Source organism: Lactuca virosa, chromosome 7, assembly GCF_052849685.1.
Source record: "Lactuca virosa cultivar CGN04683 chromosome 7, Lactuca_virosa_CGN04683_v6, whole genome shotgun sequence".
Lineage (NCBI taxonomy): Eukaryota > Viridiplantae > Streptophyta > Magnoliopsida > Asterales > Asteraceae > Lactuca > Lactuca virosa.
Window position 1 is genome coordinate 224,700,096 of NC_136432.1, and position 72,089 is coordinate 224,772,184.

The following is a 72,089-nucleotide window of genomic DNA, read 5'->3' on the forward strand; positions in this document are numbered from 1 at the left end:
GTCGAGGAACTCAGTGCTAAGATACTCACCACCTCGATCGGATCGAAGCATCTTAATGTTCCTGCCCAATTGATTTTCTACTTCATGTTTAAACTCTTTAAACCTTTCAAAAGTTTCTGACTTATGTTTGATTAAGTAGACATAACCATATCTACTAAAATCATCAATAAAAGTCACATAATAGCGATTAGCATCCCTTGTGGCGGTTTTGAATGGTCCACATACATCAGTATGTATAAGGTCCAACAGACCCTCACCCCTTGCACAAGTACCAGTGAAGGGTGATTTTGTCATTTTTCCAAGTAGGCAAGATTCACAACTATCATCCGAATTAAGGTCGAACGACTCCAAGACTCCATCCTTTTGGAGCTGGCGTATGCGTTTCTTGCTTACATGTCCAAGACGACAATCCCACAAAGATGCTTTATCCAAGTTAGTAGAAGAATCAATACACAATACATTATTTCCTAAATTATCTACAATCGATACAGCTTCATACACACCATCACAAGGTAATGCTTTAAAATAAAGAACATTATTAAAGAAAGCATTAATACTACCAACTTCATTATCAAAAGAAAAGGTAAAACCTTGTTTATACAAAGCATGAAAGGAAATAATATTCCTCGCCATTTCTGACGAGTAAACACATTTATTCAAATCTAATTTTAACCCACTATCTAGCAACAAAGTATAAACTCCAATCTTGGAAACATGTGAAGCCTTTCTATTCCCCATGATCAGGTTTATCTTCCCGTGCTCCACATCCTCACTTCTTCTTAGGCCCTGCAAATTAGAACATATGTGAACACCACATCCTGTATCAAGCACCCAAGAGTTAGAATATGGTGAGTTATTAGACAATATTGTGTAAATACCTGCATGGGATGGTTTCACTTACCCATCCTTGACATCCTGCAAGTACTTAGGGATGGCAGAAGGAGTGATAGAACCACTTTTGGTTCCAGATGAGGAGCCTTTAAGGGGCTTTCCCTTGCTACCCTTCGAAGGGTGCTTCCTCTTCTTCCCGTTGCCTTGCCCTATAGCCAAAACAGGGGTAGTTGTAGGAGTAGGAGTAGCAACCGACTTACTTTTAAGACCACTTTCGGCGGTCTTCAGAAGTCCTTGAAGCTTACTGTGAGTAACTTCTTCCTTATTCATGTGATATGTAATACGGAATTGATCATAACACGAGGGTAAGAAGTGCAAAATGATATCAATTGCCAAATCCTCTGGGAAGTTCACATTCAGTTTCAGTAAACGGTCCACATACCTTTGCATTTTCTGCATGTGGCCCGTGATTGGTTTGCTATCCTTCATTTGGGTTGTTATCATGGAGGAGATTATTTCATACCGCTCTTGACGAGCACTCTGATGTTACCTTTCCATCAGATCCTGATGCATCTCAAAAGGGTAATAGTCCTCATAGGACTTTTGGAGTTCAACTGTCATGGTGGCCATCATGATGCATGCCACTTTGGTGGCATCTCTCTCATGTGTCCTGTATTCAGCGATCTCCTCAGGAGTAGCACTGGAATCATCAAGCTCCTTTAGCTCCTTGTCGAGGACATATTCCTTGTCCTCGTAACGAGTAACCATCCTGATGTTCCGGATCCAATCCATGAAGTTGGAACCATCAAAGATGACCCTCCCACAAAGGTTCATGAGAGAGAAAGAGCCAGTAGGGTTAGAGCCCGAAGCATTGTTGTTGGAAGACATCTGAAAAGAAGAAAACAAGTTTAGATTAGATATATCGAATCCTTAATAAGACACCCAAATGTAATATTAAGGCTAAGATCCAACACAATATATTATAACTTAGAAGAGGGATGCCGTAATCTAAGCAATAACATATTTGAAGGTAGGTGAATGACGATTCACCAATTTCCACTATGAAAAACGAAATGAATTATTAGGTTTAATTGGTTTTGAAATTCCTAGATTCTTTTGAGATTCATTGAACTTTTCAATGGCATGTTTCAATCTCGATTGTGCCCTTCAAGTTTTGTGACTGGGATGCCGAGGATAACAAAACAAGGTGTGAATAACCATGCAAATTCACTTGGTACCCTTAATATTATTACCTAATCAATGTGCCGGTTAACCACACGCGCTTCACCAATCTATGATAAACATTAAGTCACCCTTTGTGATCCTTACTAGTCCAAGTTAGTGTGCCAACGACTTGGTAAGGTACAAAGTGTGAATTTCATGGGTTAGCACCATATTCACATTTTCCTAAAGTAACTAAGATTGGGAATTTATAAAAACATTTAGTTACTTTATAATATTCATTATACTTTTAATGAGAATTTAAAGTCATTGTCCTACCCGTTCGGCTAACGACCCTCCACCGATCAAGGAAGAGGTGGGTGAGAATGGACATCCATTAAGCTGCCATTTTATAGGCAACAACCTTATACCCCCCTTATAGACCGACTTCGTGAATGAGACCTACTAACGGTAAAACGACTTAATCTTATACATATATATAATAATTAACCATTAATGTTATAAATAGTATAAGGGTTGAATTTTAACTTTTAAAACTAAGGGTTGGAATTAAAGTATATTAAAGTGTGTGAAACTTTACAAATTCCAAAACTTGAGGACAAGTTTTGAAACTATTCAAAACTTTTCATTTGATAACTTATGAATTAAAGGTTCATAAAAATGAAGACTCTTCATTTTCATGTAACTTATGTGTTTTAAATATGCATAAAAGAAAGTGACCTTTGGAAATCCATAAGTTGAGGACACATTATGGACTCCATTAAAATACATAAATGATCAAGAATTAATCAATACACAATTTAGCAAATAATTCCTATGATCTAACAATAATTCATAAGAACATGAACATCATATCAAAATTTCAAGAACATATGAACACATATTAACATGTAATTTTGATATTAGCCATTGTAAATGGATTAGCATAAACATTACACCATCTAAAACAGGTTTTAAAACACCAAAACAATTTAGGGTAATGTTTCTAGTCCATTTCCAACAGTAAAAGTCGAAAATATGCACTCTGCATAGCCAACTCGTCGAGTGCATGAACTGACTCGCCGAGTTGGTTGAAGTTTCGCTTGGACTCGTCGAGTCCCCCCAATGGACTCGTCGAGTCCCCTGTGCAGACAGCAAATATTTCGACTTTTTCAGCTATTTTGCATCAAGTATCAAACAAACAAGCCTAGGCTCTGATACCACTGTTGGGTTTTGAGCAAACTAACACTCCTAAGGTGTTCATGCAACCCTAGAAACCTTGGATCTATGTTTGTCTAAAATACATGCAAAATAAATTTCCAAGGTCCATAACCTATCTAGCATGCATGGGGTACTTTTAAACATAAAAGATACTAGAAGAATTACATACCTTTAGTAGTGAGTTGATTCCTTAGGAGTTTGTGAGCATAGCACCAATAATGTGAATGCCTCAAATGGAAATCACAAATCACCACAAACTTGGAAAACTTATGAGAGAGTATACTAACACTCTAGAAATCAGCCACTCTTATGCACACACACATAGTCACATTTCAAGCACCACAAGCCTCTTTATATAGTGTAGATGATTAGGGTTATGAACCATGCAAACCCTAATAACCCATGTCTTTTCCTTTTCCAATGATCCATGGGTTAAAAGCTCCATGAATCATCCATGGACTCCCATTTAAGCTTAGCCCATTTCCTAATGAGTGTTACCCTACACCATATAAATATAATAGCCCATTATTTAATTAGTCACCTTTTGATCACTAAATTAATTCATAATTAATTTAAGGTCAATACTAATTAAATAATACGATTTCATATTAATATATTATAACTTATAATATATTAATAAGTCACAAATATACTCTTCTCATAATATTATCCATATAAATAGTTCGGGTGAAGTGCAACCCAAATGGACCATGCCGGGTCGGGTCAAGTATATACCAAATAAGTTATGGACTTAGACACCTTATCCAACAGTTTTTTCATGAAAAATTGAAGCATTTTGAAGTAGATGTTCATTTTGTTAGGAAAAAAACTAATAGTGGTATTGTTGAAGTTGTTAAGGTTGACTCATATGTAGTGACGGAGCTTGGACATTTATTTTGGGGGGCCGAAAGTATAATATACATGAAAATCGGAGAGCAGGGGGGCCACAACATAAATTTTATATTTTTAGGCTAAATATGTATATAAACTAAAGTGGAAGAGCTATTTCTAACAAAAAATCCAGGGGGGCCACAGCCCCCCCCCCCCCCCCCCCCCCCTTGCCCTAAGCAAGCTTCGTCCATGCTCATATGATTAGAATGTTGACATTCTTACAAAATCTGTAGTTTCGTTTCAACATGAATATTTTCAAAAAGATTGGTTCTTATTGACATTTTTTATGATAAATGATTAAAATGTTAAGTTTGAGAAGGGTGTTATATATATATATATATATTTATTTAAGCTTAACATTTTATAATTTCTGGATAGTTTGGTCAATTTTTGTATTGATGTTATTGTGCATGGGTTGTTGTGTAAGTTTCTTATTGCAAATGCGAGTTTGTCGATCCACCAAGTCATTTTTCATGACCCGGGTATATATGCTTGTTGGTCAGCTGGCTCGTCTCAATCATCTGATACATTCTGTAGATTGCTATATCTTTTCTCTCTAACTCTCGATTAGGGTTTTCTGTATTATCTAGGGTTTGTATTTCCGATTACAGTAAAATCATTTTGTGTATACATTAGAGTGTGAGTGTTATGTAGCGATGATTTCCTTTGTAAGTATTGTTGTACAAACGAACTGGTTTATGGTGAATAAATTGTCCATGTTGGGAAGTTCTTGAGTTTCTACATTTCTAAGAATATACTTGTACGTATTTATAGAGTTGAGACAAAAGAACTGGTTTTGTTATGATTGTTATAATCTCCCGTGAATATCCACTATGTTCACATGGTAGATACATGTTCATCCCATGCAAGATACATTTTTTTTTCTTGGTTTCTTTCAAGGAATCCGTTAAATTTAAAGAACAAAAACTATAACATATATAAATATTCAACTATCACCATTAAAAGGTTATGACTAAAGCAAAATTTTTTAGCTGCTATTATTTTCCCTATAAAATTGCTGTTTAGATTACAACACATTTGAAAACTCAAAAAAACAAATAACAGTAAATTTCTTAGTTACCCTCTTTAAGGAGTGTCCTCGTCCTCAAATATCATCTTCAGTTTCACACCCACATTAAATTGCAGTCACAACATCTATGTACTTGTTTAAGCCTATGACGAATTTACTTTCCCTGCCAAATTTCAAGAACTCAATCAAGATCCCAACCTTTCCAAAGAAATCAATATATAATCACTTTTAATTAATTTTAAGAATGTGATAGTTAAGAAATATAATTGTACATAATATAATAATGGATAGAGTTTTGAAGGAACCAAGAATAAATAATCTCAAAGAAAAGAATAGGTTGTAGGTTTCCTTCCCATATTTCTTTATTCATATTATTTTTGGCAAAAGTTTCTTCTCTATAGCTGTGTCCTTTGGATGATTTAGGGGGGTGTTTGGATTAACTTATTAGCTTATTGCTTATTAGCTTATTTGTGGTGGGAATAAGCAATAAGCAATAAGCAAGGGGGAGATGCTTATTAAAATTAGCTTATTTAGTTTATTCCTAACACAATAAGCTGATTTTTTAGGATTTTATCCAAACACTTAAATTTAGCTTATTGTGGTGGGAATAAGCAATAAGCTATAATCACCATCTTTTTTTCCTATCCAAACACCCCCTCAATGTACATAGAGTTGAGTTTGATCAAATTCTTATAAATCTCCTATTCCATACAAGTGATGCTTTCACTTAAAGGGGAAGCCGAGGATGGATAGGGAAACCAAAATTTTAGATAAAATGGACTTATTTGGTAATGAACTTAAATGAAAAGGAAGATGTTTGGGGAATTTGCGTACAGTTTTATCATCAATAAGATGGTTCCTTTTAGAGAGGGATTTATAATTAGTTTTTTAATAGTGTGAAATGTGATTGTAAATGTTTTAAATACGTTTTTAAAGATTTGATTTTCCCAACTTATTAACAATTAAAACAAGTGTATTTTACCTATGATGTCAACCACCGGTCCAAATATGACAAATTTGCAAATTTTGAGTTGGCAGACGTATAGAAAAAAAATAAAAACCCACCGCTCCTGCCCATGTCCAGAACCAGAAGAATAATGTGAGTTGGCACGCGTCAATAGATGTTGGTGCATCCATTAGCCACCATGACATCCTTCAGTAACAAGGATGGTTCCTATTGAAAACTGTCAACGAAGCCACACCTATATATATATATATATATATATATATATATATATATATATATATATATATATATATATATATATATATATATATATATATAAACGATATCAGTACTACTTCCCACAAACATAACATATCTCTCTCTCTCTCTCTCTCTCTCTCTCTCTCTCTCTCTCTCTCTCCATAAAAGCAATAATGGCAAAGTCGAACTCTAATCTATGTGCTGTTCTTTTAATATCAATTCTAATAGTAGCAGCATCAGCAGGAAGTTTTTACGATGACATGGACATCACTTTTGGGGGTGAACGTGCTAAAATTCTGAATGGAGGTCAGGATCTTTCACTTTCACTCGACCAATACTCTGGATCGGGTTTCCAGTCCAAGCACGAGTACCTGTTTGGAAGGTTCGACATGCAACTCAAACTAGTACCAGGCAATTCTGCTGGCACCGTCACCACATTCTACGTGAGTACCATTGGTTGCAATCTTGAATTATATATATTGTCACTCATTTGTATTAATCTTTTAAAGGCTGATAATAACCATGTCTTTGTATTAAATCACATTAGTTGTCATCACAAGGTGCGGGTCACGATGAGATCGACTTCGAGTTCTTGGGCAACTCCACGGGAAACCCTTACACAATTCACACCAATGTGTATTCACAAGGGAAAGGAAACAAAGAACAGCAGTTCCACCTATGGTTTGACCCTACTGCAGCCTTCCACACCTATACCATCGTATGGAACAGTCTAAGAATTATGTAAGTCACGCATCCAACATAAACATTTGGTTCTCTTCCTTTCTCATGTTTTTCTACTGTTCCTAAACCTCTTTGTCTCTGCAGTTTCTTGATAGATAACATACCAGTAAGGGTGTTCAATAACAATGATGCTGCTGGAGTCCCATTTCCCAAGAGCCAACCCATGAGGGTGTATGCCAGCCTGTGGAACGCGGATGACTGGGCAACCCAAGGTGGGCGTGTGAAGACCGACTGGACTAATGCGCCTTTCACCGCGTCATACAGGAAATTCAATGCCAATGCCAACAAAGTTGGTCCCAATTCAGTATCTACAAGCTCAGAAAATGATAACCAGTCATGGAGTACCCAAGGACTTGATGCAGCTGGCCGAAACAGGATCCGATGGGTGCAAACCAAGCACATGATCTACAACTACTGCAACGACCGCAAACGGTTTCCCAATGGTATTTCAGCGGAATGCAAGAGCTCTAGATTCCTTTAAGCCTGCTTACTAACTTGATATCCATATTTTTTATTTTTTATTGATCGATTTCTGATCTTGATGATTATTTATTCTTTGATTCATTGTAAACATTCAAATTGAAATTACAAATAAATAAACAAGTATAAGATTCCGTTTTCACTTTAAAAAACACATTTTGTAACGACACACTACAATAATTGAAATTTATATAGCTTAGTTGCTCAAAATTAAAAGTCATTAGTAAAAGCATTATAATTTCTAAAACCCTTTTTCCATCGACACTACATACAAATTTCATTATGTGTAGAATTAACAACAAAAAATGATCCTGGTGGTCTATCATTGTTATCGATAGGAAACATTGTATATGGTTGAAATTTGTGCAACGGGGGAAATGTGTTTATTGAAGAAACACACGCATTTACTTTATGGCACAAAGACATGGGTATACGACTGAGTGATAGATGAAGATGTTAACTTTGAAACGAAGAATTCCGAATTTGAAAAGTGTGATTATTGACTTTTGTAATAAATGTATTCCTGGAAAGCAAAAGAAAGTTACATTTGTGAAGAAGGGTAGAAACAAGGAAGAAATGTTAAAGTCCCTTATGCCTCCGTTGATTGTAACTTCATGTATGATACGTTATGGACTAGGCCTTATATTGTCATGTAGTGGTTGTCATTAGCAGGTTGATGTCAAGTCGAAGAAAAAAAATTGGGTCGGGATTAAGCGGTTGTTATGCTATTTGAAAAATTGGGTCGGGATTAAGCGGTTGTTATGCTATTTGAAAATTTTCATATTAGATTTGTGCAGAAAAAAGACTATGTCCTACGTTATTAAAACGATAGTGCATTTCACATTGCAAAGAATCTAGTGTTTCATGAAAGAAAAAATAATGTAGATGAAGTACCATTTTATCAAACAATCAATAAAGGATTGGACTCAGAACCTGAAGAATATCTTTGGTACTAAGAATCTACTAGACATGTTTAAAAAGGCAATCATATTACAGAAGTTGAATCTATGTAAAGCTTCAATTGCCTTTGAGATACTTGGAAAGATAGTTGGAAAGAAGGAAGGACTATAGAGAGATGTGGTTTACAAAGAGTAAGTTTAGGTGGCGCAAGATTGGTTGATCATCTTCCAAGTGGGAGATTGTTAGTTGAGGAGCCTGATCTACCTTTTGAGCTCATTGTCGCTATGGAGACCTCATTGTCGCTATGGAGACAGAGCATGGGCTCGTGTTACAGAGTGGCTACAAGGAAAGACTTCAGAGTAACTTTAGTTGTAAGTTGTACTAAAAAGATAAACAAGTACTATTTATGTTAAAATTAATATCCTGAATTTTAACTTTGTTACAGAATACACAAGCAAAATATGTAAACTTAAAAAAAAATACAATAATTGCATATTGGTCTCAAATAGACTTCAACATATAAGTGCTAACACGGAAATGGGTAAAAAGTTGCTAATTTAGTGAGATTTCATATATGTTTGTTGATGATCAATATTAAATTGTTAATCACTTGGTAATAAAAAAAATTCTATATATGATGTCATATAATCGCGGTTACATAGATGCTTTTTATGAAAGGTTTTTTACCGCGGGGATTATAAAATTGGCTAACTTTGCTCAATTTTTTGATAGACAAATAATTGATGCAATTCCAAAAGGAGTTAGTCTTATGAGTGTCTTTGTAGCAGAGGTTATTAAATCGGTAGGGGCCGGTGGGCGTATTTCTTCTTATCTGTTCTTTTATTTTTCTTATGTAGAAATTTTTTTCTTAATTTACTATTTTTTTCGATGTTTGAATCTTGTTGACTAATCTCGCCAATATTGAACTTGGTAAAATGAAATGATTGAATAATTGAAAAATGAGATCATTTAGGAATACACATTGATGGTTCCCTTTACCGATGGTTCCCGTACTGATGGATATATAGCCAATATATGCTTGTACGTATTTATAGATTTGAGACGTACAGAACTATTATATATCGGTTTGATACTAAATATCATGTTGTTTTTCAGACTAATCTATTGTCTTGTTACGATAGTTTCAATCTCCCGTGGAGATATCCATTATGTTCACATGGTAGATACAAGTTCATCCCATTCAAGATACCATTTTTTTCTTGGCTTCTTTAAATGAATCCATTAAATTTAAGAAAAAAAACTATAACAAATATAAATATTAAATTATCACCTTCAAATATTCTGCAACTAGATTACGGCATCCCTCTTCTAGGTTGTAGAATGTTGTGTTGGATCCTAGCATTGATGTTTCATTTGGGTGTTACATCAAGGATTCTTATCAACTAACTTGAATTTTCTCCCGTTTTGTAGATGTCTAAATCTTACAATGGTCTTCCCAAGTCCCTTGGAACAAGCTTTCCAAATGAAGATGAAGTTCCACGATACGATCAAGGAAATGAGAGTCATGCTTCACTTCCTCCACCTCTTCCAATTATTCTCCCTAACCCACAAGTTCAAAGGCTTGAAAAGTTCAAGCTCACTCAAGCCCTATTGGCAAGTAAACACGAAGATGGGAAACTTGTGTGTGCACACGTCTTAGAGATAAAGTCACACATTGACAGGTTAAGGATGTTGGGTGTCGAGATTTCAGGTGAGTTGGCTGTTGACTGGGTTCTTCAGTCGCTTCCTGAATCATATAGTGAGTTCATTAGAGAGTACTATATGATGGACCATGACGTGACCCTCATTGATTTGACCTATTTGCTTATAGCTGCTGAATCGGCAATGATTTGGCGTGCTGATCAAGCAAATGTGTCTGGTGAATCAAACTCCCAAACTTCAATGGACATTGAAAATGGTGACATTGGAAATCCATAAAAGGTAAATTTTGAGATAGTTCCTTGTGCCATTACAAAAGAGTCCATTTGCTTCTATTGCCAAGAAAAGGGGCATTGGAGACGAAGCTGTCCTGTTTACCTGAGAGATCTAAGAGATGGGAGAGTCAAGACGTATGGCTCTACTTCAGGTAAAACCAATAACTAACTCTGTAAGTTCCTATTTTTGATTCTTGATACATGATGTGATAAGATTACATTTTGATGTTTTTGCAGGATCGAAGAAAAGAGAGGAAGCTTAAGGAAGAAGCGTGCTGAATCTGATCATGAAGAAATGGATTTCGATCGCATGGACTCAAAGATCAGATTTTTGAGCTGCTACTCTAGAGTTAGGATAGATTGATAAGAAATATGTAATAACATAGTTTTTCAGTTGAATTGCATTGTAAGGACAAATTTTTCCGCAATAAAATAAATTTTGATTTTGTCTTATTTATTTATCCTTGCAATGGTGTGTATGAAAAATTGATGTTTAATTGTTTCTATTGTTAGCAATAATGGATTTGATTCTTAATTATGTTATTTGTGGAAATGTCGAGAATTTGCCAAATAAGGGAAGATTCTCATCGCCCAAGTTTCAATTGGACAGAAACTTGGAGTCATGCAACTTGGTTGCGTGATGAATGAGAAACTTCATATTTGGAAATTAGACTAATTCTTTGACAAAATGTCAAGAGAAGGACTAGGAGATCGAGTACACTAGGTTGTGCATTGATCAATTCCACCACAAGAGTGATAAAGATATTCGTCATGATTTACTAAAGTTTAGTAAATATGGTTATACTTATAAGATTAAGTATAATTTTGAGTTGATTGAAAGAGTTTCAATCAATAGCAGAACGAATAAGAAGAATCAAGTAGGCAGAAAGATAAAAGTTTCTCTATTCTAAGAAGAAGGGAGAGTACCTTTTATTGTGTTTTATGATAAGTCTTAATGATTAAGAACCATATCTCAATTGATCCTCCAAGTGAGTCTTAGTGCATTTGTATGTCTAAGAAGAGGAATCGAGAATTGTAGAAATTGTTAAAATCAAGAAGTCAATCATACTTCGTTCCAATATCAAGTCTTAGAGTTATATTCCAAGATTGTGAATTGAGTGACAAGTCTTAAGTAGGTTTATAACACTCATCAAATGTGGAGTTTGGAAAAGGTTTTCTTATTCTTGCACATTTGAAATTGGTAAGTTGTGTTGTCTTGGATAAGACAAAGACCAACTAGGACCAATTATGTGAAGTGTTTTGTCTTGATAAGAACTACACTAACTCTTGAATATTTGTTTTGTCTAGGAAAGGTTCCTGACAAGAGAATCATATATGTCAAGAGGTCAGTGGGAGTCTCAATTGTCTTGAAAAGTTTCAAGAACAAATCAAGAATAAACCGATAGTTAATCACTAGCACACGACTTGAGGTTGGCGACCTATCGTGTTGACATAATTTTGTTTCTGCGCCATTCCAGATGAAGTAAACTATGCAATATGAGTTCTATGAATTGATTGCATAAAGGCAAGGCACCCTAATCAATGGAAAGTACATTGATAGGAAACGGTGAACTACTCAACGACTTGGAAGCAATGGTGGGCATTCGTGCTACCATGAGGCAAGGAATCGAGATTGAACAAGTTCAGTCCATATGAGTTAGATTTGTCACCAACATTGTCTTACGATTATTGTTATCACAAACTCAAATGGATAGGAACACATACACTTTAAAATCTAAGTGTCATAAGGTCTCCCTCCTTCATGAAAATGATTGTGAGGAAATGCTTTCACTAAGAAAGATTTTAAGAAGATAGCAATTGTGATAATTGTATTCTCAAATTCGATTATGATTACGGCATCCCTCTTCATAGTTCGAATTGTGAGATTTGGCAATTAGTCTGAACATCTGGGACTTAGTAACATAAATTCTGAATTGTACACACATGTGAGCTATCTAAGGAAAGGTGTATGAGCTTAAAAAGCTTAGATAAAGGCTTATCAAAGCATTAGGTATTAGAAATATGAACTTAAGGAATTCAATAAGCATTGTTTTCTAGAAGTTCAAGTGTTTTCTGAATACATGTCAAAGCTAGTGGGTGCATAAGTGTTATGCTTGTATGGAAATAATCATTGTGTTAGTGGGAGCATGATTATTATTTCAAGTATTGCGAGTTAGCAATATTAACTATAGAAAACAAAGATTAACTTGCAAAGTTGTAGGGGTTGAAAAGTTGTTTTGCTATAATTAAGGGAGAGAATATTATACTTCGTTTCAAAATCTAAAAGCTTAGATCAAGAAATGTTAATAAAATTTAGTCAAGGATACATAGCACGTTATCAAAATTCGATTATGATTACCGCATCCCTCTTCATAGTTCGAATTGTGAGAACATGGCTAACAAAATATTATGGCAAAAGACTGATAAAGTATCATGTCTTTATGTGAGACATTATGCATCGTGTCCAATACGCTTCGGGTATAGGATCGATTGCATATGCTGTAATATTTGACCATTCTAAAATTTTCCAAATGCATAGGGCATTAAGAGGGAAAAAGGGACTAGAATCGGTTTTGACTAAAATAATTAAACAACTATCAAAGGACGATCTGAGGTTCACTGAGGATTTTTCGCTTGTGAGTAGTTGGAAGTATAGTACTGGATGGACTATATTGACATTATTATGAATAGATATGATTCTATTAAGAATGAGTTTTCATATGGCAAATATGGAAATGTTTCCATTAATGGGAGTTGGATATTAAGAAATATGTCTAGATTAGAAACTTTTATGCGAGAAGGATGTTCAAAGGAATGTACTTTGAATGTGAGACTTCACGTCTATGGAATTGTCTTGTAAGAATTTCCGATAGAATACCTTGTAATTTCATTAGCCGGGTCTTGGTGACTTTTGTGCTATGACATTACGAAAGAATCATTGCATAAAATGTTAGAATCTGACATATTCTAAAAGTGGCAAGAATTTGGTATTCTTATACTAATAATAAGGATTGGGGATTGTGAAATTAGTTTCATTGGAAAAGTTTTTCAATTGATCTATTTCACAAAGTATGGACCATAGGAAACCAAAGTGTGCATGCTTGGAGCATGGGACAATTGTGGTTATAATTCGAGTAATAAGTTGATTTTCTGAAACAGTAAACAATGAATAATGAGTAATCAATATGGTGTTTAAATAAAAGTGTTTTATTTACGCTCAAAAGTTTTGGGGCCATATAGGATTAATATTATTATTGCGTTTCACTCTGCATGTTTTGACTTCCAGAATAACTGGGTTATTCGAACCTCCACAGTCGGTCATACGATGGAAGTAGGTATGAAGGAAGATTGTCATGAATTTGTATGTAGATTGTCTAAAGTGTTTAGACATAGCACAAGTTTGCTGCAGAGTTCATGAGTGCTTTGATAAGATTAAAGTATTGGATTAAACCCACGCTCACTTGAATCACTTCATGGTTTTATCACGAGTGATTAGTGAGACGATAACATTATATATTCTTGAAACCAAGACGTGTGAGTTGTTATTTGCTGGTCGGTTGCACATTGATGATAAGTAAACGCACCAGTAACTTGGTGTTATAAAACTTATTATTGTGTGTGATTCAATTAGTAGGTGCAAGTGAGCATTTGAGTCGAAGTTTATCCATTCCTTTTACCCAAAGCGGGATAAAAGCGATATTTGTGGGCCCCTCGATGATTTAGTGATGACACCCTAAGTGCTTGGCCAAGCCGGGACTAAGTTGATGTGTTCAATTGTTGTCTTTTGTCAGTCGTCATAAATTGGAAGTCGGGAAACAGTATAGAGAGAATGATTAAAATTCATGTCTTGTGTCTATACGGTATTTTGAGAATGGAGGAATATATAATCCCTTATCTAAAGGACACGCGTATCTGATAAGATCAGAGTTGACAGCGGCTTTTGAAAGCTACGATTGCTGATCAGGTTCTAAAGTTATGCAAAATAGTTATTAGACTTATCCAAGTGGGAGACTGTTGGATTAGTGTCTAAGTCCATAACTATTTTGGTATGTACTTGACCCGATTGTGAGCATGGTCCTTTTGGGTTGCCTTCACACTGGTGACTAGACAAGATGACTGTTAAGGAGAGAGGCTGGTTTATTGTTAAGAATAATAAATTGGGGTATAAATATGATTTGTTAATATATTATATGAATAATATATTAATTTGGAATCATATTATTAATTAGTATTTAATCAGAAATTAATTAGGAATTAATTTCGGGATTAAAGGAATTAATTAAAAGTACAGGGGTTGTTTTGTAATTATTTGATAGTTGAGACTTTGGGCTATTGGATCACCTTTATTAAGGCTTGAACGAAAATCCTAGAAGGATCTCGGAGTTTTCGTCCAAGGGCTTAAGGAAAGGAGTCCATGGATTTGCTTGGGCCTTAAGCTAAGGGATTAGGGTTTCCACCTTGAAACCCTAGCTAGCCTCCAGTATAAATAGCACCCTAAGGCACTAGAATTCGTCCAAGCCTTGGGAAACCCTAAAAGGGACGAATTTTAGAGCAAGATACCCTTCTCTCCTCTCTCCCATATTCATCCTTTTACCTAGTGTGTTTGTGAGCCATTAGAGGTACTACACTTGTGGTACTTGCTTTCAAGAGCTAAGGAAATTCAAGGAACTAGTTGTTATTGCTATATAACAACAAAAAAAATGTATTCTATTCTCCTTTGTGGATTTCGAAAATCATAGGAGTATTCCAGGTTTCTTTTTGTGTTCATGAAGTTGTATGTCTAATAGTGAAAACATAGATCCAATTAGGGTTGCATGCACACATAGGATTGTTTGTATAAAACCTATCACTATTAACCACATAAGCATAATGAATGGAAATTGAAAAATTTGTCCTTAGAACTTATCTGGTTGAAAATTTTCATATTAGATTTGGGTACAAAAAAGACTATGCCCTACGTTATTAAAACCATAGTGCATATCATCATGCAAAGAATCTAGTTATTTATGAAAGAACAAAATATGTGTAGATGAAGTACCACTTTATCAAACAATCAATAAGCCACTAGACTCGAAACCTGAAGAAGATCCTTGGTACTAAGAATCTAGTAGACATGTTTTCCAAGGCAATCATGTTACAGAAGTTGAATCTATGTAAAGCTTCAACTGGCTTCCAGATACTTGGAGAGATAGTTGGAAAGAAGGAAGGCCTATATAGAGATGTGGTTTACAAAGATTAGGTTTAGGTGGTGGAAGATTGGTTGATCATCTTCCAACTAGGAGATTGTGAGTTGAGGAGCCTGATCTTTCTTTCAACCACATTGTCGCTATGATGACAAAGGAATGGACTCCTGTTACGCAGTTGCAACAAGGAAAGACTTCCCGGTAACTTTAGGTGTAAGTTGTACTAAAAAAATAAAAAAGTTCTATCACTACTAGAAAACAGCCCTTTAATGACATGCGAACCATGACACACACTGATTTATGATACGTAAAAGTGTGTGCCCTAAAAATAATGTCAGCTCTCCCAAAAATTGAAGGATACAGAACACGCGTTTTTGCGTGCCGTAAAATTAGTGTACAACAAAAAGAATAAAAATAAAAAACACGGAGGGCACCTATCAAAACAAGCATGTCGCTTTGAAAATTTTTCATGAAAGAAAGACGCGCATTTTCCATCCTTAAATAACTAGGGGGGGGGGGGAGAATGAGATCCCTAAAAATTAAAAACCCCGTCGCCTTGTTCTCTGATCATCTCCCATTTTCCTTTTTGATGTCTATGATGCGTCTCCTCCTTCTTCTGTAAAATCATCTACCGAAGAAACCGTAATGGCGTTTTGCGGTTGTCCATCTCCCTTTCATGTTTTTGGAGCTCTGCGGCCATGGTATCAACTCCAACCTTCCTATTAACAAAATACATATTAGTGTTTAGGTTTTTAGGGTTCATTAAATCTCCTCGTTTACAAACATCATATCTTATTCTCTCTTTCTTCTTCATTAACACTCGTTCTCTCATGACTCCTCTGATTTGCCCCGCCTAAAATCTTCTCTCCATTGTTCAACTGTGTTTGCCGGAGTAAAGGTCGTTACTGGAGACCAAAGTGAGCATTGATGTCGCCTAATCTTCTCTCCAATGTACCTGATCTCTCTGTATCTCTCGCTCTCTCTGTCTCCCTCTCACTAACTCGGTAAGAACTTATTCGCTTTATAATTATATTATTTTTTAAAAGTTTTTAGCTTTGAAATATTGATTATGATTGGAAATTGTTTTCGTTTGTTACAAAATCCGATTGTTACTTTTTAATTAGTTTGATGGGTTTTTTTGATGTTTTAGTGTTAACGTTCTTAATTTTCCATTAGGTCTGTGCTTTTTAATACGAAAAAGACTATTGATCAGTTGGGTCTCGTGTTTCAAATGTTGCATTTGTGGTAGGTAAATTGGTCTGAATACATGTCTTAATTGGAGATGGTGTATTGCTAGGGGAATTGATAAGATATGATGAAATAGTTTTTGTATTACATTTATTTAAGCATTGGAATGATTATTATTATTTGACATACTATATGTTTTTAAGTGGATTGTCTTTTTTTGTATGATATGTTATTTTATATTATGAGACATTAATTGTCATCTAATTTGAAAATTATTAAATCTACATAAAAAAATATTTTTTTAAACATTTAAAATTATGACAAGCAAAAATGTGTGTCGTCTTTCTTTATGACAAAGACTTTAATGATACGTATTGCGTGTCGTAAATGCGCGTCGTAAGGTTACGACACATAAATATGTGTCGTCTTCCTTTATGATAGACCCTTCCTTGACACGCATTTGCGTGTCATCTGTACCCTTTTATGACACGCAATTCGTATCATTAAAGGATATTTTTCTAGTAGTTTATTTATCTAAAAATTAAGGTCCGGACTTTTAACTTTGTTACAGAAGATGCAAGCACAAATGAAAACTTAATAAACATACAAAAATTGCATATTGGGCTCAAATAGACTTCAACATATAAGTTTTAACACCAAAATGGGAAAAATGTGCTAAATTAGGAAGATTTCATATATGTTTGTCGATGATCTGGTTAGCCTAATAAGATTTTGGGCTTTATTTTGTATTGGGTTTTATGATTGGGCCTTTTCGCTAGGAAACCCTAATTAGCTTGTCTATATATTATGTCTTTCCCTTTCATTGTATTTGTACTTCTCTTTGATAATAATACGAAACCCTAGTTGTTATATGTCTTTCACTTGTTAGTTTACATGGTATCAGAGCTCGGTTGATTATCTGTACTTTTTCGTTTTTGGGGAGCGAGTTACTGTTCATCGAGTTACTATTCATCGGTGTTACTGTTCACGATTCCTGTTCATCGGTGTTACTGTTCACAGCGATTACTGTTCACGGGCGTTATTGTTCACTGACGATTACTGTTCATCGGCGTTACTGTTCACCGGTACTGTTGATCACGGTTACTGTTCATCGCACTGTTCATCGGTATTGTTCACGTGCACTGTTCATTGCCACCATTTGCAATTTTGGGTATCTTTTTTTTGCTCGTTGCTGTATTCGGTTTGGTTTGATTTGTTCATTTGTCGGTTTTGAGGGTTTCGTTTCGTCTTTGTTGATTTCGAGATCTTGATCATTTTTGCTGCTACTCGTATTTACTGTTTGACTGATATTGAAATATGGCCCCAAGAGATGATTCTCTTCAGTCCATTAGTATTCAACTTGATGGCAAAAACTATGCCTATTGGAGTTATGTTATGAAAAATTTCTTGCGGGGCAAGACTATGTGGGGGATTGTTACAGGTGACAAGAAGAAACCAATAGACGAGAAGGCCGCTAATTATGCAACCTTACTGGATTCATGGGAGACTGATAACTCCAAGATCATTACTTGGATTAATAATTCTGTCATCCAGTCTATCGGTACTCAGTTGGCGAAGTATGACACGACAAAGGAGGTTTGGGATCACTTGGCTAGGTTGTATACTCAGTCTAACTTTGCAAAGCAGTATCAGTTAGAGTTTGATATTCGAGCCCTCCAACAGAACAATCTCAGTGTTCAGGAATTTTATGCAGCTATGTCAGATTTGTGGGATCAGTTAGCTCTTACAGAACCTGATGTGTTGAAGGCTTTTAAGCCTTATATTGATAGAAGGGAAGAGCAACGTTTGGTTCAGTTCTTGATGGCATTACGTTCAGATTTTCAAGGTCTGCGTGGATCAATCTTGCATCGTACACCTCTTCCCACTGTTGATTCGGTTGTTCACGAGTTGATTGCTGAAGAAACTCGTATCAAGTCTCATGCTGACAAAGCTCCCAAGACAGCCACTCCTGATGTCTTTGCTGTTTCACAACGACCCCAATCTTCAAACCAAAATCATCCCAGAGTTGCATTTCATGAGTGTGCTTTATGTAAGAAGAAGAACCATTGGAAGGCAAATTGTCCTTTGCTGAAAAGCAAGGGAAATCAGCAGCAACAACAAACAAGATCACCATCACAGTCTCAGTCTTCACAACAGAACAAGTCTTCTGGACAGTCACGTCCCTCTTTTTCATCTTTTAGGCCACCACAGTACGCTGCTGCTACACCTTCAGTTGAGAATGAAACAGATTTCACACCACCATCATCCTTGGATCCACAGATTGTTGAGCAGTTCAGACAGTTCTTAGCTACCAATCCAACTGCCATGTCAGCTTCCATGTCTCATTCATGTCTGTCTTCATCCAACACGTCAGGTATTCCTTCATCCTTGTGGATATTGGATTCTGGTGCATCTCATCACATGTCACCACATTTTTCATCTTTTGCTTCATTATCTTCTCGTACACCTGTCTCTGTTATGTCTGCTAGTGCTACACCCATTTCAGTAGAGGGTGTTGGTTCTATTGTCACTCCTTATATATCTTTAACAGATGTGTATTACATTCCTACACTTGCTTTGAATCTTGCATTGGTCAGTCAGTTGTGTAAATCTGGTTGTTGGGTCTTCTTTTCTGATTCATTCTGCTGTGTACAAGACATTCGGTCTCGGAGGGTGATTGGGATAGGCCGTAGACTTGGGGAGCTTTATGTCTTGGAGCAGCTACATGTTGTTGATGTTGCTGCATCTAGTGTCGATTTGTCGTCTTTTCGTTTAAACCCTTCACCGTCTCCTTTTTATCTTTGGCATTCTCGTTTGGGACATGTGTCATCGTCTCGTTTACAGTTTTTGGTTTCCACTGGTGTGTTAGGCTCTTTGAAATTTTGATGATATTTCTGATTGTTGTGGTTGTAAACTGGGAAAATTTTCTGCTTTACAGTTTAATAAAAGTGTCACTCATTCTGTTGCTCCCTTTTATATTGTTCATTCTGATGTGTGGGGTCCCTCTCCGATCACCTCCAAATCAGGAGCTAACTATTATGTTTCATTCATTGATGATTACACTCGTTATACGTGGGTTTATTTTACGAAGCACAGGTCTGACTTTTTCACCATATATAGTGAATTCAGAGCTCTTGTCAAGACTCAACACTCTGCTATCATAAAATGTTTTCGGTGTGATCTGGGAGGAGAATTTACCTCCAATGATTTTAAACAATTATTGGCATCTGATGGCACTATACATCAATCATCTGTACAGACTCAGCAGAATGGTGTTGCAGAAAGAAAACATCAATATCTCCTAGAAACTGCAAGATCCTTACTACTCTCTGCTCAAGTTCCCAATATGTTTTGGGGAGAAGCTGTTCATACCGCCACTTATGTTATTAATCGCATTCCTACTGCGTACACTTCGGGGAAGTCTCCTTATGAAATGTTGCTTGGACAACTCCCAGATTATTCTTCATTACGAGTGTTTGGGTGTACATGTTTTGTCTTGAAGCCTCATGTAGAGAGAGATAAGTTGTCTTCAAAATCAGCTCTTTGTGTTTTTCTGGGATATGGTATTGGTCAGAAAAGTTATCAGTGCTATGATCCTTCAAATCAGAAACTGTATGTATCTCGCAATGTCACCTTTTTGGAGCATATTCCATTCTATAGCATTCCTGTTCAGTCACATGATGCAACCCGAGAGGAGCTTCGTACTATTGATCCGTTTATCATTGACATTGATGATCCACCACATGTCACTGATCCACCACTTGCTGCTGATCCACCATATGCGGCTGATCCAGCACCTATCGTTGATCCTATGCCTGCAAATCATCAAGACCCCCCTCCATCGAGGCCTTATCGTAATAAGAAGTCCACAAAACTTCCTGACTTTGTCTATTCCTCTTACTCACCAGCTTTTGCCTCTTTTATTGCTAATGTACATCGTCTCTCTGAGCCAACATCCTACAAAGAGGCCGTTTCTGATCCCCTTTGGCAGATCGCTATGGCTGAGGAACTTGCAGCTCTTTATCAGACTCATACATGGGATCTGGTTCCGCTTCCACCCGGAAAACACACGATTGGTTGTCGTTGGGTTTATAAAATCAAAAAAAAGTCTGATGGATCCGTTGAGCGTTATAAAGCCATACTTGTTACGAAAGGGTATGCGCAAAAGTATGGTATGGATTATGAGGAGACGTTTGCTCCTGTTGCAAAAATGACGACTGTTCGCACCTTGATTGCAGTTTCTTCCATTCGCCAATGGAAGATTTATCAGATGGATGTCAAGAATGCTTTCTTGAATGGTGATCTTCATGAAGAAGTATACATGTCTCCTCCCCCTGGTATTGCTCACCGACCAGGTGAAGTTTGTAGACTTCGGAAGGCTCTATATGGCCTCAAACAAGCCCCTCGTGCTTGGTTTGAAAAAATTTCTACGGTGATTACTTCTCTTGGTTTTCAACCAAGTAACCATGATTCGGCTCTATTTATTCGATGTACGAATGCAGGTCGGATTATTCTTTCCTTATATGTCGATGACATGATTATTACTGGTGATGATCATGATGGTATAGAGTCTTTAAAGCGTGATTTGGCTCACCGTTTTGCTATGAAAGACTTGGGATTGCTTCGTTATTTCTTGGGGATTGAAGTTGCTCAATCTCCAAAGGGTTATCTTTTATCTCAAACGAAGTATATTTCAGATTTGTTTGAACGTGCACGACTCACGGATAATCGAACAGTTGATACGCCTATAGAGAGTAATGCAAAGTACTCTCCAACTGATGGTGTCCCATTATCAGATCCAAGCCTTTATCGTACCATTGTTGGGAGTTTGGTTCACCTGACTGTCACTAGACCGGATATTGCTCATGCAGTTCATGTGGTTAGCCAGTTTGTCACTGCTCCTACTATTGTTCATTGGGGAGCTGTTCTTCGTATTTTGAGATATTTACGTGGTACTCAATTCCGCACTCTTATGTTTCCATCTTCATCCTCTCTTGAGTTGCGTGCCTATAGTGATGCAAATTGGGATAGTGATATTTATGATCGTAAGTCCACTACTGGGTATTGTGTTTTTCTTGGAGATTCATTGATATCATGGAAAAGCAAGAAACAAGATGTTGTTTCTCGATCTTCTACAGAATCTGAGTATCGAGCCATGGCTATCGCCACTTGTGAGATTGTTTGGTTGAGATGGCTTCTTGCAGATATGGGCGTTCACATCTCTCAGCCTACCCCTTTGTATTGTGATAACGAGAGTGCGATAATGATTGCCAAGAATTCAGTGTTTCATGAGCGCACAAAGCACATTGAGATTGACTGTCATTTCACACGTCATCATCTCCAGAAGGGCACTATCTCCCTTCCTTATGTTCCTTCCTCTTTGCAGATTGCTCATATTCTTATGAAGCCGTTGACTGCTCCTCGATTCCATTTTCTGTCTGACAAACTCTCAATGCTTATTGCTGTTACATTGTGAGTTTGAAGGGGATGTTAGCCTAATAAGATTTTGGGCTTTATTTTGTATTGGGTTTTATGATTGGGCCTTTTCGCTAGGAAACCCTAATTAGCTTGTCTATATATTATGTCTTTCCCTTTCATTGTATTTGTACTTCTCTTTGATAATAATACAAAACCCTAGCCGTTATATGTCTTTCACTTGTTAGTTTACAGATCTGTATTAAATCCTTAATCAACTGGAAGTCCAACGTTGATGGTTCCCTTTACGGATGGATACATAGCCAATATATTCTTGTACGTATTTATACATTTGAGACATAAGTAACTATTAGATGTTGGTTTGACACTAAATACTATGTTGTTTTCAGACTAATCTAATGTTTTGTTACGATAGTTTCAATCTCTCATGTAGATATCCATTATATTCACATGGTAGATACATGTTCATCCCATCCAAGATACCATTTTTTTCTTGGTTTCTTTCAATGAATCCGTTAAATTTAAGAAAAAAAAACTATAACAAATATAAATATTCAGTTGTCACCATTAAAAGGTTTTGACTAACGCAAATTCTTTAACTGATACAATTTTCTCTATCAAATTGCTTTTTAGATTGCAACAAATTTGAATACTCAAAAAGATAGATAATTGTAAATTTCTTAGGTACCCTCTTTAAGGAGTGTCCTCGTCCTCAAACGACATCTTCAACTTCACACCTACAGTAAATTGCAGTCACAACATCAATCCTATGAGGAATTTACTTTCCCTGCCAAATTTCAAGAACTCAATCAAGATCCCAACCTTTTCTTTTTATGACAACTTTTAATTAACATTAAGAATGTTATTGTTAAAAATAGAATTGTACATAATATAATAATGGATAGAGTATAATGAATTAAGAATACATAATCTCGAAAACCAGATGTTGGTTTCCTTCCTATATTTCTTTCTTCAATGCATGTAGAGTTGAGTTTGATCCATTTCGTATAAATCTCCCATTCCGTACAAGTGATGCTTTCATTTAAAGGGGAAGCCGAGGAGGGAGAGGGAAACCAAAATTTTGGATATAATGGACGAATTTGGTAATAATACTAAATGAAAATGAAGATGTTTGGGGAATTTGCGTACGGTTTTATCATCAATAAGTGTAACTCCGAAATGGGTAAAATATTGATAATTTTAAAAGATTTCATATATGTTTGTCGACGATATGTATTAAATCGTTAATCAGTTGGTAGTCCGTTGCTGCAGATGGTTCCCTTTACAGACATATATATAATTAGTTTTTAATAGTGTTAAATGTGATTGATAAATGTTTTAAATGCGTTTTCAAAGATTTGATTTTCCCAGCTACTAACAATTAAAACAATTTTATTTTACCTATGATGTCAACCACCGGTCCAAATATGACAAATTTGCAAATTTTGAGATGCCAGAAGTATAGAAAAAAAAACCCACCGCTCCTGCCCATGTCAAGAAGAATAATATGAGTTGGCACGCGTCAATAGATATTGGTGCATCCATTAGCCACCATGACATCCTTCAGTAACAAGGATGGTTCCTATTGAAAACTGTCAACGTAGCCACACCTATATATATAAACGATATCAGTACTACTTCCCACAAACATAACATCTCTCTCTCTCTCTCTCTCTCTCTCTCTCTCTCTCTCTCTCTCTCCATAAAAGCAATAATGGCAAAGTCGAACTCTAATCTATGTGCTGTTCTTTTAATATCAATTCTAATAGTAGCAGCATCAGCAGGAAGTTTTTACGATGACATGGACATCACTTTTGGGGGTGAACGTGCTAAAATTCTGAATGGAGGTCAGGATCTTTCACTTTCACTCGACCAATACTCTGGATCGGGTTTCCAGTCCAAGCACGAGTACCTGTTTGGAAGGTTCGACATGCAACTCAAACTAGTACCAGGCAATTCTGCTGGCACCGTCACCACATTCTACGTGAGTACCATTGGTTGCAATCTTGAATTATATATATTGTCACTCATTTGTATTAATCTTTTAAAGGCTGATAATAACCATGTCTTTGTATTAAATCACATTAGTTGTCATCACAAGGTGCGGGTCACGATGAGATCGACTTCGAGTTCTTGGGCAACTCCACGGGAAACCCTTACACAATTCACACCAATGTGTATTCACAAGGGAAAGGAAACAAAGAACAGCAGTTCCACCTATGGTTTGACCCTACTGCAGCCTTCCACACCTATACCATCGTATGGAACAGTCTAAGAATTATGTAAGTCACGCATCCAACATAAACATTTGGTTCTCTTCCTTTCTCATGTTTTTCTACTGTTCCTAAACCTCTTTGTCTCTGCAGTTTCTTGATAGATAACATACCAGTAAGGGTGTTCAATAACAATGATGCTGCTGGAGTCCCATTTCCCAAGAGCCAACCCATGAGGGTGTATGCCAGCCTGTGGAACGCGGATGACTGGGCAACCCAAGGTGGGCGTGTGAAGACCGACTGGACTAATGCGCCTTTCACCGCGTCATACAGGAAATTCAATGCCAATGCCAACAAAGTTGGTCCCAATTCAGTATCTACAAGCTCAGAAAATGATAACCAGTCATGGAGTACCCAAGGACTTGATGCAGCTGGCCGAAACAGGATCCGATGGGTGCAAACCAAGCACATGATCTACAACTACTGCAACGACCGCAAACGGTTTCCCAATGGTATTTCAGCGGAATGCAAGAGCTCTAGATTCCTTTAAGCCTGCTTACTAACTTGATATCCATATTTTTTATTTTTTATTGATCGATTTCTGATCTTGATGATTATTTATTCTTTGATTCATTGTAAACATTCAAATTGAAATTACAAATAAATAAACAAGTATAAGATTCCGTTTTCACTTTAAAAAACACATTTTGTAACGACACACTACAATAATTGAAATTTATATAGCTTAGTTGCTCAAAATTAAAAGTCATTAGTAAAAGCATTATAATTTCTAAAACCCTTTTTCCATCGACACTACATACAAATTTCATTATGTGTAGAATTAACAACAAAAAATGATCCTGGTGGTCTATCATTGTTATCGATAGGAAACATTGTATATGGTTGAAATTTGTGCAACGGGGGAAATGTGTTTATTGAAGAAACACACGCATTTACTTTATGGCACAAAGACATGGGTATACGACTGAGTGATAGATGAAGATGTTAACTTTGAAACGAAGAATTCCGAATTTGAAAAGTGTGATTATTGACTTTTGTAATAAATGTATTCCTGGAAAGCAAAAGAAAGTTACATTTGTGAAGAAGGGTAGAAACAAGGAAGAAATGTTAAAGTCCCTTATGCCTCCGTTGATTGTAACTTCATGTATGATACGTTATGGACTAGGCCTTATATTGTCATGTAGTGGTTGTCATTAGCAGGTTGATGTCAAGTCGAAGAAAAAAAATTGGGTCGGGATTAAGCGGTTGTTATGCTATTTGAAAAATTGGGTCGGGATTAAGCGGTTGTTATGCTATTTGAAAATTTTCATATTAGATTTGTGCAGAAAAAAGACTATGTCCTACGTTATTAAAACGATAGTGCATTTCACATTGCAAAGAATCTAGTGTTTCATGAAAGAAAAAATAATGTAGATGAAGTACCATTTTATCAAACAATCAATAAAGGATTGGACTCAGAACCTGAAGAATATCTTTGGTACTAAGAATCTACTAGACATGTTTAAAAAGGCAATCATATTACAGAAGTTGAATCTATGTAAAGCTTCAATTGCCTTTGAGATACTTGGAAAGATAGTTGGAAAGAAGGAAGGACTATAGAGAGATGTGGTTTACAAAGAGTAAGTTTAGGTGGCGCAAGATTGGTTGATCATCTTCCAAGTGGGAGATTGTTAGTTGAGGAGCCTGATCTACCTTTTGAGCTCATTGTCGCTATGGAGACCTCATTGTCGCTATGGAGACAGAGCATGGGCTCGTGTTACAGAGTGGCTACAAGGAAAGACTTCAGAGTAACTTTAGTTGTAAGTTGTACTAAAAAGATAAACAAGTACTATTTATGTTAAAATTAATATCCTGAATTTTAACTTTGTTACAGAATACACAAGCAAAATATGTAAACTTAAAAAAAAATACAATAATTGCATATTGGTCTCAAATAGACTTCAACATATAAGTGCTAACACGGAAATGGGTAAAAAGTTGCTAATTTGGTGAGATTTCATATATGTTTGTTGATGATCAATATTAAATTGTTAATCACTTGGTAATAAAAAAAATTCTATATATGATGTCATATAATCGCGGTTACATAGATGCTTTTTATGAAAGGTTTTTTACCGCGGGGATTATAAAATTGGCTAACTTTGCTCAATTTTTTGATAGACAAATAATTGATGCAATTCCAAAAGGAGTTAGTCTTATGAGTGTCTTTGTAGCAGAGGTTATTAAATCGGTAGGGGCCGGTGGGCGTATTTCTTCTTATCTGTTCTTTTATTTTTCTTATGTAGAAATTTTTTTCTTAATTTACTATTTTTTTCGATGTTTGAATCTTGTTGACTAATCTCGCCAATATTGAACTTGGTAAAATGAAATGATTGAATAATTGAAAAATGAGATCATTTAGGAATACACATTGATGGTTCCCTTTACCGATGGTTCCCGTACTGATGGATATATAGCCAATATATGCTTGTACGTATTTATAGATTTGAGACGTACAGAACTATTATATATCGGTTTGATACTAAATATCATGTTGTTTTTCAGACTAATCTATTGTCTTGTTACGATAGTTTCAATCTCCCGTGGAGATATCCATTATGTTCACATGGTAGATACAAGTTCATCCCATTCAAGATACCATTTTTTTCTTGGCTTCTTTAAATGAATCCATTAAATTTAAGAAAAAAAACTATAACAAATATAAATATTAAATTATCACCTTCAAATATTCTGCAACTAGATTACGGCATCCCTCTTCTAGGTTGTAGAATGTTGTGTTGGATCCTAGCATTGATGTTTCATTTGGGTGTTACATCAAGGATTCTTATCAACTAACTTGAATTTTCTCCCGTTTTGTAGATGTCTAAATCTTACAATGGTCTTCCCAAGTCCCTTGGAACAAGCTTTCCAAATGAAGATGAAGTTCCACGATACGATCAAGGAAATGAGAGTCATGCTTCACTTCCTCCACCTCTTCCAATTATTCTCCCTAACCCACAAGTTCAAAGGCTTGAAAAGTTCAAGCTCACTCAAGCCCTATTGGCAAGTAAACACGAAGATGGGAAACTTGTGTGTGCACACGTCTTAGAGATAAAGTCACACATTGACAGGTTAAGGATGTTGGGTGTCGAGATTTCAGGTGAGTTGGCTGTTGACTGGGTTCTTCAGTCGCTTCCTGAATCATATAGTGAGTTCATTAGAGAGTACTATATGATGGACCATGACGTGACCCTCATTGATTTGAGCTATTTGCTTATAGCTGCTGAATCGGCAATGATTTGGCGTGCTGATCAAGCAAATGTGTCTGGTGAATCAAACTCCCAAACTTCAATGGACATTGAAAATGGTGACATTGGAAATCCATAAAAGGTAAATTTTGAGATAGTTCCTTGTGCCATTACAAAAGAGTCCATTTGCTTCTATTGCCAAGAAAAGGGGCATTGGAGACGAAGCTGTCCTGTTTACCTGAGAGATCTAAGAGATGGGAGAGTCAAGACGTATGGCTCTACTTCAGGTAAAACCAATAACTAACTCTGTAAGTTCCTATTTTTGATTCTTGATACATGATGTGATAAGATTACATTTTGATGTTTTTGCAGGATCGAAGAAAAGAGAGGAAGCTTAAGGAAGAAGCGTGCTGAATCTGATCATGAAGAAATGGATTTCGATCGCATGGACTCAAAGATCAGATTTTTGAGCTGCTACTCTAGAGTTAGGATAGATTGATAAGAAATATGTAATAACATAGTTTTTCAGTTGAATTGCATTGTAAGGACAAATTTTTCCGCAATAAAATAAATTTTGATTTTGTCTTATTTATTTATCCTTGCAATGGTGTGTATGAAAAATTGATGTTTAATTGTTTCTATTGTTAGCAATAATGGATTTGATTCTTAATTATGTTATTTGTGGAAATGTCGAGAATTTGCCAAATAAGGGAAGATTCTCATCGCCCAAGTTTCAATTGGACAGAAACTTGGAGTCATGCAACTTGGTTGCGTGATGAATGAGAAACTTCATATTTGGAAATTAGACTAATTCTTTGACAAAATGTCAAGAGAAGGACTAGGAGATCGAGTACACTAGGTTGTGCATTGATCAATTCCACCACAAGAGTGATAAAGATATTCGTCATGATTTACTAAAGTTTAGTAAATATGGTTATACTTATAAGATTAAGTATAATTTTGAGTTGATTGAAAGAGTTTCAATCAATAGCAGAACGAATAAGAAGAATCAAGTAGGCAGAAAGATAAAAGTTTCTCTATTCTAAGAAGAAGGGAGAGTACCTTTTATTGTGTTTTATGATAAGTCTTAATGATTAAGAACCATATCTCAATTGATCCTCCAAGTGAGTCTTAGTGCATTTGTATGTCTAAGAAGAGGAATCGAGAATTGTAGAAATTGTTAAAATCAAGAAGTCAATCATACTTCGTTCCAATATCAAGTCTTAGAGTTATATTCCAAGATTGTGAATTGAGTGACAAGTCTTAAGTAGGTTTATAACACTCATCAAATGTGGAGTTTGGAAAAGGTTTTCTTATTCTTGCACATTTGAAATTGGTAAGTTGTGTTGTCTTGGATAAGACAAAGACCAACTAGGACCAATTATGTGAAGTGTTTTGTCTTGATAAGAACTACACTAACTCTTGAATATTTGTTTTGTCTAGGAAAGGTTCCTGACAAGAGAATCATATATGTCAAGAGGTCAGTGGGAGTCTCAATTGTCTTGAAAAGTTTCAAGAACAAATCAAGAATAAACCGATAGTTAATCACTAGCACACGACTTGAGGTTGGCGACCTATCGTGTTGACATAATTTTGTTTCTGCGCCATTCCAGATGAAGTAAACTATGCAATATGAGTTCTATGAATTGATTGCATAAAGGCAAGGCACCCTAATCAATGGAAAGTACATTGATAGGAAACGGTGAACTACTCAACGACTTGGAAGCAATGGTGGGCATTCGTGCTACCATGAGGCAAGGAATCGAGATTGAACAAGTTCAGTCCATATGAGTTAGATTTGTCACCAACATTGTCTTACGATTATTGTTATCACAAACTCAAATGGATAGGAACACATACGCTTTAAAATCTAAGTGTCATAAGGTCTCCCTCCTTCATGAAAATGATTGTGAGGAAATGCTTTCACTAAGAAAGATTTTAAGAAGATAGCAATTGTGATAATTGTATTCTCAAATTCGATTATGATTACGGCATCCCTCTTCATAGTTCGAATTGTGAGATTTGGCAATTAGTCTGAACATCTGGGACTTAGTAACATAAATTCTGAATTGTACACACATGTGAGCTATCTAAGGAAAAGTGTATGAGCTTAAAAAGCTTAGATAAAGGCTTATCAAAGCATTAGGTATTAGAAATATGAACTTAAGGAATTCAATAAGCATTGTTTTCTAGAAGTTCAAGTGTTTTCTGAATACATGTCAAAGCTAGTGGGTGCATAAGTGTTATGCTTGTATGGAAATAATCATTGTGTTAGTGGGAGCATGATTATTATTTCAAGTATTGCGAGTTAGCAATATTAACTATAGAAAACAAAGATTAACTTGCAAAGTTGTAGGGGTTGAAAAGTTGTTTTGCTATAATTAAGGGAGAGAATATTATACTTCGTTTCAAAATCTAAAAGCTTAGATCAAGAAATGTTAATAAAATTTAGTCAAGGATACATAGCACGTTCTCAAAATTCGATTATGATTACCGCATCCCTCTTCATAGTTCGAATTGTGAGAACATGGCTAACAAAATATTATGGCAAAAGACTGATAAAGTATCATGTCTTTATGTGAGACATTATGCATCGTGTCCAATACGCTTCGGGTATAGGATCGATTGCATATGCTGTAATATTTGACCATTCTAAAATTTTCCAAATGCATAGGGCATTAAGAGGGAAAAAGGGACTAGAATCGGTTTTGACTAAAATAATTAAACAACTATCAAAGGACGATCTGAGGTTCACTGAGGATTTTTCGCTTGTGAGTAGTTGGAAGTATAGTACTGGATGGACTATATTGACATTATTATGAATAGATATGATTCTATTAAGAATGAGTTTTCATATGGCAAATATGGAAATGTTTCCATTAATAGGAGTTGGATATTAAGAAATATGTCTAGATTAGAAACTTTTATGCGAGAAGGATGTTCAAAGGAATGTACTTTGAATGTGAGACTTCACGTCTATGGAATTGTCTTGTAAGAATTTCCGATAGAATACCTTGTAATTTCATTAGCCGGGTCTTGGTGACTTTTGTGCTATGACATTACGAAAGAATCATTGCATAAAATGTTAGAATCTGACATATTCTAAAAGTGGCAAGAATTTGGTATTCTTATACTAATAATAAGGATTGGGGATTGTGAAATTAGTTTCATTGGAAAAGTTTTTCAATTGATCTATTTCACAAAGTATGGACCATAGGAAACCAAAGTGTGCATGCTTGGAGCATGGGACAATTGTGGTTATAATTCGAGTAATAAGTTGATTTTCTGAAACAGTAAACAATGAATAATGAGTAATCAATATGGTGTTTAAATAAAAGTGTTTTATTTACGCTCAAAAGTTTTGGGGCCATATAGGATTAATATTATTATTGCGTTTCACTCTGCATGTTTTGACTTCCAGAATAACTGGGTTATTCGAACCTCCACAGTCGGTCATACGATGGAAGTAGGTATGAAGGAAGATTGTCATGAATTTGTATGTAGATTGTCTAAAGTGTTTAGACATAGCACAAGTTTGCTGCAGAGTTCATGAGTGCTTTGATAAGATTAAAGTATTGGATTAAACCCACGCTCACTTGAATCACTTCATGGTTTTATCACGAGTGATTAGTGAGACGATAACATTATATATTCTTGAAACCAAGACGTGTGAGTTGTTATTTGCTGGTCGGTTGCACATTGATGATAAGTAAACGCACCAGTAACTTGGTGTTATAAAACTTATTATTGTGTGTGATTCAATTAGTAGGTGCAAGTGAGCATTTGAGTCGAAGTTTATCCATTCCTTTTACCCAAAGCGGGATAAAAGCGATATTTGTGGGCCCCTCGATGATTTAGTGATGACACCCTAAGTGCTTGGCCAAGCCGGGACTAAGTTGATGTGTTCAATTGTTGTCTTTTGTCAGTCGTCATAAATTGGAAGTCGGGAAACAATATAGAGAGAATGATTAAAATTCATGTCTTGTGTCTATACGGTATTTTGAGAATGGAGGAATATATAATCCCTTATCTAAAGGACACGCGTATCTGATAAGATCAGAGTTGACAGCGACTTTTGAAAGCTACGATTGCTGATCAGGTTCTAAAGTTATGCAAAATAGTTATTAGACTTATCCAAGTGGGAGACTGTTGGATTAGTGTCTAAGTCCATAACTATTTTGGTATGTACTTGACCCGATTGTGAGCATGGTCCTTTTGGGTTGCCTTCACACTGGTGACTAGACAAGATGACTGTTAAGGAGAGAGGCTGGTTTATTGTTAAGAATAATAAATTGGGGTATAAATATGATTTGTTAATATATTATATGAATAATATATTAATTTGGAATCATATTATTAATTAGTATTTAATCAGAAATTAATTAGGAATTAATTTCGGGATTAAAGGAATTAATTAAAAGTACAGGGGTTGTTTTGTAATTATTTGATAGTTGAGACTTTGGGCTATTGGATCACCTTTATTAAGGCTTGAACGAAAATCCTAGAAGGATCTCGGAGTTTTCGTCCAAGGGCTTAAGGAAAGGAGTCCATGGATTTGCTTGGGCCTTAAGCTAAGGGATTAGGGTTTCCACCTTGAAACCCTAGCTAGCCTCCAGTATAAATAGCACCCTAAGGCACTAGAATTCGTCCAAGCCTTGGGAAACCCTAAAAGGGACGAATTTTAGAGCAAGATACCCTTCTCTCCTCTCTCCCATATTCATCCTTTTACCTAGTGTGTTTGTGAGCCATTAGAGGTACTACACTTGTGGTACTTGCTTTCAAGAGCTAAGGAAATTCAAGGAACTAGTTGTTATTGCTATATAACAACAAAAAAAATGTATTCTATTCTCCTTTGTGGATTTCGAAAATCATAGGAGTATTCCAGGTTTCTTTTTGTGTTCATGAAGTTGTATGTCTAATAGTGAAAACATAGATCCAATTAGGGTTGCATGCACACATAGGATTGTTTGTATAAAACCTATCACTATTAACCACATAAGCATAATGAATGGAAATTGAAAAATTTGTCCTTAGAACTTATCTGGTTGAAAATTTTCATATTAGATTTGGGTACAAAAAAGACTATGCCCTACGTTATTAAAACCATAGTGCATATCATCATGCAAAGAATCTAGTTATTTATGAAAGAACAAAATATGTGTAGATGAAGTACCACTTTATCAAACAATCAATAAGCCACTAGACTCGAAACCTGAAGAAGATCCTTGGTACTAAGAATCTAGTAGACATGTTTTCCAAGGCAATCATGTTACAGAAGTTGAATCTATGTAAAGCTTCAACTGGCTTCCAGATACTTGGAGAGATAGTTGGAAAGAAGGAAGGCCTATATAGAGATGTGGTTTACAAAGATTAGGTTTAGGTGGTGGAAGATTGGTTGATCATCTTCCAACTAGGAGATTGTGAGTTGAGGAGCCTGATCTTTCTTTCAACCACATTGTCGCTATGATGACAAAGGAATGGACTCCTGTTACGCAGTTGCAACAAGGAAAGACTTCCCGGTAACTTTAGGTGTAAGTTGTACTAAAAAAATAAAAAAGTTCTATCACTACTAGAAAACAGCCCTTTAATGACATGCGAACCATGACACACACTGATTTATGATACGTAAAAGTGTGTGCCCTAAAAATAATGTCAGCTCTCCCAAAAATTGAAGGATACAGAACACGCGTTTTTGCGTGCCGTAAAATTAGTGTACAACAAAAAGAATAAAAATAAAAAACACGGAGGGCACCTATCAAAACAAGCATGTCGCTTTGAAAATTTTTCATGAAAGAAAGACGCGCATTTTCCATCCTTAAATAACTAGGGGGGGGGGGAGAATGAGATCCCTAAAAATTAAAAACCCCGTCGCCTTGTTCTCTGATCATCTCCCATTTTCCTTTTTGATGTCTATGATGCGTCTCCTCCTTCTTCTGTAAAATCATCTACCGAAGAAACCGTAATGGCGTTTTGCGGTTGTCCATCTCCCTTTCATGTTTTTGGAGCTCTGCGGCCATGGTATCAACTCCAACCTTCCTATTAACAAAATACATATTAGTGTTTAGGTTTTTAGGGTTCATTAAATCTCCTTGTTTACAAACATCATATCTTATTCTCTCTTTCTTCTTCATTAACACTCGTTCTCTCATGACTCCTCTGATTTGCCCCGCCTAAAATCTTCTCTCCATTGTTCAGCTGTGTTTGCCGGAGTAAAGGTCGTTACTGGAGACCAAAGTGAGCATTGATGTCGCCTAATCTTCTCTCCAATGTACCTGATCTCTCTGTATCTCTCGCTCTCTCTGTCTCCCTCTCACTAACTCGGTAAGAACTTATTCGCTTTATAATTATATTATTTTTTAAAAGTTTTTAGCTTTGAAATATTGATTATGATTGGAAATTGGAAATTGGAAATTGTTTTCGTTTGTTACAAAATCCGATTGTTACTTTTTAATTAGTTTGATGGGTTTTTTTTTGATGTTTTAGTGTTAACGTTCTTAATTTTCCATTAGGTCTGTGCTTTTTAATACGAAAAAGACTATTGATCAGTTGGGTCTCGTGTTTCAAATGTTGCATTTGTGGTAGGTAAATTGGTCTGAATACATGTCTTAATTGGAGATGGTGTATTGCTAGGGGAATTGATAAGATATGATGAAATAGTTTTTGTATTACATTTATTTAAGCATTGGAATGATTATTATTATTTGACATACTATATGTTTTTAAGTGGATTGTCTTTTTTTGTATGATATGTTATTTTATATTATGAGACATTAATTGTCATCTAATTTGAAAATTATTAAATCTACATAAAAAAATATTTTTTTTAAACATTTAAAATTATGACAAGCAAAAATGTGTGTCGTCTTTCTTTATGACAAAGACTTTAATGATACGTATTGCGTGTCGTAAATGCGCGTCGTAAGGTTACGACACATAAATACGTGTCGTCTTCCTTTATGATAGACCCTTCCTTGACACGCATTTGCGTGTCATCTGTACCCTTTTATGACACACAATTCGTATCATTAAAGGATATTTTTCTAGTAGTTTATTTATCTAAAAATTAAGGTCCGGACTTTTAACTTTGTTACAGAAGATGCAAGCACAAATGAAAACTTAATAAACATACAAAAATTGCATATTGGGCTCAAATAGACTTCAACATATAAGTTTTAACACCAAAATGGGAAAAATGTGCTAAATTAGGAAGATTTCATATATGTTTGTCGATGATCTGGTTAGCCTAATAAGATTTTGGGCTTTATTTTGTATTGGGTTTTATGATTGGGCCTTTTCGCTAGGAAACCCTAATTAGCTTGTCTATATATTATGTCTTTCCCTTTCATTGTATTTGTACTTCTCTTTGATAATAATACGAAACCCTAGTTGTTATATGTCTTTCACTTGTTAGTTTACATGGTATCAGAGCTCGGTTGATTATCTGTACTTTTTCGTTTTTGGGGAGCGAGTTACTGTTCATCGAGTTACTATTCATAGGTGTTACTGTTCACGATTCCTGTTCATCGGCGTTACTGTTCACAGCGATTACTGTTCACGGGCGTTATTGTTCACTGACGATTACTGTTCATCGGCGTTACTGTTCACCGGTACTGTTGATCACGGTTACTGTTCATCGCACTGTTCATCGGTATTGTTCACGTGCACTGTTCATTGCCACCATTTGCAATTTTGGGTATCTTTTTTTTGCTCGTTGCTGTATTCGGTTTGGTTTGATTTGTTCATTTGTCGGTTTTGAGGGTTTCGTTTCGTCTTTGTTGATTTCGAGATCTTGATCATTTTTGCTGCTACTCGTATTTACTGTTTGACTGATATTGAAATATGGCCCCAAGAGATGATTCTCTTCAGTCCATTAGTATTCAACTTGATGGCAAAAACTATGCCTATTGGAGTTATGTTATGAAAAATTTCTTGCGGGGCAAGACTATGTGGGGGATTGTTACAGGTGACAAGAAGAAACCAATAGACGAGAAGGCCGCTAATTATGAAACCTTACTGGATTCATGGGAGACTGATAACTCCAAGATCATTACTTGGATTAATAATTCTGTCATCCAGTCTATCGGTACTCAGTTGGCGAAGTATGACACGACAAAGGAGGTTTGGGATCACTTGGCTAGGTTGTATACTCAGTCTAACTTTGCAAAGCAGTATCAGTTAGAGTTTGATATTCGAGCCCTCCAACAGAACAATCTCAGTGTTCAGGAATTTTATGCAGCTATGTCAGATTTGTGGGATCAGTTAGCTCTTACAGAACCTGATGTGTTGAAGGCTTTTAAGCCTTATATTGATAGAAGGGAAGAGCAACGTTTGGTTCAGTTCTTGATGGCATTACGTTCAGATTTTCAAGGTCTGCGTGGATCAATCTTGCATCGTACACCTCTTCCCACTGTTGATTCGGTTGTTCACGAGTTGATTGCTGAAGAAACTCGTATCAAGTCTCATGCTGACAAAGCTCCCAAGACAGCCACTCCTGATGTCTTTGCTGTTTCACAACGACCCCAATCTTCAAACCAAAATCATCCCAGAGTTGCATTTCATGAGTGTGCTTTATGTAAGAAGAAGAACCATTGGAAGGCAAATTGTCCTTTGCCGAAAAGCAAGGGAAATCAGCAGCAACAACAAACAAGATCACCATCACAGTCTCAGTCTTCACAACAGAACAAGTCTTCTGGACAGTCACGTCCCTCTTTTTCATCTTTTAGGCCGCCACAGTACGCTGCTGCTACACCTTCAGTTGAGAATGAAACAGATTTCACACCACCATCATCCTTGGATCCACAGATTGTTGAGCAGTTCAGACAGTTCTTAGCTACCAATCCAACTGCCATGTCAGCTTCCATGTCTCATTCATGTCTGTCTTCATCCAACACGTCAGGTATTCCTTCATCCTTGTGGATATTGGATTCTGGTGCATCTCATCACATGTCACCACATTTTTCATCTTTTGCTTCATTATCTTCTCGTACACCTGTCTCTGTTATGTCTGCTAGTGCTACACCCATTTCAGTAGAGGGTGTTGGTTCTATTGTCACTCCTTATATATCTTTAACAGATGTGTATTACATTCCTACACTTGCTTTGAATCTTGCATTGGTCAGTCAGTTGTGTAAATCTGGTTGTTGGGTCTTCTTTTCTGATTCATTCTGCTGTGTACAGGACATTCGGTCTCGGAGGGTGATTGGGATAGGCCGTAGACTTGGGGAGCTTTATGTCTTGGAGCAGCTACATGTTGTTGATGTTGCTGCATCTAGTGTCGATTTGTCGTCTTTTCGTTTAAACCCTTCACCGTCTCCTTTTTATCTTTGGCATTCTCGTTTGGGACATGTGTCATCGTCTCGTTTACAGTTTTTGGTTTCCACTGGTGTGTTAGGCTCTTTGAAATTTTGATGATATTTCTGATTGTTGTGGTTGTAAACTGGGAAAATTTTCTGCTTTACAGTTTAATAAAAGTGTCACTCATTCTGTTGCTCCCTTTTATATTGTGCATTCTGATGTGTGGGGTCCCTCTCCGATCACCTCCAAATCAGGAGCTAACTATTATGTTTCATTCATTGATGATTACACTCGTTATACGTGGGTTTATTTTACGAAGCACAGGTCTGACTTTTTCACCATATATAGTGAATTCAGAGCTCTTGTCAAGACTCAACACTCTGCTATCATAAAATGTTTTCGGTGTGATCTGGGAGGAGAATTTACCTCCAATGATTTTAAACAATTATTGGCATCTGATGGCACTATACATCAATCATCTGTACAGACTCAGCAGAATGGTGTTGCAGAAAGAAAACATCAATATCTCCTAGAAACTGCAAGATCCTTACTACTCTCTGCTCAAGTTCCCAATATGTTTTGGGGAGAAGCTGTTCATACCGCCACTTATGTTATTAATCGCATTCCTACTGCGTACACTTCGGGGAAGTCTCCTTATGAAATGTTGCTTGGACAACTCCCAGATTATTCTTCATTACGAGTGTTTGGGTGTACATGTTTTGTCTTGAAGCCTCATGTAGAGAGAGATAAGTTGTCTTCAAAATCAGCTCTTTGTGTTTTTCTGGGATATGGTATTGGTCAGAAAAGTTATCAGTGCTATGATCCTTCAAATCAGAAACTGTATGTATCTCGCAATGTCACCTTTTTGGAGCATATTCCATTCTATAGCATTCCTGTTCAGTCACATGATGCAACCCGAGAGGAGCTTCGTACTATTGATCCGTTTATCATTGACATTGATGATCCACCACATGTCACTGATCCACCACTTGCTGCTGATCCACCATATGCGGCTGATCCAGCACCTATCGTTGATCCTATGCCTGCAAATCATCAAGACCCCCCTCCATCGAGGCCTTATCGTAATAAGAAGTCCACAAAACTTCCTGACTTTGTCTATTCCTCTTACTCACCAGCTTTTGCCTCTTTTATTGCTAATGTACATCGTCTCTCTGAGCCAACATCCTACAAAGAGGCCGTTTCTGATCCCCTTTGGCAGATCGCTATGGCTGAGGAACTTGCAGCTCTTTATCAGACTCATACATGGGATCTGGTTCCGCTTCCACCCGGAAAACACACGATTGGTTGTCGTTGGGTTTATAAAATCAAAAAAAAGTCTGATGGATCCGTTGAGCGTTATAAAGCCATACTTGTTACGAAAGGGTATGCGCAAAAGTATGGTATGGATTATGAGGAGACGTTTGCTCCTGTTGCAAAAATGACGACTGTTCGCACCTTGATTGCAGTTTCTTCCATTCGCCAATGGAAGATTTATCAGATGGATGTCAAGAATGCTTTCTTGAATGGTGATCTTCATGAAGAAGTATACATGTCTCCTCCCCCTGGTATTGCTCACCGACCAGGTGAAGTTTGTAGACTTCGGAAGGCTCTATATGGCCTCAAACAAGCCCCTCGTGCTTGGTTTGAAAAAATTTCTACGGTGATTACTTCTCTTGGTTTTCAACCAAGTAACCATGATTCGGCTCTATTTATTCGATGTACGAATGCAGGTCGGATTATTCTTTCCTTATATGTCGATGACATGATTATTACTGGTGATGATCATGATGGTATAGAGTCTTTAAAGCGTGATTTGGCTCACCGTTTTGCTATGAAAGACTTGGGATTGCTTCGTTATTTCTTGGGGATTGAAGTTGCTCAATCTCCAAAGGGTTATCTTTTATCTCAAACGAAGTATATTTCAGATTTGTTTGAACGTGCACGACTCACGGATAATCGAACAGTTGATACGCCTATAGAGAGTAATGCAAAGTACTCTCCAACTGATGGTGTCCCATTATCAGATCCAAGCCTTTATCGTACCATTGTTGGGAGTTTGGTTCACCTGACTGTCACTAGACCGGATATTGCTCATGCAGTTCATGTGGTTAGCCAGTTTGTCACTGCTCCTACTATTGTTCATTGGGGAGCTGTTCTTCGTATTTTGAGATATTTACGTGGTACTCAATTCCGCACTCTTATGTTTCCATCTTCATCCTCTCTTGAGTTGCGTGCCTATAGTGATGCAAATTGGGATAGTGATATTTATGATCGTAAGTCCACTACTGGGTATTGTGTTTTTCTTGGAGATTCATTGATATCATGGAAAAGCAAGAAACAAGATGTTGTTTCTCGATCTTCTACAGAATCTGAGTATCGAGCCATGGCTATCGCCACTTGTGAGATTGTTTGGTTGAGATGGCTTCTTGCAGATATGGGCGTTCACATCTCTCAGCCTACCCCTTTGTATTGTGATAACGAGAGTGCGATAATGATTGCCAAGAATTCAGTGTTTCATGAGCGCACAAAGCACATTGAGATTGACTGTCATTTCACACGTCATCATCTCCAGAAGGGCACTATCTCCCTTCCTTATGTTCCTTCCTCTTTGCAGATTGCTCATATTCTTATGAAGCCGTTGACTGCTCCTCGATTCCATTTTCTGTCTGACAAACTCTCAATGCTTATTGCTGTTACATTGTGAGTTTGAAGGGGATGTTAGCCTAATAAGATTTTGGGCTTTATTTTGTATTGGGTTTTATGATTGGGCCTTTTCGCTAGGAAACCCTAATTAGCTTGTCTATATATTATGTCTTTCCCTTTCATTGTATTTGTACTTCTCTTTGATAATAATACAAAACCCTAGCCGTTATATGTCTTTCACTTGTTAGTTTACAGATCTGTATTAAATCCTTAATCAGCTGGAAGTCCAACGTTGATGGTTCCCTTTACGGATGGATACATAGCCAATATATTCTTGTACGTATTTATACATTTGAGACATAAGTAACTATTAGATGTTGGTTTGACACTAAATACTATGTTGTTTTCAGACTAATCTAATGTTTTGTTACGATAGTTTCAATCTCTCATGTAGATATCCATTATATTCACATGGTAGATACATGTTCATCCCATCCAAGATACCATTTTTTTCTTGGTTTCTTTCAATGAATCCGTTAAATTTAAGAAAAAAAAACTATAACAAATATAAATATTCAGTTGTCACCATTAAAAGGTTTTGACTAACGCAAATTCTTTAACTGATACAATTTTCTCTATCAAATTGCTTTTTAGATTGCAACAAATTTGAATACTCAAAAAGATAGATAATTGTAAATTTCTTAGGTACCCTCTTTAAGGAGTGTCCTCGTCCTCAAACGACATCTTCAACTTCACACCTACAGTAAATTGCAGTCACAACATCAATCCTATGAGGAATTTACTTTCCCTGCCAAATTTCAAGAACTCAATCAAGATCCCAACCTTTTCTTTTTATGACAACTTTTAATTAACATTAAGAATGTTATTGTTAAAAATAGAATTGTACATAATATAATAATGGATAGAGTATAATGAATTAAGAATACATAATCTCGAAAACCAGATGTTGGTTTCCTTCCTATATTTCTTTCTTCAATGCATGTAGAGTTGAGTTTGATCCATTTCGTATAAATCTCCCATTCCGTACAAGTGATGCTTTCATTTAAAGGGGAAGCCGAGGAGGGAGAGGGAAACCAAAATTTTGGATATAATGGACGAATTTGGTAATAATACTAAATGAAAATGAAGATGTTTGGGGAATTTGCGTACGGTTTTATCATCAATAAGTGTAACTCCGAAATGGGTAAAATATTGATAATTTTAAAAGATTTCATATATGTTTGTCGACGATATGTATTAAATCGTTAATCAGTTGGTAGTCCGTTGCTGCAGATGGTTCCCTTTACAGACATATATATAATTAGTTTTTAATAGTGTTAAATGTGATTGATAAATGTTTTAAATGCGTTTTCAAAGATTTGATTTTCCCAGCTACTAACAATTAAAACAATTTTATTTTACCTATGATGTCAACCACCGGTCCAAATATGACAAATTTGCAAATTTTGAGATGCCAGAAGTATAGAAAAAAAAACCCACCGCTCCTGCCCATGTCAAGAAGAATAATATGAGTTGGCACGCGTCAATAGATATTGGTGCATCCATTAGCCACCATGACATCCTTCAGTAACAAGGATGGTTCCTATTGAAAACTGTCAACGTAGCCACACCTATATATATAAACGATATCAGTACTACTTCCCACAAACATAACATCTCTCTCTCTCTCTCTCTCTCTCTCTCTCTCTCTCTCTCTCCATAAAAGCAATAATGGCAAAGTCGAACTCTAATCTATGTGCTGTTCTTTTAATATCAATTCTAATAGTAGCAGCATCAGCAGGAAGTTTTTACGATGACATGGACATCACTTTTGGGGGTGAACGTGCTAAAATTCTGAATGGAGGTCAGGATCTTTCACTTTCACTCGACCAATACTCTGGATCGGGTTTCCAGTCCAAGCACGAGTACCTGTTTGGAAGGTTCGACATGCAACTCAAACTAGTACCAGGCAATTCTGCTGGCACCGTCACCACATTCTACGTGAGTACCATTGGTTGCAATCTTGAATTATATATATTGTCACTCATTTGTATTAATCTTTTAAAGGCTGATAATAACCATGTCTTTGTATTAAATCACATTAGTTGTCATCACAAGGTGCGGGTCACGATGAGATCGACTTCGAGTTCTTGGGCAACTCCACGGGAAACCCTTACACAATTCACACCAATGTGTATTCACAAGGGAAAGGAAACAAAGAACAGCAGTTCCACCTATGGTTTGACCCTACTGCAGCCTTCCACACCTATACCATCGTATGGAACAGTCTAAGAATTATGTAAGTCACGCATCCAACATAAACATTTGGTTCTCTTCCTTTCTCATGTTTTTCTACTGTTCCTAAACCTCTTTGTCTCTGCAGTTTCTTGATAGATAACATACCAGTAAGGGTGTTCAATAACAATGATGCTGCTGGAGTCCCATTTCCCAAGAGCCAACCCATGAGGGTGTATGCCAGCCTGTGGAACGCGGATGACTGGGCAACCCAAGGTGGGCGTGTGAAGACCGACTGGACTAATGCGCCTTTCACCGCGTCATACAGGAAATTCAATGCCAATGCCAACAAAGTTGGTCCCAATTCAGTATCTACAAGCTCAGAAAATGATAACCAGTCATGGAGTACCCAAGGACTTGATGCAGCTGGCCGAAACAGGATCCGATGGGTGCAAACCAAGCACATGATCTACAACTACTGCAACGACCGCAAACGGTTTCCCAATGGTATTTCAGCGGAATGCAAGAGCTCTAGATTCCTTTAAGCCTGCTTACTAACTTGATATCCATATTTTTTATTTTTTATTGATCGATTTCTGATCTTGATGATTATTTATTCTTTGATTCATTGTAAACATTCAAATTGAAATTACAAATAAATAAACAAGTATAAGATTCCGTTTTCACTTTAAAAAACACATTTTGTAACGACACACTACAATAATTGAAATTTATATAGCTTAGTTGCTCAAAATTAAAAGTCATTAGTAAAAGCATTATAATTTCTAAAACCCTTTTTCCATCGACACTACATACAAATTTCATTATGTGTAGAATTAACAACAAAAAATGATCCTGGTGGTCTATCATTGTTATCGATAGGAAACATTGTATATGGTTGAAATTTGTGCAACGGGGGAAATGTGTTTATTGAAGAAACACACGCATTTACTTTATGGCACAAAGACATGGGTATACGACTGAGTGATAGATGAAGATGTTAACTTTGAAACGAAGAATTCCGAATTTGAAAAGTGTGATTATTGACTTTTGTAATAAATGTATTCCTGGAAAGCAAAAGAAAGTTACATTTGTGAAGAAGGGTAGAAACAAGGAAGAAATGTTAAAGTCCCTTATGCCTCCGTTGATTGTAACTTCATGTATGATACGTTATGGACTAGGCCTTATATTGTCATGTAGTGGTTGTCATTAGCAGGTTGATGTCAAGTCGAAGAAAAAAAATTGGGTCGGGATTAAGCGGTTGTTATGCTATTTGAAAAATTGGGTCGGGATTAAGCGGTTGTTATGCTATTTGAAAATTTTCATATTAGATTTGTGCAGAAAAAAGACTATGTCCTACGTTATTAAAACGATAGTGCATTTCACATTGCAAAGAATCTAGTGTTTCATGAAAGAAAAAATAATGTAGATGAAGTACCATTTTATCAAACAATCAATAAAGGATTGGACTCAGAACCTGAAGAATATCTTTGGTACTAAGAATCTACTAGACATGTTTAAAAAGGCAATCATATTACAGAAGTTGAATCTATGTAAAGCTTCAATTGCCTTTGAGATACTTGGAAAGATAGTTGGAAAGAAGGAAGGACTATAGAGAGATGTGGTTTACAAAGAGTAAGTTTAGGTGGCGCAAGATTGGTTGATCATCTTCCAAGTGGGAGATTGTTAGTTGAGGAGCCTGATCTACCTTTTGAGCTCATTGTCGCTATGGAGACCTCATTGTCGCTATGGAGACAGAGCATGGGCTCGTGTTACAGAGTGGCTACAAGGAAAGACTTCAGAGTAACTTTAGTTGTAAGTTGTACTAAAAAGATAAACAAGTACTATTTATGTTAAAATTAATATCCTGAATTTTAACTTTGTTACAGAATACACAAGCAAAATATGTAAACTTAAAAAAAAATACAATAATTGCATATTGGTCTCAAATAGACTTCAACATATAAGTGCTAACACGGAAATGGGTAAAAAGTTGCTAATTTAGTGAGATTTCATATATGTTTGTTGATGATCAATATTAAATTGTTAATCACTTGGTAATAAAAAAAATTCTATATATGATGTCATATAATCGCGGTTACATAGATGCTTTTTATGAAAGGTTTTTTACCGCGGGGATTATAAAATTGGCTAACTTTGCTCAATTTTTTGATAGACAAATAATTGATGCAATTCCAAAAGGAGTTAGTCTTATGAGTGTCTTTGTAGCAGAGGTTATTAAATCGGTAGGGGCCGGTGGGCGTATTTCTTCTTATCTGTTCTTTTATTTTTCTTATGTAGAAATTTTTTTCTTAATTTACTATTTTTTTCGATGTTTGAATCTTGTTGACTAATCTCGCCAATATTGAACTTGGTAAAATGAAATGATTGAATAATTGAAAAATGAGATCATTTAGGAATACACATTGATGGTTCCCTTTACCGATGGTTCCCGTACTGATGGATATATAGCCAATATATGCTTGTACGTATTTATAGATTTGAGACGTACAGAACTATTATATATCGGTTTGATACTAAATATCATGTTGTTTTTCAGACTAATCTATTGTCTTGTTACGATAGTTTCAATCTCCCGTGGAGATATCCATTATGTTCACATGGTAGATACAAGTTCATCCCATTCAAGATACCATTTTTTTCTTGGCTTCTTTAAATGAATCCATTAAATTTAAGAAAAAAAACTATAACAAATATAAATATTAAATTATCACCTTCAAATATTCTGCAACTAGATTACGGCATCCCTCTTCTAGGTTGTAGAATGTTGTGTTGGATCCTAGCATTGATGTTTCATTTGGGTGTTACATCAAGGATTCTTATCAACTAACTTGAATTTTCTCCCGTTTTGTAGATGTCTAAATCTTACAATGGTCTTCCCAAGTCCCTTGGAACAAGCTTTCCAAATGAAGATGAAGTTCCACGATACGATCAAGGAAATGAGAGTCATGCTTCACTTCCTCCACCTCTTCCAATTATTCTCCCTAACCCACAAGTTCAAAGGCTTGAAAAGTTCAAGCTCACTCAAGCCCTATTGGCAAGTAAACACGAAGATGGGAAACTTGTGTGTGCACACGTCTTAGAGATAAAGTCACACATTGACAGGTTAAGGATGTTGGGTGTCGAGATTTCAGGTGAGTTGGCTGTTGACTGGGTTCTTCAGTCGCTTCCTGAATCATATAGTGAGTTCATTAGAGAGTACTATATGATGGACCATGACGTGACCCTCATTGATTTGACCTATTTGCTTATAGCTGCTGAATCGGCAATGATTTGGCGTGCTGATCAAGCAAATGTGTCTGGTGAATCAAACTCCCAAACTTCAATGGACATTGAAAATGGTGACATTGGAAATCCATAAAAGGTAAATTTTGAGATAGTTCCTTGTGCCATTACAAAAGAGTCCATTTGCTTCTATTGCCAAGAAAAGGGGCATTGGAGACGAAGCTGTCCTGTTTACCTGAGAGATCTAAGAGATGGGAGAGTCAAGACGTATGGCTCTACTTCAGGTAAAACCAATAACTAACTCTGTAAGTTCCTATTTTTGATTCTTGATACATGATGTGATAAGATTACATTTTGATGTTTTTGCAGGATCGAAGAAAAGAGAGGAAGCTTAAGGAAGAAGCGTGCTGAATCTGATCATGAAGAAATGGATTTCGATCGCATGGACTCAAAGATCAGATTTTTGAGCTGCTACTCTAGAGTTAGGATAGATTGATAAGAAATATGTAATAACATAGTTTTTCAGTTGAATTGCATTGTAAGGACAAATTTTTCCGCAATAAAATAAATTTTGATTTTGTCTTATTTATTTATCCTTGCAATGGTGTGTATGAAAAATTGATGTTTAATTGTTTCTATTGTTAGAAATAATGGATTTGATTCTTAATTATGTTATTTGTGGAAATGTCGAGAATTTGCCAAATAAGGGAAGATTCTCATCGCCCAAGTTTCAATTGGACAGAAACTTGGAGTCATGCAACTTGGTTGCGTGATGAATGAGAAACTTCATATTTGGAAATTAGACTAATTCTTTGACAAAATGTCAAGAGAAGGACTAGGAGATCGAGTACACTAGGTTGTGCACTGATCAATTCCACCACAAGAGTGATAAAGATATTCGTCATGATTTACTAAAGTTTAGTAAATATGGTTATACTTATAAGATTAAGTATAATTCTGAGTTGATTGAAAGAGTTTCAATCAATAGCAGAACGAATAAGAAGAATCAAGTAGGCAGAAAGATAAAAGTTTCTCTATTCTAAGAAGAAGGGAGAGTACCTTTTATTGTGTTTTATGATAAGTCTTAATGATTAAGAACCATATCTCAATTGATCCTCCAAGTGAGTCTTAGTGCATTTGTATGTCTAAGAAGAGGAATCGAGAATTGTAGAAATTGTTAAAATCAAGAAGTCAATCATACTTCGTTCCAATATCAAGTCTTAGAGTTATATTCCAAGATTGTGAATTGAGTGACAAGTCTTAAGTAGGTTTATAACACTCATCAAATGTGGAGTTTGGAAAAGGTTTTCTTATTCTTGCACATTTGAAATTGGTAAGTTGTGTTGTCTTGGATAAGACAAAGACCAACTAGGACCAATTATGTGAAGTGTTTTGTCTTGATAAGAACTACACTAACTCTTGAATATTTGTTTTGTCTAGGAAAGGTTCCTGACAAGAGAATCATATATGTCAAGAGGTCAGTGGGAGTCTCAATTGTCTTGAAAAGTTTCAAGAACAAATCAAGAATAAACCGATAGTTAATCACTAGCACACGACTTGAGGTTGGCGACCTATCGTGTTGACATAATTTTGTTTCTGCGCCATTCCAGATGAAGTAAACTATGCAATATGAGTTCTATGAATTGATTGCATAAAGGCAAGGCACCCTAATCAATGGAAAGTACATTGATAGGAAACGGTGAACTACTCAACGACTTGGAAGCAATGGTGGGCATTCGTGCTACCATGAGGCAAGGAATCGAGATTGAACAAGTTCAGTCCATATGAGTTAGATTTGTCACCAACATTGTCTTACGATTATTGTTATCACAAACTCAAATGGATAGGAACACATACACTTTAAAATCTAAGTGTCATAAGGTCTCCCTCCTTCATGAAAATGATTGTGAGGAAATGCTTTCACTAAGAAAGATTTTAAGAAGATAGCAATTGTGATAATTGTATTCTCAAATTCGATTATGATTACGGCATCCCTCTTCATAGTTCGTATTGTGAGATTTGGCAATTAGTCTGAACATCTGGGACTTAGTAACATAAATTCTGAATTGTACACACATGTGAGCTATCTAAGGAAAGGTGTATGAGCTTAAAAAGCTTAGATAAAGGCTTATCAAAGCATTAGGTATTAGAAATATGAACTTAAGGAATTCAATAAGCATTGTTTTCTAGAAGTTCAAGTGTTTTCTGAATACATGTCAAAGCTAGTGGGTGCATAAGTGTTATGCTTGTATGGAAATAATCATTGTGTTAGTGGGAGCATGATTATTATTTCAAGTATTGCGAGTTAGCAATATTAATTATAGAAAACAAAGATTAACTTGCAAAGTTGTAGGGGTTGAAAAGTTGTTTTGCTATAATTAAGGGAGAGAATATTATACTTCGTTTCAAAATCTAAAAGCTTAGATCAAGAAATGTTAATAAAATTTAGTCAAGGATACATAGCACGTTCTCAAAATTCGATTATGATTACCGCATCCCTCTTCATAGTTCGAATTGTGAGAACATGGCTAACAAAATATTATGGCAAAAGACTGATAAAGTATCATGTCTTTATGTGAGACATTATGCATCGTGTCCAATACGCTTCGGGTATAGGATCGATTGCATATGCTGTAATATTTGACCATTCTAAAATTTTCCAAATGCATAGGGCATTAAGAGGGAAAAAGGGACTAGAATCGGTTTTGACTAAAATAATTAAACAACTATCAAAGGACGATCTGAGGTTCACTGAGGATTTTTCGCTTGTGAGTAGTTGGAAGTATAGTACTGGATGGACTATATTGACATTATTATGAATAGATATGATTCTATTAAGAATGAGTTTTCATATGGCAAATATGGAAATGTTTCCATTAATGGGAGTTGGATATTAAGAAATATGTCTAGATTAGAAACTTTTATGCGAGAAGGATGTTCAAAGGAATGTACTTTGAATGTGAGACTTCACGTCTATGGAATTGTCTTGTAAGAATTTCCGATAGAATACCTTGTAATTTCATTAGCCGGGTCTTGGAGACTTTTGTGCTATGACATTACGAAAGAATCATTGCATAAAATGTTAGAATCTGACATATTCTAAAAGTGGCAAGAATTTGGTATTCTTATACTAATAATAAGGATTGGGGATTGTGAAATTAGTTTCATTGGAAAAGTTTTTCAATTGATCTATTTCACAAAGTATGGACCATAGGAAACCAAAGTGTGCATGCTTGGAGCATGGGACAATTGTGGTTATAATTCGAGTAATAAGTTGATTTTCTGAAACAGTAAACAATGAATAATGAGTAATCAATATGGTGTTTAAATAAAAGTGTTTTATTTACGCTCAAAAGTTTTGGGGCCATATAGGATTAATATTATTATTGCGTTTCACTCTGCATGTTTTGACTTCCAGAATAACTGGGTTATTCGAACCTCCACAGTCGGTCATACGATGGATGTAGGTATGAAGGAAGATTGTCATGAATCTGTATGTAGATTGTCTAAAGTGTTTAGACATAGCACAAGTTTGCTGCAGAGTTCATGAGTGCTTTGATAAGATTAAAGTATTGGATTAAACCCACGCTCACTTGAATCACTTCATGGTTTTATCACGAGTGATTAGTGAGACGATAACATTATATATTCTTGAAACCAAGACGTGTGAGTTGTTATTTGCTGGTCGGTTGCACATTGATGATAAGTAAACGCACCAGTAACTTGGTGTTATAAAACTTATTATTGTGTGTGATTCAATTAGTAGGTGCAAGTGAGCATTTGAGTCGAAGTTTATCCATTCCTTTTACCCAAAGCGGGATAAAAGCGATATTTGTGGGCCCCTCGATGATTTAGTGATGACACCCTAAGTGCTTGGCCAAGCCGGGACTAAGTTGATGTGTTCAATTGTTGTCTTTTGTCAGTCGTCATAAATTGGAAGTCGGGAAACAATATAGAGAGAATGATTAAAATTCATGTCTTGTGTCTATACGGTATTTTGAGAATGGAGGAATATATAATCCCTTATCTAAAGGACACGCGTATCTGATAAGATCAGAGTTGACAGCGACTTTTGAAAGCTACGATTGCTGATCAGGTTCTAAAGTTATGCAAAATAGTTATTAGACTTATCCAAGTGGGAGACTGTTGGATTAGTGTCTAAGTCCATAACTATTTTGGTATGTACTTGACCCGATTGTGAGCATGGTCCTTTTGGGTTGCCTTCACACTGGTGACTAGACAAGATGACTGTTAAGGAGAGAGGCTGGTTTATTGTTAAGAATAATAAATTGGGGTATAAATATGATTTGTTAATATATTATATGAATAATATATTAATTTGGAATCATATTATTAATTAGTATTTAATCAGAAATTAATTAGGAATTAATTTCGGGATTAAAGGAATTAATTAAAAGTACAGGGGTTGTTTTGTAATTATTTGATAGTTGAGACTTTGGGCTATTGGATCACCTTTATTAAGGCTTGAACGAAAATCCTAGAAGGATCTCGGAGTTTTCGTCCAAGGGCTTAAGGAAAGGAGTCCATGGATTTGCTTGGGCCTTAAGCTAAGGGATTAGGGTTTCCACCTTGAAACCCTAGCTAGCCTCCAGTATAAATAGCACCCTAAGGCACTAGAATTCGTCCAAGCCTTGGGAAACCCTAAAAGGGACGAATTTTAGAGCAAGATACCCTTCTCTCCTCTCTCCCATATTCATCCTTTTACCTAGTGTGTTTGTGAGCCATTAGAGGTACTACACTTGTGGTACTTGCTTTCAAGAGCTAAGGAAATTCAAGGAACTAGTTGTTATTGCTATATAACAACAAAAAAAATGTATTCTATTCTCCTTTGTGGATTTCGAAAATCATAGGAGTATTCCAGGTTTCTTTTTGTGTTCATGAAGTTGTATGTCTAATAGTGAAAACATAGATCCAATTAGGGTTGCATGCACACATAGGATTGTTTGTATAAAACCTATCACTATTAACCACATAAGCATAATGAATGGAAATTGAAAAATTTGTCCTTAGAACTTATCTGGTTGAAAATTTTCATATTAGATTTGGGTACAAAAAAGACTATGCCCTACGTTATTAAAACCATAGTGCATATCATCATGCAAAGAATCTAGTTATTTATGAAAGAACAAAATATGTGTAGATGAAGTACCACTTTATCAAACAATCAATAAGCCACTAGACTCGAAACCTGAAGAAGATCCTTGGTACTAAGAATCTAGTAGACATGTTTTCCAAGGCAATCATGTTACAGAAGTTGAATCTATGTAAAGCTTCAACTGGCTTCCAGATACTTGGAGAGATAGTTGGAAAGAAGGAAGGCCTATATAGAGATGTGGTTTACAAAGATTAGGTTTAGGTGGTGGAAGATTGGTTGATCATCTTCCAACTAGGAGATTGTGAGTTGAGGAGCCTGATCTTTCTTTCAACCACATTGTCGCTATGATGACAAAGGAATGGACTCCTGTTACGCAGTTGCAACAAGGAAAGACTTCCCGGTAACTTTAGGTGTAAGTTGTACTAAAAAAATAAAAAAGTTCTATCACTACTAGAAAACAGCCCTTTAATGACATGCGAACCATGACACACACTGATTTATGATACGTAAAAGTGTGTGCCCTAAAAATAATGTCAGCTCTCCCAAAAATTGAAGGATACAGAACACGCGTTTTTGCGTGCCGTAAAATTAGTGTACAACAAAAAGAATAAAAATAAAAAACACGGAGGGCACCTATGAAAACAAGCATGTCGCTTTGAAAATTTTTCATGAAAGAAAGACGCGCATTTTCCATCCTTAAATAACTAGGGGGGGGGGGGGGGAATGAGATCCCTAAAAATTAAAAACCCCGTCGCCTTGTTCTCTGATCATCTCCCATTTTCCTTTTTGATGTCTATGATGCGTCTCCTCCTTCTTCTGTAAAATCATCTACCGAAGAAACCGTAATGGCGTTTTGCGGTTGTCCATCTCCCTTTCATGTTTTTGGAGCTCTGCGGCCATGGTATCAACTCCAACCTTCCTATTAACAAAATACATATTAGTGTTTAGGTTTTTAGGGTTCATTAAATCTCCTCGTTTACAAACATCATAACTTATTCTCTCTTTCTTCTTCATTAACACTCGTTCTCTCATGACTCCTCTGATTTGCCCCGCCTAAAATCTTCTCTCCATTGTTCAGCTGTGTTTGCCGGAGTAAAGGTCGTTACTGGAGACCAAAGTGAGCATTGATGTCGCCTAATCTTCTCTCCAATGTACCTGATCTCTCTGTATCTCTCGCTCTCTCTGTCTCCCTCTCACTAACTCGGTAAGAACTTATTCGCTTTATAATTATATTATTTTTTAAAAGTTTTTAGCTTTGAAATATTGATTATGATTGGAAATTGTTTTCGTTTGTTACAAAATCCGATTGTTACTTTTTAATTAGTTTGATGGGTTTTTTTGATGTTTTAGTGTTAACGTTCTTAATTTTCCATTAGGTCTGTGCTTTTTAATACGAAAAAGACTATTGATCAGTTGGGTCTCGTGTTTCAAATGTTGCATTTGTGGTAGGTAAATTGGTCTGAATACATGTCTTAATTGGAGATGGTGTATTGCTAGGGGAATTGATAAGATATGATGAAATAGTTTTTGTATTACATTTATTTAAGCATTGGAATGATTATTATTATTTGACATACTATATGTTTTTAAGTGGATTGTCTTTTTTTGTATGATATGTTATTTTATATTATGAGACATTAATTGTCATCTAATTTGAAAATTATTAAATCTACATAAAAAAATATTTTTTTAAACATTTAAAATTATGACAAGCAAAAATGTGTGTCGTCTTTCTTTATGACAAAGACTTTAATGATACGTATTGCGTGTCGTAAATGCGCGTCGTAAGGTTACGACACATAAATATGTGTCGTCTTCCTTTATGATAGACCCTTCCTTGACACGCATTTGCGTGTCATCTGTACCCTTTTATGACACGCAATTCGTATCATTAAAGGATATTTTTCTAGTAGTTTATTTATCTAAAAATTAAGGTCCGGACTTTTAACTTTGTTACAGAAGATGCAAGCACAAATGAAAACTTAATAAACATACAAAAATTGCATATTGGGCTCAAATAGACTTCAACATATAAGTTTTAACACCAAAATGGGAAAAATGTGCTAAATTAGGAAGATTTCATATATGTTTGTCGATGATCTGGTTAGCCTAATAAGATTTTGGGCTTTATTTTGTATTGGGTTTTATGATTGGGCCTTTTCGCTAGGAAACCCTAATTAGCTTTGTCTATATATTATGTCTTTCCCTTTCATTGTATTTGTACTTCTCTTTGATAATAATACGAAACCCTAGTTGTTATATGTCTTTCACTTGTTAGTTTACATGGTATCAGAGCTCGGTTGATTATCTGTACTTTTTCGTTTTTGGGGAGCGAGTTACTGTTCATCGAGTTACTATTCATCGGTGTTACTGTTCACGATTCCTGTTCATCGGCGTTACTGTTCACAGCGATTACTGTTCACGGGCGTTATTGTTCACTGACGATTACTGTTCATCGGCGTTACTGTTCACCGGTACTGTTGATCACGGTTACTGTTCATCGCACTGTTCACGTGCACTGTTCATTGCCACCATTTGCAATTTTGGGTATCTTTTTTTTGCTCGTTGCTGTATTCGGTTTGGTTTGATTTGTTCATTTGTCGGTTTTGAGGGTTTCGTTTCGTCTTTGTTGATTTCGAGATCTTGATCATTTTTGCTGCTACTCGTATTTACTGTTTGACTGATATTGAAATATGGCCCCAAGAGATGATTCTCTTCAGTCCATTAGTATTCAACTTGATGGCAAAAACTATGCCTATTGGAGTTATGTTATGAAAAATTTCTTGCGGGGCAAGACTATGTGGGGGATTGTTACAGGTGACAAGAAGAAACCAATAGACGAGAAGGCCGCTAATTATGCAACCTTACTGGATTCATGGGAGACTGATAACTCCAAGATCATTACTTGGATTAATAATTCTGTCATCCAGTCTATCGGTACTCAGTTGGCGAAGTATGACACGACAAAGGAGGTTTGGGATCACTTGGCTAGGTTGTATACTCAGTCTAACTTTGCAAAGCAGTATCAGTTAGAGTTTGATATTCGAGCCCTCCAACAGAACAATCTCAGTGTTCAGGAATTTTATGCAGCTATGTCAGATTTGTGGGATCAGTTAGCTCTTACAGAACCTGATGTGTTGAAGGCTTTTAAGCCTTATATTGATAGAAGGGAAGAGCAACGTTTGGTTCAGTTCTTGATGGCATTACGTTCAGATTTTCAAGGTCTGCGTGGATCAATCTTGCATCGTACACCTCTTCCCACTGTTGATTCGGTTGTTCACGAGTTGATTGCTGAAGAAACTCGTATCAAGTCTCATGCTGACAAAGCTCCCAAGACAGCCACTCCTGATGTCTTTGCTGTTTCACAACGACCCCAATCTTCAAACCAAAATCATCCCAGAGTTGCATTTCATGAGTGTGCTTTATGTAAGAAGAAGAACCATTGGAAGGCAAATTGTCCTTTGCTGAAAAGCAAGGGAAATCAGCAGCAACAACAAACAAGATCACCATCACAGTCTCAGTCTTCACAACAGAACAAGTCTTCTGGACAGTCACGTCCCTCTTTTTCATCTTTTAGGCCGCCACAGTACGCTGCTGCTACACCTTCAGTTGAGAATGAAACAGATTTCACACCACCATCATCCTTGGATCCACAGATTGTTGAGCAGTTCAGACAGTTCTTAGCTACCAATCCAACTGCCATGTCAGCTTCCATGTCTCATTCATGTCTGTCTTCATCCAACACGTCAGGTATTCCTTCATCCTTGTGGATATTGGATTCTGGTGCATCTCATCACATGTCACCACATTTTTCATCTTTTGCTTCATTATCTTCTCGTACACCTGTCTCTGTTATGTCTGCTAGTGCTACACCCATTTCAGTAGAGGGTGTTGGTTCTATTGTCACTCCTTATATATCTTTAACAGATGTGTATTACATTCCTACACTTGCTTTGAATCTTGCATTGGTCAGTCAGTTGTGTAAATCTGGTTGTTGGGTCTTCTTTTCTGATTCATTCTGCTGTGTACAGGACATTCGGTCTCGGAGGGTGATTGGGATAGGCCGTAGACTTGGGGAGCTTTATGTCTTGGAGCAGCTACATGTTGTTGATGTTGCTGCATCTAGTGTCGATTTGTCGTCTTTTCGTTTAAACCCTTCACCGTCTCCTTTTTATCTTTGGCATTCTCGTTTGGGACATGTGTCATCGTCTCGTTTACAGTTTTTGGTTTCCACTGGTGTGTTAGGCTCTTTGAAATTTTGATGATATTTCTGATTGTTGTGGTTGTAAACTGGGAAAATTTTCTGCTTTACAGTTTAATAAAAGTGTCACTCATTCTGTTGCTCCCTTTTATATTGTGCATTCTGATGTGTGGGGTCCCTATCCGATCACCTCCAAATCAGGAGCTAACTATTATGTTTCATTCATTGATGATTACACTCGTTATACGTGGGTTTATTTTACGAAGCACAGGTCTGACTTTTTCACCATATATAGTGAATTCAGAGCTCTTGTCAAGACTCAACACTCTGCTATCATAAAATGTTTTCGGTGTGATCTGGGAGGAGAATTTACCTCCAATGATTTTAAACAATTATTGGCATCTGATGACACTATACATCAATCATCTGTACAGACTCAGCAGAATGGTGTTGCAGAAAGAAAACATCAATATCTCCTAGAAACTGCAAGATCCTTACTACTCTCTGCTCAAGTTCCCAATATGTTTTGGGGAGAAGCTGTTCATACCGCCACTTATGTTATTAATCGCATTCCTACTGCGTACACTTCGGGGAAGTCTCCTTATGAAATGTTGCTTGGACAACTCCCAGATTATTCTTCATTACGAGTGTTTGGGTGTACATGTTTTGTCTTGAAGCCTCATGTAGAGAGAGATAAGTTGTCTTCAAAATCAGCTCTTTGTGTTTTTCTGGGATATGGTATTGGTCAGAAAAGTTATCGGTGCTATGATCCTTCAAATCAGAAACTGTATGTATCTCGCAATGTCACCTTTTTGGAGCATATTCCATTCTATAGCATTCCTGTTCAGTCACATGATGCAACCCGAGAGGAGCTTCGTACTATTGATCCGTTTATCATTGACATTGATGATCCACCACATGTCACTGATCCACCACTTGCTGCTGATCCACCATATGCGGCTGATCCAGCACCTATCGTTGATCCTATGCCTGCAAATCATCAAGACCCCCCTCCATCGAGGCCTTATCGTAATAAGAAGTCCACAAAACTTCCTGACTTTGTCTATTCCTCTTACTCACCAGCTTTTGCCTCTTTTATTGCTAATGTACATCGTCTCTCTGAGCCAACATCCTACAAAGAGGCCGTTTCTGATCCCCTTTGGCAGATCGCTATGGCTGAGGAACTTGCAGCTCTTTATCAGACTCATACATGGGATCTGGTTCCGCTTCCACCCGGAAAACACACGATTGGTTGTCGTTGGGTTTATAAAATCAAAAAAAAGTCTGATGGATCCGTTGAGCGTTATAAAGCCATACTTGTTACGAAAGGGTATGCGCAAAAGTATGGTATGGATTATGAGGAGACGTTTGCTCCTGTTGCAAAAATGACGACTGTTCGCACCTTGATTGCAGTTTCTTCCATTCGCCAATGGAAGATTTATCAGATGGATGTCAAGAATGCTTTCTTGAATGGTGATCTTCATGAAGAAGTATACATGTCTCCTCCCCCTGGTATTGCTCACCGACCAGGTGAAGTTTGTAGACTTCGGAAGGCTCTATATGGCCTCAAACAAGCCCCTCGTGCTTGGTTTGAAAAAATTTCTACGGTGATTACTTCTCTTGGTTTTCAACCAAGTAACCATGATTCGGCTCTATTTATTCGATGTACGAATGCAGGTCGGATTATTCTTTCCTTATATGTCGATGACATGATTATTACTGGTGATGATCATGATGGTATAGAGTCTTTAAAGCGTGATTTGGCTCACCGTTTTGCTATGAAAGACTTGGGATTGCTTCGTTATTTCTTGGGGATTGAAGTTGCTCAATCTCCAAAGGGTTATCTTTTATCTCAAACGAAGTATATTTCAGATTTGTTTGAACGTGCACGACTCACGGATAATCGAACAGTTGATACGCCTATAGAGAGTAATGCAAAGTACTCTCCAACTGATGGTGTCCCATTATCAGATCCAAGCCTTTATCGTACCATTGTTGGGAGTTTGGTTCACCTGACTGTCACTAGACCGGATATTGCTCATGCAGTTCATGTGGTTAGCCAGTTTGTCACTGCTCCTACTATTGTTCATTGGGGAGCTGTTCTTCGTATTTTGAGATATTTACGTGGTACTCAGTTCCGCACTCTTATGTTTCCATCTTCATCCTCTCTTGAGTTGCGTGCCTATAGTGATGCAAATTGGGATAGTGATATTTATGATCGTAAGTCCACTACTGGGTATTGTGTTTTTCTTGGAGATTCATTGATATCATGGAAAAGCAAGAAACAAGATGTTGTTTCTCGATCTTCTACAGAATCTGAGTATCGAGCCATGGCTATCGCCACTTGTGAGATTGTTTGGTTGAGATGGCTTCTTGCAGATATGGGCGTTCACATCTCTCAGCCTACCCCTTTGTATTGTGATAACGAGAGTGCGATAATGATTGCCAAGAATTCAGTGTTTCATGAGCGCACAAAGCACATTGAGATTGACTGTCATTTCACACGTCATCATCTCCAGAAGGGCACTATCTCCCTTCCTTATGTTCCTTCCTCTTTGCAGATTGCTCATATTCTTATGAAGCCGTTGACTGCTCCTCGATTCCATTTTCTGTCTGACAAACTCTCAATGCTTATTGCTGTTACATTGTGAGTTTGAAGGGGATGTTAGCCTAATAAGATTTTGGGCTTTATTTTGTATTGGGTTTTATGATTGGGCCTTTTCGCTAGGAAACCCTAATTAGCTTGTCTATATATTATGTCTTTCCCTTTCATTGTATTTGTACTTCTCTTTGATAATAATACAAAACCCTAGCCGTTATATGTCTTTCACTTGTTAGTTTACAGATCTGTATTAAATCCTTAATCAACTGGAAGTCCAACGTTGATGGTTCCCTTTACGGATGGATACATAGCCAATATATTCTTGTACGTATTTATACATTTGAGACATAAGTAACTATTAGATGTTGGTTTGACACTAAATACTATGTTGTTTTCAGACTAATCTAATGTTTTGTTACGATAGTTTCAATCTCTCATGTAGATATCCATTATATTCACATGGTAGATACATGTTCATCCCATCCAAGATACCATTTTTTTATTGGTTTCTTTCAATGAATCCGTTAAATTTAAGAAAAAAAAACTATAACAAATATAAATATTCAGTTGTCACCATTAAAAGGTTTTGACTAACACAAATTCTTTAACTGATACAATTTTCTCTATCAAATTGCTTTTTAGATTGCAACAAATTTGAATACTCAAAAAGATAGATAATTGTAAATTTCTTAGGTACCCTCTTTAAGGAGTGTCCTCGTCCTCAAACGACATCTTCAACTTCATACCTACAGTAAATTGCAGTCACAACATCAATCCTATGAGGAATTTACTTTCCCTGCCAAATTTCAAGAACTCAATCAAGATCCCAACCTTTTCTTTTTATGACAACTTTTAATTAACATTAAGAATGTTATTGTTAAAAATAGAATTGTACATAATATAATAATGGATAGAGTATAATGAATTAAGAATACATAATCTCGAAAACCAGATGTTGGTTTCCTTCCTATATTTCTTTCTTCAATGCATGTAGAGTTGAGTTTGATCCATTTCGTATAAATCTCCCATTCCGTACAAGTGATGCTTTCATTTAAAGGGGAAGCCGAGGAGGGAGAGGGAAACCAAAATTTTGGATATAATGGACGAATTTGGTAATAATACTAAATGAAAATGAAGATGTTTGGGGAATTTGCGTACGGTTTTATCATCAATAAGTGTAACTCCGAAATGGGTAAAATATTGATAATTTTAAAAGATTTCATATATGTTTGTCGACGATATGTATTAAATCGTTAATCAGTTGGTAGTCCGTTGCTGCAGATGGTTCCCTTTACAGACATATATATAATTAGTTTTTAATAGTGTTAAATGTGATTGATAAATGTTTTAAATGCGTTTTCAAAGATTTGATTTTCCCAGCTACTAACAATTAAAACAATTTTATTTTACCTATGATGTCAACCACCGGTCCAAATATGACAAATTTGCAAATTTTGAGATGCCAGAAGTATAGAAAAAAAAACCCACCGCTCCTGCCCATGTCAAGAAGAATAATATGAGTTGGCACGCGTCAATAGATATTGGTGCATCCATTAGCCACCATGACATCCTTCAGTAACAAGGATGGTTCCTATTGAAAACTGTCAACGTAGCCACACCTATATATATAAACGATATCAGTACTACTTCCCACAAACATAACATCTCTCTCTCTCTCTCTCTCTCTCTCTCTCTCTCTCTCTCTCCATAAAAGCAATAATGGCAAAGTCGAACTCTAATCTATGTGCTGTTCTTTTAATATCAATTCTAATAGTAGCAGCATCAGCAGGAAGTTTTTACGATGACATGGACATCACTTTTGGGGGTGAACGTGCTAAAATTCTGAATGGAGGTCAGGATCTTTCACTTTCACTCGACCAATACTCTGGATCGGGTTTCCAGTCCAAGCACGAGTACCTGTTTGGAAGGTTCGACATGCAACTCAAACTAGTTTCAGGCAATTCTGCTGGCACCGTCACCACATTCTACGTGAGTACCATTGGTTGCAATCTTGAATTATATATATTGTCACTCATTTGTATTAATCTTTTAAAGGCTGATAATAACCATGTCTTTGTATTAAATCACATTAGTTGTCATCACAAGGTGCGGGTCACGATGAGATCGACTTCGAGTTCTTGGGCAACTCCACGGGAAACCCTTACACAATTCACACCAATGTGTATTCACAAGGGAAAGGAAACAAAGAACAGCAGTTCCACCTATGGTTTGACCCTACTGCAGCCTTCCACACCTATACCATCGTATGGAACAGTCTAAGAATTATGTAAGTCACGCATCCAACATAAACATTTGGTTCTCTTCCTTTCTCATGTTTTTCTACTGTTCCTAAACCTCTTTGTCTCTGCAGTTTCTTGATAGATAACATACCAGTAAGGGTGTTCAATAACAATGATGCTGCTGGAGTCCCATTTCCCAAGAGCCAACCCATGAGGGTGTATGCCAGCCTGTGGAACGCGGATGACTGGGCAACCCAAGGTGGGCGTGTGAAGACCGACTGGACTAATGCGCCTTTCACCGCGTCATACAGGAAATTCAATGCCAATGCCAACAAAGTTGGTCCCAATTCAGTATCTACAAGCTCAGAAAATGATAACCAGTCATGGAGTACCCAAGGACTTGATGCAGCTGGCCGAAACAGGATCCGATGGGTGCAAACCAAGCACATGATCTACAACTACTGCAACGACCGCAAACGGTTTCCCAATGGTATTTCAGCGGAATGCAAGAGCTCTAGATTCCTTTAAGCCTGCTTACTAACTTGATATCCATATTTTTTATTTTTTATTGATCGATTTCTGATCTTGATGATTATTTATTCTTTGATTCATTGTAAACATTCAAATTGAAATTACAAATAAATAAACAAGTATAAGATTCCGTTTTCACTTTAAAAAACACATTTTGTAACGACACACTACAATAATTGAAATTTATATAGCTTAGTTGCTCAAAATTAAAAGTCATTAGTAAAAGCATTATAATTTCTAAAACCCTTTTTCCATCGACACTACATACAAATTTCATTATGTGTAGAATTAACAACAAAAAATGATCCTGGTGGTCTATCATTGTTATCGATAGGAAACATTGTATATGGTTGAAATTTGTGCAACGGGGGAAATGTGTTTATTGAAGAAACACACACATTTACTTTATGGCACAAAGACATGGGTATACGACTCAGTGATAGATGAAGATGTTAACTTTGAAACGAAGAATTCCGAATTTGAAAAGTGTGATTATTGACTTTTGTAATAAATGTATTCCTGGAAAGCAAAAGAAAGTTACATTTGTGAAGAAGGGTAGAAACAAGGAAGAAATGTTAAAGTCCCTTATGCCTCCGTTGATTGTAACTTCATGTATGATACGTTATGGACTAGGCCTTATATTGTCATGTAGTGGTTGTCATTAGCAGGTTGATGTCAAGTCGAAGAAAAAAAATTGGGTCGGGATTAAGCGGTTGTTATGCTATTTGAAAAATTGGGTCGGGATTAAGCGGTTGTTATGCTATTTGAAAATTTTCATATTAGATTTGTGCAGAAAAAAGACTATGTCCTACGTTATTAAAACGATAGTGCATTTCACATTGCAAAGAATCTAGTGTTTCATGAAAGAAAAAATAATGTAGATGAAGTACCATTTTATCAAACAATCAATAAAGGATTGGACTCAGAACCTGAAGAATATCTTTGGTACTAAGAATCTACTAGACATGTTTAAAAAGGCAATCATATTACAGAAGTTGAATCTATGTAAAGCTTCAATTGCCTTTGAGATACTTGGAAAGATAGTTGGAAAGAAGGAAGGACTATAGAGAGATGTGGTTTACAAAGAGTAAGTTTAGGTGGCGCAAGATTGGTTGATCATCTTCCAAGTGGGAGATTGTTAGTTGAGGAGCCTGATCTACCTTTTGAGCTCATTGTCGCTATGGAGACCTCATTGTCGCTATGGAGACAGAGCATGGGCTCGTGTTACAGAGTGGCTACAAGGAAAGACTTCAGAGTAACTTTAGTTGTAAGTTGTACTAAAAAGATAAACAAGTACTATTTATGTTAAAATTAATATCCTGAATTTTAACTTTGTTACAGAATACACAAGCAAAATATGTAAACTTAAAAAAAAATACAATAATTGCATATTGGTCTCAAATAGACTTCAACATATAAGTGCTAACACGGAAATGGGTAAAAAGTTGCTAATTTAGTGAGATTTCATATATGTTTGTTGATGATCAATATTAAATTGTTAATCACTTGGTAATAAAAAAAAATCTATATATGATGTCATATAATCGCGGTTACATAGATGCTTTTTATGAAAGGTTTTTTACCGCGGGGATTATAAAATTGGCTAACTTTGCTCAATTTTTTGATAGACAAATAATTGATGCAATTCCAAAAGGAGTTAGTCTTATGAGTGTCTTTGTAGCAGAGGTTATTAAATCGGTAGGGGCCGGTGGGCGTATTTCTTCTTATCTGTTCTTTTATTTTTCTTATGTAGAAATTTTTTTCTTAATTTACTATTTTTTTCGATGTTTGAATCTTGTTGACTAATCTCGCCAATATTGAACTTGGTAAAATGAAATGATTGAATAATTGAAAAATGAGATCATTTAGGAATACACATTGATGGTTCCCTTTACCGATGGTTCCCGTACTGATGGATATATAGCCAATATATGCTTGTACGTATTTATAGATTTGAGACGTACAGAACTATTATATATCGGTTTGATACTAAATATCATGTTGTTTTTCAGACTAATCTATTGTCTTGTTACGATAGTTTCAATCTCCCGTGGAGATATCCATTATGTTCACATGGTAGATACAAGTTCATCCCATTCAAGATACCATTTTTTTCTTGGCTTCTTTAAATGAATCCATTAAATTTAAGAAAAAAAGCTATAACAAATATAAATATTAAATTATCACCTTCAAATATTCTGCAACTAGATTACGGCATCCCTCTTCTAGGTTGTAGAATGTTGTGTTGGATCCTAGCATTGATGTTTCATTTGGGTGTTACATCAAGGATTCTTATCAACTAACTTGAATTTTCTCCCGTTTTGTAGATGTCTAAATCTTACAATGGTCTTCCCAAGTCCCTTGGAACAAGCTTTCCAAATGAAGATGAAGTTCCACGATACGATCAAGGAAATGAGAGTCATGCTTCACTTCCTCCACCTCTTCCAATTATTCTCCCTAACCCACAAGTTCAAAGGCTTGAAAAGTTCAAGCTCACTCAAGCCCTATTGGCAAGTAAACACGAAGATGGGAAACTTGTGTGTGCACACGTCTTAGAGATAAAGTCACACATTGACAGGTTAAGGATGTTGGGTGTCGAGATTTCAGGTGAGTTGGCTGTTGACTGGGTTCTTCAGTCGCTTCCTGAATCATATAGTGAGTTCATTAGAGAGTACTATATGATGGACCATGACGTGACCCTCATTGATTTGACCTATTTGCTTATAGCTGCTGAATCGGCAATGATTTGGCGTGCTGATCAAGCAAATGTGTCTGGTGAATCAAACTCCCAAACTTCAATGGACATTGAAAATGGTGACATTGGAAATCCATAAAAGGTAAATTTTGAGATAGTTCCTTGTGCCATTACAAAAGAGTCCATTTGCTTCTATTGCCAAGAAAAGGGGCATTGGAGACGAAGCTGTCCTGTTTACCTGAGAGATCTAAGAGATGGGAGAGTCAAGACGTATGGCTCTACTTCAGGTAAAACCAATAACTAACTCTGTAAGTTCCTATTTTTGATTCTTGATACATGATGTGATAAGATTACATTTTGATGTTTTTGCAGGATCGAAGAAAAGAGAGGAAGCTTAAGGAAGAAGCGTGCTGAATCTGATCATGAAGAAATGGATTTCGATCGCATGGACTCAAAGATCAGATTTTTGAGCTGCTACTCTAGAGTTAGGATAGATTGATAAGAAATATGTAATAACATAGTTTTTCAGTTGAATTGCATTGTAAGGACAAATTTTTCCGCAATAAAATAAATTTTGATTTTGTCTTATTTATTTATCCTTGCAATGGTGTGTATGAAAAATTGATGTTTAATTGTTTCTATTGTTAGAAATAATGGATTTGATTCTTAATTATGTTATTTGTGGAAATGTCGAGAATTTGCCAAATAAGGGAAGATTCTCATCGCCCAAGTTTCAATTGGACAGAAACTTGGAGTCATGCAACTTGGTTGCGTGATGAATGAGAAACTTCATATTTGGAAATTAGACTAATTCTTTGACAAAATGTCAAGAGAAGGACTAGGAGATCGAGTACACTAGGTTGTGCACTGATCAATTCCACCACAAGAGTGATAAAGATATTCGTCATGATTTACTAAAGTTTAGTAAATATGGTTATACTTATAAGATTAAGTATAATTCTGAGTTGATTGAAAGAGTTTCAATCAATAGCAGAACGAATAAGAAGAATCAAGTAGGCAGAAAGATAAAAGTTTCTCTATTCTAAGAAGAAGGGAGAGTACCTTTTATTGTGTTTTATGATAAGTCTTAATGATTAAGAACCATATCTCAATTGATCCTCCAAGTGAGTCTTAGTGCATTTGTATGTCTAAGAAGAGGAATCGAGAATTGTAGAAATTGTTAAAATCAAGAAGTCAATCATACTTCGTTCCAATATCAAGTCTTAGAGTTATATTCCAAGATTGTGAATTGAGTGACAAGTCTTAAGTAGGTTTATAACACTCATCAAATGTGGAGTTTGGAAAAGGTTTTCTTATTCTTGCACATTTGAAATTGGTAAGTTGTGTTGTCTTGGATAAGACAAAGACCAACTAGGACCAATTATGTGAAGTGTTTTGTCTTGATAAGAACTACACTAACTCTTGAATATTTGTTTTGTCTAGGAAAGGTTCCTGACAAGAGAATCATATATGTCAAGAGGTCAGTGGGAGTCTCAATTGTCTTGAAAAGTTTCAAGAACAAATCAAGAATAAACCGATAGTTAATCACTAGCACACGACTTGAGGTTGGCGACCTATCGTGTTGACATAATTTTGTTTCTGCGCCATTCCAGATGAAGTAAACTATGCAATATGAGTTCTATGAATTGATTGCATAAAGGCAAGGCACCCTAATCAATGGAAAGTACATTGATAGGAAACGGTGAACTACTCAACGACTTGGAAGCAATGGTGGGCATTCGTGCTACCATGAGGCAAGGAATCGAGATTGAACAAGTTCAGTCCATATGAGTTAGATTTGTCACCAACATTGTCTTACGATTATTGTTATCACAAACTCAAATGGATAGGAACACATACACTTTAAAATCTAAGTGTCATAAGGTCTCCCTCCTTCATGAAAATGATTGTGAGGAAATGCTTTCACTAAGAAAGATTTTAAGAAGATAGCAATTGTGATAATTGTATTCTCAAATTCGATTATGATTACGGCATCCCTCTTCATAGTTCGAATTGTGAGATTTGGCAATTAGTCTGAACATCTGGGACTTAGTAACATAAATTCTGAATTGTACACACATGTGAGCTATCTAAGGAAAGGTGTATGAGCTTAAAAAGCTTAGATAAAGGCTTATCAAAGCATTAGGTATTAGAAATATGAACTTAAGGAATTCAATAAGCATTGTTTTCTAGAAGTTCAAGTGTTTTCTGAATACATGTCAAAGCTAGTGGGTGCATAAGTGTTATGCTTGTATGGAAATAATCATTGTGTTAGTGGGAGCATGATTATTATTTCAAGTATTGCGAGTTAGCAATATTAATTATAGAAAACAAAGATTAACTTGCAAAGTTGTAGGGGTTGAAAAGTTGTTTTGCTATAATTAAGGGAGAGAATATTATACTTCGTTTCAAAATCTAAAAGCTTAGATCAAGAAATGTTAATAAAATTTAGTCAAGGATACATAGCACGTTCTCAAAATTCGATTATGATTACCGCATCCCTCTTCATAGTTCGAATTGTGAGAACATGGCTAACAAAATATTATGGCAAAAGACTGATAAAGTATCATGTCTTTATGTGAGACATTATGCATCGTGTCCAATACGCTTCGGGTATAGGATCGATTGCATATGCTGTAATATTTGACCATTCTAAAATTTTCCAAATGCATAGGGCATTAAGAGGGAAAAAGGGACTAGAATCGGTTTTGACTAAAATAATTAAACAACTATCAAAGGACGATCTGAGGTTCACTGAGGATTTTTCGCTTGTGAGTAGTTGGAAGTATAGTACTGGATGGACTATATTGACATTATTATGAATAGATATGATTCTATTAAGAATGAGTTTTCATATGGCAAATATGGAAATGTTTCCATTAATGGGAGTTGGATATTAAGAAATATGTCTAGATTAGAAACTTTTATGCGAGAAGGATGTTCAAAGGAATGTACTTTGAATGTGAGACTTCACGTCTATGGAATTGTCTTGTAAGAATTTCCGATAGAATACCTTGTAATTTCATTAGCCGGGTCTTGGTGACTTTTGTGCTATGACATTACGAAAGAATCATTGCATAAAATGTTAGAATCTGACATATTCTAAAAGTGGCAAGAATTTGGTATTCTTATACTAATAATAAGGATTGGGGATTGTGAAATTAGTTTCATTGGAAAAGTTTTTCAATTGATCTATTTCACAAAGTATGGACCATAGGAAACCAAAGTGTGCATGCTTGGAGCATGGGACAATTGTGGTTATAATTCGAGTAATAAGTTGATTTTCTGAAACAGTAAACAATGAATAATGAGTAATCAATATGGTGTTTAAATAAAAGTGTTTTATTTACGCTCAAAAGTTTTGGGGCCATATAGGATTAATATTATTATTGCGTTTCACTCTGCATGTTTTGACTTCCAGAATAACTGGGTTATTCGAACCTCCACAGTCGGTCATACGATGGAAGTAGGTATGAAGGAAGATTGTCATGAATTTGTATGTAGATTGTCTAAAGTGTTTAGACATAGCACAAGTTTGCTGCAGAGTTCATGAGTGCTTTGATAAGATTAAAGTATTGGATTAAACCCACGCTCACTTGAATCACTTCATGGTTTTATCACGAGTGATTAGTGAGACGATAACATTATATATTCTTGAAACCAAGACGTGTGAGTTGTTATTTGCTGGTCGGTTGCACATTGATGATAAGTAAACGCACCAGTAACTTGGTGTTATAAAACTTATTATTGTGTGTGATTCAATTAGTAGGTGCAAGTGAGCATTTGAGTCGAAGTTTATCCATTCCTTTTACCCAAAGCGGGATAAAAGCGATATTTGTGGGCCCCTCGATGATTTAGTGATGACACCCTAAGTGCTTGGCCAAGCCGGGACTAAGTTGATGTGTTCAATTGTTGTCTTTTGTCAGTCGTCATAAATTGGAAGTCGGGAAACAATATAGAGAGAATGATTAAAATTCATGTCTTGTGTCTATACGGTATTTTGAGAATGGAGGAATATATAATCCCTTATCTAAAGGACACGCGTATCTGATAAGATCAGAGTTGACAGCGGCTTTTGAAAGCTACGATTGCTGATCAGGTTCTAAAGTTATGCAAAATAGTTATTAGACTTATCCAAGTGGGAGACTGTTGGATTAGTGTCTAAGTCCATAACTATTTTGGTATGTACTTGACCCGATTGTGAGCATGGTCCTTTTGGGTTGCCTTCACACTGGTGACTAGACAAGATGACTGTTAAGGAGAGAGGCTGGTTTATTGTTAAGAATAATAAATTGGGGTATAAATATGATTTGTTAATATATTATATGAATAATATATTAATTTGGAATCATATTATTAATTAGTATTTAATCAGAAATTAATTAGGAATTAATTTCGGGATTAAAGGAATTAATTAAAAGTACAGGGGTTGTTTTGTAATTATTTGATAGTTGAGACTTTGGGCTATTGGATCACCTTTATTAAGGCTTGAACGAAAATCCTAGAAGGATCTCGGAGTTTTCGTCCAAGGGCTTAAGGAAAGGAGTCCATGGATTTGCTTGGGCCTTAAGCTAAGGGATTAGGGTTTCCACCTTGAAACCCTAGCTAGCCTCCAGTATAAATAGCACCCTAAGGCACTAGAATTCGTCCAAGCCTTGGGAAACCCTAAAAGGGACGAATTTTAGAGCAAGATACCCTTCTCTCCTCTCTCCCATATTCATCCTTTTACCTAGTGTGTTTGTGAGCCATTAGAGGTACTACACTTGTGGTACTTGCTTTCAAGAGCTAAGGAAATTCAAGGAACTAGTTGTTATTGCTATATAACAACAAAAAAAATGTATTCTATTCTCCTTTGTGGATTTCGAAAATCATAGGAGTATTCCAGGTTTCTTTTTGTGTTCATGAAGTTGTATGTCTAATAGTGAAAACATAGATCCAATTAGGGTTGCATGCACACATAGGATTGTTTGTATAAAACCTATCACTATTAACCACATAAGCATAATGAATGGAAATTGAAAAATTTGTCCTTAGAACTTATCTGGTTGAAAATTTTCATATTAGATTTGGGTACAAAAAAGACTATGCCCTACGTTATTAAAACCATAGTGCATATCATCATGCAAAGAATCTAGTTATTTATGAAAGAACAAAATATGTGTAGATGAAGTACCACTTTATCAAACAATCAATAAGCCACTAGACTCGAAACCTGAAGAAGATCCTTGGTACTAAGAATCTAGTAGACATGTTTTCCAAGGCAATCATGTTACAGAAGTTGAATCTATGTAAAGCTTCAACTGGCTTCCAGATACTTGGAGAGATAGTTGGAAAGAAGGAAGGCCTATATAGAGATGTGGTTTACAAAGATTAGGTTTAGGTGGTGGAAGATTGGTTGATCATCTTCCAACTAGGAGATTGTGAGTTGAGGAGCCTGATCTTTCTTTCAACCACATTGTCGCTATGATGACAAAGGAATGGACTCCTGTTACGCAGTTGCAACAAGGAAAGACTTCCCGGTAACTTTAGGTGTAAGTTGTACTAAAAAAATAAAAAAGTTCTATCACTACTAGAAAACAGCCCTTTAATGACATGCGAACCATGACACACACTGATTTATGATACGTAAAAGTGTGTGCCCTAAAAATAATGTCAGCTCTCCCAAAAATTGAAGGATACAGAACACGCGTTTTTGCGTGCCGTAAAATTAGTGTACAACAAAAAGAATAAAAATAAAAAACACGGAGGGCACCTATCAAAACAAGCATGTCGCTTTGAAAATTTTTCATGAAAGAAAGACGCGCATTTTCCATCCTTAAATAACTAGGGGGGGGGGGGGGGGAATGAGATCCCTAAAAATTAAAAACCCCGTCGCCTTGTTCTCTGATCATCTCCCATTTTCCTTTTTGATGTCTATGATGCGTCTCCTCCTTCTTCTGTAAAATCATCTACCGAAGAAACCGTAATGGCGTTTTGCGGTTGTCCATCTCCCTTTCATGTTTTTGGAGCTCTGCGGCCATGGTATCAACTCCAACCTTCCTATTAACAAAATACATATTAGTGTTTAGGTTTTTAGGGTTCATTAAATCTCCTCGTTTACAAACATCATATCTTATTCTCTCTTTCTTCTTCATTAACACTCGTTCTCTCATGACTCCTCTGATTTGCCCCGCCTAAAATCTTCTCTCCATTGTTCAGCTGTGTTTGCCGGAGTAAAGGTCGTTACTGGAGACCAAAGTGAGCATTGATGTCGCCTAATCTTCTCTCCAATGTACCTGATCTCTCTGTATCTCTCGCTCTCTCTGTCTCCCTCTCACTAACTCGGTAAGAACTTATTCGCTTTATAATTATATTATTTTTTAAAAGTTTTTAGCTTTGAAATATTGATTATGATTGGAAATTGTTTTCGTTTGTTACAAAATCCGATTGTTACTTTTTAATTAGTTTGATGGGTTTTTTTGATGTTTTAGTGTTAACGTTCTTAATTTTCCATTAGGTCTGTGCTTTTTAATACGAAAAAGACTATTGATCAGTTGGGTCTCGTGTTTCAAATGTTGCATTTGTGGTAGGTAAATTGGTCTGAATACATGTCTTAATTGGAGATGGTGTATTGCTAGGGGAATTGATAAGATATGATGAAATAGTTTTTGTATTACATTTATTTAAGCATTGGAATGATTATTATTATTTGACATACTATATGTTTTTAAGTGGATTGTCTTTTTTTGTATGATATGTTATTTTATATTATGAGACATTAATTGTCATCTAATTTGAAAATTATTAAATCTACATAAAAAAATATTTTTTTAAACATTTAAAATTATGACAAGCAAAAATGTGTGTCGTCTTTCTTTATGACAAAGACTTTAATGATACGTATTGCGTGTCGTAAATGCGCGTCGTAAGGTTACGACACATAAATATGTGTCGTCTTCCTTTATGATAGACCCTTCCTTGACACGCATTTGCGTGTCATCTGTACCCTTTTATGACACGCAATTCGTATCATTAAAGGATATTTTTCTAGTAGTTTATTTATCTAAAAATTAAGGTCCGGACTTTTAACTTTGTTACAGAAGATGCAAGCACAAATGAAAACTTAATAAACATACAAAAATTGCATATTGGGCTCAAATAGACTTCAACATATAAGTTTTAACACCAAAATGGGAAAAATGTGCTAAATTAGGAAGATTTCATATATGTTTGTCGATGATCTGGTTAGCCTAATAAGATTTTGGGCTTTATTTTGTATTGGGTTTTATGATTGGGCCTTTTCGCTAGGAAACCCTAATTAGCTTGTCTATATATTATGTCTTTCCCTTTCATTGTATTTGTACTTCTCTTTGATAATAATACGAAACCCTAGTTGTTATATGTCTTTCACTTGTTAGTTTACATGGTATCAGAGCTCGGTTGATTATCTGTACTTTTTCGTTTTTGGGGAGCGAGTTACTGTTCATCGAGTTACTATTCATAGGTGTTACTGTTCACGATTCCTGTTCATCGGCGTTACTGTTCACAGCGATTACTGTTCACGGGCGTTATTGTTCACTGACGATTACTGTTCATCGGCGTTACTGTTCACCGGTACTGTTGATCACGGTTACTGTTCATCGCACTGTTCATCGGTATTGTTCACGTGCACTGTTCATTGCCACCATTTGCAATTTTGGGTATCTTTTTTTTGCTCGTTGTTGTATTCGGTTTGGTTTGATTTGTTCATTTGTCGGTTTTGAGGGTTTCGTTTCGTCTTTGTTGATTTCGAGATCTTGATCATTTTTGCTGCTACTCGTATTTACTGTTTGACTGATATTGAAATATGGCCCCAAGAGATGATTCTCTTCAGTCCATTAGTATTCAACTTGATGGCAAAAACTATGCCTATTGGAGTTATGTTATGAAAAATTTCTTGCGGGGCAAGACTATGTGGGGGATTGTTACAGGTGACAAGAAGAAACCAATAGACGAGAAGGCCGCTAATTATGCAACCTTACTGGATTCATGGGAGACTGATAACTCCAAGATCATTACTTGGATTAATAATTCTGTCATCCAGTCTATCGGTACTCAGTTGGCGAAGTATGACACGACAAAGGAGGTTTGGGATCACTTGGCTAGGTTGTATACTCAGTCTAACTTTGCAAAGCAGTATCAGTTAGAGTTTGATATTCGAGCCCTCCAACAGAACAATCTCAGTGTTCAGGAATTTTATGCAGCTATGTCAGATTTGTGGGATCAGTTAGCTCTTACAGAACCTGATGTGTTGAAGGCTTTTAAGCCTTATATTGATAGAAGGGAAGAGCAACGTTTGGTTCAGTTCTTGATGGCATTACGTTCAGATTTTCAAGGTCTGCGTGGATCAATCTTGCATCGTACACCTCTTCCCACTGTTGATTCGGTTGTTCACGAGTTGATTGCTGAAGAAACTCGTATCAAGTCTCATGCTGACAAAGCTCCCAAGACAGCCACTCCTGATGTCTTTGCTGTTTCACAACGACCCCAATCTTCAAACCAAAATCATCCCAGAGTTGCATTTCATGAGTGTGCTTTATGTAAGAAGAAGAACCATTGGAAGGCAAATTGTCCTTTGCTGAAAAGCAAGGGAAATCAGCAGCAACAACAAACAAGATCACCATCACAGTCTCAGTCTTCACAACAGAACAAGTCTTCTGGACAGTCACGTCCCTCTTTTTCATCTTTTAGGCCGCCACAGTACGCTGCTGCTACACCTTCAGTTGAGAATGAAACAGATTTCACACCACCATCATCCTTGGATCCACAGATTGTTGAGCAGTTCAGACAGTTCTTAGCTACCAATCCAACTGCCATGTCAGCTTCCATGTCTCATTCATGTCTGTCTTCATCCAACACGTCAGGTATTCCTTCATCCTTGTGGATATTGGATTCTGGTGCATCTCATCACATGTCACCACATTTTTCATCTTTTGCTTCATTATCTTCTCGTACACCTGTCTCTGTTATGTCTGCTAGTGCTACACCCATTTCAGTAGAGGGTGTTGGTTCTATTGTCACTCCTTATATATCTTTAACAGATGTGTATTACATTCCTACACTTGCTTTGAATCTTGCATTGGTCAGTCAATTGTGTAAATCTGGTTGTTGGGTCTTCTTTTCTGATTCATTCTGCTGTGTACAGGACATTCGGTCTCGGAGGGTGATTGGGATAGGCCGTAGACTTGGGGAGCTTTATGTCTTGGAGCAGCTACATGTTGTTGATGTTGCTGCATCTAGTGTCGATTTGTCGTCTTTTCGTTTAAACCCTTCACCGTCTCCTTTTTATCTTTGGCATTCTCGTTTGGGACATGTGTCATCGTCTCGTTTACAGTTTTTGGTTTCCACTGGTGTGTTAGGCTCTTTGAAATTTTGATGATATTTCTGATTGTTGTGGTTGTAAACTGGGAAAATTTTCTGCTTTACAGTTTAATAAAAGTGTCACTCATTCTGTTGCTCCCTTTTATATTGTGCATTCTGATGTGTGGGGTCCCTCTCCGATCACCTCCAAATCAGGAGCTAACTATTATGTTTCATTCATTGATGATTACACTCGTTATACGTGGGTTTATTTTACGAAGCACAGGTCTGACTTTTTCACCAT

The 72,089-nt window shown here is 36.3% G+C and overlaps 4 protein-coding genes across 4 annotated transcripts; all 4 read left to right on the forward strand.

The window, feature by feature from the left end:
* Positions 1-6,466: 6,466 nt before the first annotated feature.
* LOC145123304 (xyloglucan endotransglucosylase protein 1-like) lies at positions 6,467-7,696 on the forward strand. The gene is made up of 3 exons (XM_079058521.1): positions 6,467-6,784; positions 6,889-7,082; positions 7,167-7,696. Exons 1-3 carry the CDS (start codon positions 6,515-6,517, stop codon positions 7,561-7,563), a joined length of 861 nt encoding a protein of 286 aa, XP_078914647.1. The 5' UTR covers positions 6,467-6,514; the 3' UTR covers positions 7,564-7,696.
* Positions 7,697-23,865: 16,169 nt separating this feature from the next.
* Positions 23,866-25,099, forward strand: LOC145123255 (xyloglucan endotransglucosylase protein 1-like). Its single transcript, XM_079058475.1, has 3 exons — positions 23,866-24,187; positions 24,292-24,485; positions 24,570-25,099. Exons 1-3 carry the CDS (start codon positions 23,918-23,920, stop codon positions 24,964-24,966), a joined length of 861 nt encoding a protein of 286 aa, XP_078914601.1. The 5' UTR covers positions 23,866-23,917; the 3' UTR covers positions 24,967-25,099.
* Positions 25,100-41,283: 16,184 nt separating this feature from the next.
* LOC145123292 (xyloglucan endotransglucosylase protein 1-like) lies at positions 41,284-42,514 on the forward strand. The gene is made up of 3 exons (XM_079058506.1): positions 41,284-41,602; positions 41,707-41,900; positions 41,985-42,514. The coding sequence occupies exons 1-3, from the start codon at positions 41,333-41,335 to the stop codon at positions 42,379-42,381; spliced, it is 861 nt and encodes a 286-aa protein (XP_078914632.1). The 5' UTR covers positions 41,284-41,332; the 3' UTR covers positions 42,382-42,514.
* A 16,155-nt stretch (positions 42,515-58,669) lies between these two features.
* Positions 58,670-59,902, forward strand: LOC145123563 (xyloglucan endotransglucosylase protein 1-like). The gene is made up of 3 exons (XM_079058773.1): positions 58,670-58,990; positions 59,095-59,288; positions 59,373-59,902. The coding sequence occupies exons 1-3, from the start codon at positions 58,721-58,723 to the stop codon at positions 59,767-59,769; spliced, it is 861 nt and encodes a 286-aa protein (XP_078914899.1). The 5' UTR covers positions 58,670-58,720; the 3' UTR covers positions 59,770-59,902.
* Positions 59,903-72,089: the final 12,187 nt, after the last annotated feature.

Coding starts and splice junctions, on each gene's coding strand:
- LOC145123563 (XM_079058773.1), top strand. CDS start 58,721: ATGGCAAAGTCGAACTCTAATCTATGTGCTGTTCTTTTAATATCAATT. Junction 58,991..59,094: donor GCACCGTCACCACATTCTAC/GTGAGTACCATT, acceptor AAATCACATTAG/TTGTCATCACAAGGTGCGGG. Junction 59,289..59,372: donor TGGAACAGTCTAAGAATTAT/GTAAGTCACGCA, acceptor TTGTCTCTGCAG/TTTCTTGATAGATAACATAC.
- LOC145123292 (XM_079058506.1), top strand. CDS start 41,333: ATGGCAAAGTCGAACTCTAATCTATGTGCTGTTCTTTTAATATCAATT. Junction 41,603..41,706: donor GCACCGTCACCACATTCTAC/GTGAGTACCATT, acceptor AAATCACATTAG/TTGTCATCACAAGGTGCGGG. Junction 41,901..41,984: donor TGGAACAGTCTAAGAATTAT/GTAAGTCACGCA, acceptor TTGTCTCTGCAG/TTTCTTGATAGATAACATAC.
- LOC145123255 (XM_079058475.1), top strand. CDS start 23,918: ATGGCAAAGTCGAACTCTAATCTATGTGCTGTTCTTTTAATATCAATT. Junction 24,188..24,291: donor GCACCGTCACCACATTCTAC/GTGAGTACCATT, acceptor AAATCACATTAG/TTGTCATCACAAGGTGCGGG. Junction 24,486..24,569: donor TGGAACAGTCTAAGAATTAT/GTAAGTCACGCA, acceptor TTGTCTCTGCAG/TTTCTTGATAGATAACATAC.
- LOC145123304 (XM_079058521.1), top strand. CDS start 6,515: ATGGCAAAGTCGAACTCTAATCTATGTGCTGTTCTTTTAATATCAATT. Junction 6,785..6,888: donor GCACCGTCACCACATTCTAC/GTGAGTACCATT, acceptor AAATCACATTAG/TTGTCATCACAAGGTGCGGG. Junction 7,083..7,166: donor TGGAACAGTCTAAGAATTAT/GTAAGTCACGCA, acceptor TTGTCTCTGCAG/TTTCTTGATAGATAACATAC.